Source organism: Trematomus bernacchii, unplaced genomic scaffold (genome assembly GCF_902827165.1).
Source record: "Trematomus bernacchii unplaced genomic scaffold, fTreBer1.1, whole genome shotgun sequence".
NCBI classification, from domain to species: domain Eukaryota; kingdom Metazoa; phylum Chordata; class Actinopteri; order Perciformes; family Nototheniidae; genus Trematomus; species Trematomus bernacchii.
The window spans coordinates 18,553,985-18,626,073 of record NW_022987648.1 but is presented as its reverse complement, the minus strand read 5'-3'; the positions used below and the strand labels follow the sequence as shown (position 1 = coordinate 18,626,073).

The 72,089-nt window shown below is 40.0% G+C and overlaps 3 protein-coding genes and 1 long non-coding RNA gene across 4 annotated transcripts; 1 reads left to right on the top strand and 3 right to left on the bottom strand.

Annotated features, from left to right (window-relative positions):
• Positions 1 to 21,859: 21,859 nt before the first annotated feature.
• LOC117485710 lies at positions 21,860 to 34,303 on the bottom strand. The gene is made up of 3 exons (XR_004556235.1): positions 34,261 to 34,303; positions 33,865 to 34,005; positions 21,860 to 23,272 (listed from the first exon to the last, which is right to left on the bottom strand). It is a non-coding gene; the product is annotated as an uncharacterized LOC117485710 (long non-coding RNA).
• A 24,034-nt stretch (positions 34,304 to 58,337) lies between these two features.
• On the top strand, positions 58,338 to 65,384 carry LOC117485708 (polypeptide N-acetylgalactosaminyltransferase 5). The gene is made up of 10 exons (XM_034134370.1): positions 58,338 to 59,958; positions 60,045 to 60,211; positions 60,900 to 61,019; positions 61,864 to 61,999; positions 62,096 to 62,215; positions 62,297 to 62,414; positions 62,869 to 63,198; positions 63,476 to 63,556; positions 64,165 to 64,317; positions 64,508 to 65,384. The coding sequence occupies exons 1-10, from the start codon at positions 58,826 to 58,828 to the stop codon at positions 64,643 to 64,645; spliced, it is 2,496 nt and encodes an 831-aa protein (XP_033990261.1). The 5' UTR covers positions 58,338 to 58,825; the 3' UTR covers positions 64,646 to 65,384.
• Positions 65,382 to 67,075, bottom strand: LOC117485709 (radixin-like). The gene is made up of 2 exons (XM_034134372.1): positions 66,332 to 67,075; positions 65,382 to 66,230 (listed from the first exon to the last, which is right to left on the bottom strand). The coding sequence occupies exons 1-2, from the start codon at positions 66,861 to 66,863 to the stop codon at positions 65,842 to 65,844; spliced, it is 921 nt and encodes a 306-aa protein (XP_033990263.1). The 5' UTR covers positions 66,864 to 67,075; the 3' UTR covers positions 65,382 to 65,841.
• Positions 67,076 to 68,245: 1,170 nt separating this feature from the next.
• On the bottom strand, positions 68,246 to 71,623 carry cytip (cytohesin 1 interacting protein). The gene is made up of 8 exons (XM_034134613.1): positions 71,137 to 71,623; positions 70,767 to 70,816; positions 70,573 to 70,627; positions 70,342 to 70,444; positions 70,089 to 70,182; positions 69,896 to 69,962; positions 69,615 to 69,681; positions 68,246 to 69,432 (listed from the first exon to the last, which is right to left on the bottom strand). The coding sequence occupies exons 1-8, from the start codon at positions 71,302 to 71,304 to the stop codon at positions 68,966 to 68,968; spliced, it is 1,071 nt and encodes a 356-aa protein (XP_033990504.1). The 5' UTR covers positions 71,305 to 71,623; the 3' UTR covers positions 68,246 to 68,965.
• Between the last annotated feature and the right edge of the window lie 466 nt (positions 71,624 to 72,089).

Below are 72,089 nucleotides of genomic sequence, written 5' to 3'. Positions count from 1 at the left end.
TACTCAGCTTGGCTTTACTTGAGTCTCCACTGACTGGACTGGCATTTTTTAAAGAGTCTCTTTGTTCGGTTCATGCAGCCTGACGTTTTGTGGTTTTCTGTTTTGTGGTGAAATCTTTCCACACCATACAACATTTCCATTCCCAAACCATGAGTCAGCCGAGACAAAGGAGGCATCAGTGTCGCTCACTGTGACTCGGAATTAAAGAATGAATAACTTTTTTTTCTACTAAATATTTCCAGGGCAATCTTTTAGCCTTCACATCCAAAACACATCCGATCAAACATCTTCCCTTTGTTAACTGTGATAATTTACAGTACATACACATTTGTCTGTCTTTCTTTAATAGAAGCTGTATTGCATGTAAGCATTCAGGAAAAGTGTTGATTGAACTTTTAACCCATCAAAATAATCAATTGTACTTTTGAATCCATTGTGTCAGGTCTTCTAAGGTTAACACAGCTCAAGGGACAGTGTTTATCATGCATGACTTTCGTTTTGAACGATTATAAATGCGTATTGTCTTCATCTGCATGCTTTTTATCGCCCATGTGAGGCCCTCTGCTCCACAGCTACTCTGCTGTCATAAATGTTTAAAAAATGCCCTTTGATAACGAGTTTGTCATTTTTTTTATTCAGAAATATCAACCAGCCCATTACAGAGGCAGGTAATTTTTCAATCGATACACAATATCATATTAATATTTAATGCCTTATATGTCACTACGCTATAGAAAAGGTGGATTGTTAAGAAGCGGCAGCTGGAGCCCATTTATTTTCCCGTGATATAGAAGGGAATAGACAACTTAGTTCAGGGGTGTGAGTGTTTGCATGCAGACATATACACACACACGTTGCATAAATCTGCAGGATGTGTGTATCTTCATACCGAGTGGTCCACATGTTATCCGACTGGTCTGTCATTGCTGACTTTAGACAGGAGAGGTTATGTCTCAGGACCCTGGAGTGTTTTTTGTCCTCTAGTCATAAAGCTTAACACCAAGGACACTCTGTCAATCTGCAGGAACTACAATGTGACAATGAACTGGTGACCATACAGTGTCAGAGTGTGCGAGACACAACCGCACTTTTTGATGGGTGTGAATCCAGGAACCACAGTGCAGAAGGGAGATGGTAAAATAGTAACATTTTATCACTCTTATTAACACATTCACATTTTTGTGGTGTGCATGCATGTTTTTCTATCTCATAATAAGTAAATAGACCATAGCAGCAGTTTTGTATGTTCCTGCATTCTTTTCAATGACCTACAGGGGGCGACTGCACTTTCAAAAACAAGACCGATTGTATAGAAGTCTATAAGAAAATGACCCTACATCTCACTTGATTTAAAACCTCAGTAAAATATAATTGTATAATCTTATTCTCTAGTTTCAAGTCTTCTTCAATAGAGCATGATGGACATTTTTTAAATTGTGGTTCCAAATAGAAGATAAAGCCGGGTATGATTTAGGGAATGAATCAAATTGTGATTGACAAGTCAATACTACAACCTTGTACAGCGTTCGGATTTACCAAAAGCTGTCTAAGGAGGCAACTGTTGGTTAGCCAATTTGACATAGTGCCCAAATCATGGATTTACAACATCCAACTTTACACCCGAATATACTTTTTACTCGTAAACATACATTGGGATTCAGATATCTGTAAACCATATTAAAAATGTTTTAGATACTTCAACTTTCATGTACTAAAATAGCCCTCATTTAAATCCTTAGGTCCGTAAAGTAATAAAATACACTAAAGCTGAATCCATGCAGGTTTCGAATTCTATGTCGACACACAAAAAGGTGGTGTCACAGGGACTACGCCAACTTATTTTATACAGTCCATGACAATGACACATGTTTGGTGTTGGACGGTGTGTAAGAAGTGAACAGATCTACTTAAGTAGTAACAGCCTGCTGTCATCCTGCATGATACCGCTGTCCTCCTGATAATACACAAATATCACCAGGACAGTCCATGCCATGTTAGACTTCAAATGAACTGCACAATGACCTGCAAATGACAGCACAGAGAGTTGCAGCCCCCTGCGACTTTGGTGTGAATGAGTTTTAACCCTTTTTTAGCGAGAAAGAGGGGAAGAAAGCATAATCCATGATTCCAATGTTTCTGGAATGTTTAAAAAGGTCAATATGCTGATATTTTTGACAGCGCTTGACCTTTTGTGAAAAAAGTAACAAAACCATTGGAATTGAAATAACTTCTTTGTTTAGTTCTGGCACATAATGTATCACAGTCAAAGCATGCTGTCTCCCCACAGCATCTGCCCATGAGTGACTTGACTGTTAATCCGTCGTATTGATCTAATATCAAAAGGTGCTATTTAAATGCAGCATAACTCCCCAGGAACCATGATCTGTCAGTAGACTGTGTTTGGAGTCTGGCTGAATAACTATTGCCTGTTTTGTCTGTCGTTGGGTCCAGGTGGCCCAACATCTGGCCTCTACCTACGGAGGCAGAGCAATATGAAGTGGCCAGGAGGGATCATATAACACAAAAAAAGCCAGTTCATTTATAAAGCAGCTTTCTTGAGCAGATGTCAGAATATGTTTCACAATTTAAAAAGGAAACAAGGCAACATGAACATTGCATTAGTAAAAAATGAATCCAGGGAGAGAGTTCTGAACTTCTGAAGCCATCACCTCAAAGTCCTTATCAGGAGACCTGAAACACCGATGGTGATGTAGAGCTGCACACAGTACTGTACTTCTCTCATTTAGGAGAGTGACTCACCATGCAGAGCTCTGGGTGACCACAATCATCTTACATAAGATTCAAATCTTGATGGGAAACTACTGTATATAAATCCAAATCAGTGCTGTGAGAGAACATTTTAGAAGACATTGGTTTGAAGTCTTGTATCAATTCACGATCACTTAAGTGTTCAGGAGATGTCTCGCTAAGGCAGGTGAAACTATTGTCTGCTGTAGACATAGTTTGTGTGAACGAAACAAGAACAATGTGACCTTTTGACACTGGCATCAGATTATGTTTTGATTATATTAGGGATCCTTGTACCATCTGACTACAACAGGACCTGTGCTGATGAGACATTAGAGTTTGTACAGCATTCACAGCCTTTGTGGTAGACAGTGCTGTGCTTCCTGAGGAGGCTTTTCCTTGAATTGTGAAGCTCATGGAGAGGCATGAGAGAGAAAGTGAGCAGACAAGTGAAGTTTCATATTCAAAACAAACATGCTGTTTAGAAAAATCTGTTTAGTTCACCGTATTTCATTAGGACCAATGATTGAACTTACTAATGTGTTCACAATGTGTTAGTGTGTCAAATTAAGCCTGACACCAGCTTGTGCATTACTGTCTATTTAGAATGGATCTTTTTGACAGCACCATTCACACCGGCAGTAATCTCAGTACAACCAGCTACTTCAATTCCAGCGCTGCTATTCCCGCACATGCATTAGATTGACCTCACATTAACCCAGATACATTTGATCTTTAAGAGCCATAAATTGGCTTTTGTCATTACCATAGGTTAATTACTGAGATTTGCTCTGTACCGTTGCTACACTGAGATTGCAATAATAAGCACCACACAAAAGCCATTCACACTGCCTGCGTGAGCACTAAATAGGCATTGTTTTGATCCTGCTATTCCTGTCAGGACTTTTGTTTGTATTGGTGTATTATTAGCACACTACCGAGCAGTACTTTTGATACAGTTTGATTCTGCTGAGCTTAGTTGAAACCTTGCCCTTCCTGTCATTCTCTCCTTGATAAGTCATCTGACGTGCAGCCCAGACGTGGATCTGATTGCATTCCTCAGACCACCTTTACGACAAGGAAACTACTCTGGGATAAACAACTTTGACTTTGCATTGCCAATGATATTTCTCAGATAGTTTCACACATTTCTTCAATAATTATTTTTTTTATCTGATTTTTCTGATGGTTCAAGATGATTTAAAACTGTTTTATTAAGTACAATAAGTGACATTGACAAGCAGGCTGGTCATCATGTGTGTACATTATCCCCCTTATTACACAGCTACTTACTAAAGAAACACAATCGCAAAATATTGATATAAGCACTCTACTATAAAGAAATAACACACAGTAGAATGGTACAATTGACCAATTGAGTATACAGCAATGACTTGTGATAAAGTTTTATATCAACCATGTACAGGATTTTTAACCCTTACATGGTCAACCCTGTATTCATACAACAGTCTTAAGTCCAGTCAATACGTTGTAAACATGGAAATCTTTACCATCTACACTAACCATCCCATATTTAACAAACGCAGCCTAATCTATAATGTTCTCTTGGGGTCGTTTACTTGTACTGTACTTTGCTCTTCTGACTGCTTTATTAAAAGGCTCTATACATTTTATTTTTTTAAATCACCTGTTTTATCAACCCTGGGTGTTGTGTTTGTAGGTGTTGTTTCTCTGGTGTGTGAGTAAGAAGTGAAGAGGTTTTAGATTTCTCTCCTTTCATACAAGCTCTGTGCCGATGATCCTATTTTAGCTCGGTAACCATGACACTCAGACTCTTCTAGTGTGATGTGCAGGATCAGAAACAGATGTTGATTGGAACAGCACATCCATGTGGTTTTTCCCTGTGATTTTACCCCTAATGAAGTATGTTGTCTAACCACTGAACTCTCTGATTATTGCCAAATCTTATGGAAATAATACAGTGCTTACTCTCCACCTCCAAGTTTATATAAACCCAGAGCAATTCAGTCAAATACAGAGAAAGAATAGTACAAATCTACTTTGACATTGACAAAAAGTTTTCATTAAATGTACACTATGCCATTAAAATGTGCTGCATTGTATGAGTAAGTGTGTTCCTTAACAGCTATCAGTGGTAACATTCAATCAGTGGTGTTCCCGAGCCGCTGGGGTATAACAAATAGGACTATATGTTGGTCCTGTCGTTAGTTAAAGCCAGTTCACCTCAGTTTGATAGGAGGTGTATGGATTACCTGTAAACAGCATTCAGCTAGTGTCAGGTCTCTGTAAGTGAACCTGCTGCTCCACTAATTGAGCTGTGGGTTTGCTGTAGGAGTTTGTGTGGGAGACACAATTTCTAAGTTAAATACTTTCTACAACAGCAAACACTGAAGAGAAACATTTATAAGATATTTTCATAATTTCTGATATATTACTCTGCATTTAACCTTCTCTGAGAGATGTGCTCCACCAGGCAGCCTCTCACCTCATTTTCACTTGTAGTCTTTGGAGTTTTCAACAATTGAGTTAGTTAGATCATTTGAGGTCGTCGGACAACAATCGATTAGTTGTGTTTTCAGGGTTTATGTGAAAAGGCAGTCAGCAGTACTTGTAAATACATTAAAGCTCTGCAGTGAGACTGGCATTGGTTTAAATCAGAGCAAAACAATGTTCAAGGTTTTAACAGACTTGAATGAAAATCAGAACATACTGACCAAGTATAATTTTTTACTTGTGCAATGCAAGAGGCACACCGTAAATCAGTGTTACCTTTACTGCACTGATGTTATTGAAACATATTGTGGAGGTGAGTATAAGAGACTTTTGAAGGTGTCTTTAGACCATCACATCATAATTTGCATATTGAGATCTTATCACAATACGGGCATAATTGAGATACTAACAAGTGTAAATACAAAGACTAATGGATTCAATGTCATTATCAAGAAAACATACACAGTTACAGATCAAATGTTTGATGTTTAAATAGTATGAATGTCTGTTAAAGAATAATTTTTACTATATAAACTTGAAACTTGTTTCCAATGCGCCAAAGTGGCCAAAAGGTGTGTGCAGGTGTATGCAAAAAGAAAAAACATGTATATGATTCCAAGTATGATTCCTGAAATCAATGAAAACAAGGCTTTATATTTCTTTATGTTATTGTTTTACTTAAATGTACACATATACACTACGTTGGCTGTGAAAACATGCTCTATTACACCAACATCTAGTTAACAGAAGCACATAAATAATATTACAACTAGAACATGAATATTAATAATGTATGAATTAATATGCATTGTCTCTAAAAGATGAATTCAAAGGCGATGCACACCAATGCATGCTTTATGCTTTCAGTTAAAACACAAGATAAGGATGAGGTTATCTTGCTCAAGTGAATGTGGAATTACATTCAATATGAGCAAGTAAGAAGCAGGTATGAGACATACCGTGAACTAAACCCTGAATTAGCTGTCCACGCTCTGTAGTAGCGGACCCTATATAAAGGATACCTTGAGAATTACATTAACAAGTTTTCACCTGTCACATGGAGCTCTGAACCAGGGAGGTGGTGGTGTGCAGTGCCTGAGTTTCTTTAATCCACTATTTACAGGCACAGACACACATGTTGTACAGCTCCCAGAAAAAAATATTAAATCATGTTATATAATAATAATTGTTGAATAGTTTTGTATATGTGTTAGGAGATACCATTGTGACACAGTATTTAGATTGTATTAATGGGCATTTTGGATTGTTTAAATTGATCTGAAAGTAGTTCATATTGAAAATAATGTCAGGAAGATCCTAAATGATCAATTCAAGACAGGAAGTGCAACATACACAGTCCAATTATTTCAAGATGACACAAAGTTGATTTTTTTTTTTGTCTGCTGGCTTTAACTTGGAACTTACCCATATATATGATCTTTTGTGTTAACTCCTACAATATAAGAGCTGAGATTGAAAACACAGTGAATGGAAAGGCAACATGATGACAACACATAATCTAAATAAATTGTTGTTGATATAATAATTAAGTTTAAAAAATGAAGGATTCTTAACACATCTGCATCACAAAATGTCTTCTTACGACGCCTCTCTTTACCGCACACACATACACGCTCGCTCTTCCTGTCCTCCTGTGACACCGGCAGTCGTCTCGGGCTCGGTGACAATGATGAATGCAGAACATGAAACACATTAATGCAGCGGATTCTGGTCAATGTCAGGCCTTTCTTCACTGTGTCAAGTTAAACAAACAAGATCAAGCAAAAAGCGAATGGTAATTGAACCTCCAGAGATAAGGCCCTTGCTTTTTTAAGCGGGAGGTCATGTGAATCTCAAGCCACCGTCAAACCTGAGATGGACTCAAACTCAAAAAATATCTTCCACTTACTGTCCAGCTGAATATATAATGCTATAGGCATCTCCCTTACTGAGTGGAATAATTATGAAGAGACACTGTGTGCTCTACTTTCCCTACACAGTGTTTCATGAGCAATAGGCTGTCATAGTAAGTGGATTCTTCTTGTGTAAGATGTCTAAAGCCTTAGCGGGACTTGTTTAAAGTGTGGAGGCTTCTGACATTTTGATGACACATTCTGGCGAATTCTAAGTAATTAGGGGAGTTTTGGTTTGTGATTTTCAATGATGAATCTAACTGAATGTTCACCAGTGGTACAAAGTATCATACCGATGCTGTATAATTGGAAGTGGAGGAGCTTTACCTGGTTGATGAATTGAACACCTCATCAACACGTCCATTTCTCTTTTTAGAATAAATCATGCTTATATCACAATGACTCACTGGATGTTTCAGACATGTTTCAAACTTTGAAACATTACGGTAGAATATTAATAATTACAATAAAAAAGTAAGTTTAATGTGGTGGTTTGATATGAATTACATGCTGAAACAGAAATTGCCAAGATCAACTCAATGTAAGAATGCATAATAGGTCAGGTTTTCTAACTGTTTTGATTTTGACAACACTTAAAAATATTGTTTTTCTATGTTTCATTGAGTCAGATTTATTCCTGGTAATAAGCACTTTTTTAGTTAATGTAGGCCTTGTTACTAATTCACCAGCACTTACTATGGTATGATCTAGCTTGAAGTGAATATATCTGCACTTATTGTAAGACGCTTTGGACAAAAGTGTCAGCTAAATGTAATGTAATGTAGAAATTGCCATTGGTTTTATTTGCCAGGGTTTGGGATATCTGCTGAGTTGCTGCCACCACAATTCAAATGATTTAATTGGAACTATTTATTTATTAGAATGTAGTTTTCAATATGAGCACAAACTAAATGTATTTCACCATCATAGTGATCGGGTAATTATGGAGCAAATATGTCAAAACAAAATCTGTCTGTATGGCTATAAACCTCTAGGAGAAGCAAGAAAACATTTGTTTTTATTTTGGTGAACTGGCCCTTTAATACAATTAGACTTCAAGACTTGATTGGAAAATGATTGCGTTCTTTACTCACTGCCATCAAAATCTGTACATCATCCCACCGAAAAGAGGATTCTAAATGCTTGATATTTATTATATTAATTCAGTCAATGCCACACAAGATACAAATCAACATTAAATGTATTTAAATATTCTAGGTGCATGTGATTGGCTCCAAATGTTATTGTCTTGCATTTTATTAAGCTGAATGGCGTGTTGTATTTGAGGCTGGCTTTTAATTTCTCTATCTGTCCGTGCAGTTGGTGTTTTTATTACTATTAATTTATTACTTGGGTTTTGTCTGCTTGGCCACTTGCATTTATAGAGTAATAAGGGAATGTATTTAATACCCTCCCCCCCCCGCTTTCAGTTGCTGTGTGAATTGTGTGCATGAATCAAGAGGGTTGATTAAACCATACTGTCCCAGGCTTTTAAGTGTGCTTAATTTCACACCATCTATAAATAAAGCAATTATTTTCTTATTCACTCTGTCGAAGTGAGGGCTTCATATGTTGGGCTGTGCTGTGACAATTGTATATGAAGGCTGTTTCATAGACTTATTGTGCAACTCTAGTTCTCTTCTGGTTAATCCACTTCTAATGTCGACTCTGGGTGCTTTCATTAAGCAACGAGCTCCGTTTTTTTGTTTTTACAAAGCTCAAATTATGCGGGAATTGTATTTTGAATGCACTTATGAAACTGTTTAAGCCAGGGAGTTCTAATGCATACTTTTGTCAGGCTTAATCTACAGATTGTTGTGTCTGGCCACATGGGTATTATGCAATGCAAACTCCTCAAAAGAACACAAGCGTGGACATTCTCAAGACTGAGTATGTGGGAGGGCTTATCCGAACGTCTGCTGCCAGTTTTAACACTCGAGAATACTTCATGTTGAATGGATTTCTGCTTTTATTGCTAATCTTCACTGTCTCTCTCTTGCAGTTGAGCCGAGTCTTGTCTTTATCCTGACCAAAGCAACGAGATCTAAAGTAAGCTGCTGTGATCACATACAGCCTCAAATTGTCTTTTGAAAGAATGATAGTAAATCATCAATATGTTATAAGAATACTTTTGCACTCATCTCAAATCTCATTTCTATCCGTTTTCCAGTTATCACCAATTAGTATATTTCTAAACAGTGAGTAAGGCACAAGGATATTCACACAATAACATTTGGCTTCAAAACTGCTTCAAGCACACCTCCACTGTATACCCATTCAAATGGCGTTGTGTATAATCATGCATGCCTACTACCTAAATGCATCGTAATTAGAAAATAATAGGCTAGTGTTCATGGATGGGAGGTTTCTACTTAACATTTTCCCTGGAAGCAAATGGGCTAAAGTCAAAATCAACCTGGATAGAGGCCCGTCAGACCCCAATATAAAAGTTGATCTAGCCTGTTAAAAGAGGGGGCCTGTGCACACAGAGGTGTAATGGCCAGGCTGTCTCTATTAAGGCTAACAGCTCCCATCTCCAGCAAGGTGGTCATTTAGTAGTGCTGCTCATTCAGCCTAATCAATGGTTGGAGCCGCAGCCAACCATTAAATAAAAAAAGAGGCTAGAGATGAGGTGCTTCTGATTGGGGTTAATTGGATGTAATTGGAATTTATACTGTACAGTGGACGACTCATTAAGAACACATTTAAAAATAATGTCTTTGAGCTCAGGTCATTTAACCATTTTTACATTGAAAAAGTGCAAGGCAGGACATGGAAAATAGCTGGTGTAATTCTCTCATGCAACTGCAGACAGACTGTATAAACTACTGCATGCAAAATGTCACTTACTGATTCGTCAATAGTTCGATTTCTTATTGATAAACAATTCTATTCTATTTTTAAGTTAATATGATGAACTATTGTAGCACTCTACTCCCTATTTAGTATTATATGTGTTATGTGTAAACTCTTAATAAATGGCCTATCACACTTTATATGTGGTTTAAAAAATAATTACGTTTTCTTTTTATGTATTTGTTAACAACTAAGGACAATAAATAAAACCTAGTCATAATGAAAAAAAGTATGGATTGCTGAGAAATAATTGTAAACGTCCAAACGCTTATTACTACATTGTTGTTTTATATAGCAATTATAAAATGCTTGTATATGTCCTATATAAATAGAGGGTGTTTAATCTGAGAATTTTCTTTTAAGTTGCTGTATTTTTGTATTCTTTCTAGAGTTGTGTCCAGCTAGCATCCTATGCTGGACTACTTGGAGCCCTGTGCCATGAGACAAGCTCAGACGGATGGATTTCAACACTAATCCGTTTGATGTAAGTGAATTTAGGTTCTAATTCATGGGCTAGTGCACTGTATAACAAGCCAGAATCAGCAACACACGGTCCATAAATTGAAGAAGAGAGCGAGGGGGAGAGACAGAGTGTGGGATGAGAGAAGGGGGTAGAAGAATATGGTGTTTAACTGGAAGGCAGTATGTTTTATCAGTCACTGGCACCATTTAGCTGACAAAAATGAGCAGGCCCAGCTCTGGGAATAGGGCCTAGGCACCGGGTGTTCACCAAATCCTCACAAGAAGAATATCAGCACTTCTCACATGCTGCTGCCTGATATCCACTGCTGTAGCTGAAAACTATCTCCATTGTCCAGTTTGATTGCCTGAATCAAACTGATTTACTGCAAATCCATCTGAGCTTTGATAAATCTATTACAGTTTCATTTCGCTGATTTCATTAACGTGAATAAAACCAGCCATGCTTTCTGCATAACTGCCTTTTAATGGCTTGGCCCTGTCACCTGCCTCAGTATTAATCCCTCTGACTTATTGCTCCGCAGAGGGAATGAGTAATGGGTATTTGAATGTGATCAGCACAGTACAATGCAATTAAGGAACCAGTACTGTTCTGTGCCTTTAATCCTGAACTAATTTGAATTGCAGTTTGATAGCACTGTGAATCCTGCATAATTATGTAGGGTGCATATTAAACTCTGTGACAAACCGAAGAGGCCTTTAACTAGCCCTGCCATGAGGAGAGCCACAGTGAGGTGGCCAGCCACAGCACACTGGAAGTCTCAATTACCACCGTCTTGTCTGACAGGTGGAAGCTGGGGGGGAGCCTTCATTTGAAAATGGTTGACACTGACATCTTTTTTTTTTCTTCTATCCCCAACCTCAACAATTATGTACAAGTGTCATTTTACCCTCAAAGAACAGATACATCAAGTGTGAATCAGAGGAGGTTCGGGTTCGGTCAGTGGGGATAAGCTCTGAGGGGACGCCACTTTTCCTCAAGGTCGACATTAAACAGGCCTCAACTACTGAGGGGCATACAATGTTTTATAATAACATTAATTGTAATGGAAATAACTTTACTTGTACAGCTCATACAAGACAAACATACATACTATGAACAACAACTAGAGAATATGATGTAAGATTAATTAAGCTGATACAAATAATAAAACTATGAAAGTTAGAAAGAAATAAGATGAAATTGAATACGTAGAATGCATAACATGTAATGGAAAATGAAATCTGCTGAGTGATAATAAAATTAAAACATAAATATTAAATTAATAGGTCTCAATTCTCCTCTTTCTGTTATGTTATTTTCTTCATCAATGGGAAATGTTTGAATTTTTGGGAACAAAATAATTCTTGTTCAAGGAATTATCTGATTTTTTTAATAAACCAAATAAAGATGGTAGTCAGAAATGACATGTTCTTGATTTTTTAAACTAAAATGAAATGGTATTATCTTCTTCTAAGTATGTTTGTAAGATTTTATATTTATGTCATTTTCGGTGACAAGGATTCGAAAATAAAGTTACAACTTTTTGTTCTCCTGTGCAGTATTTCTTTCTTTAAAGTTTGTGGAAAAATCTTGGAAACAGCCGGAAGGTGTTGTGGAACAGCAGTCTAGGTTTTTAAAAAGCTTGCCTGTTAATTCTTTTTGGAATATTGAGTCCTTAGCACTGTGATTATAATGTAATGGTGAAAAAGAGGGGAAACACCAGAGCTTAAGGGGGGCCAGGGTTATCATATCCTCCCATGGGACAATAGTGGAACAAAGTAATACAGATGTGAATTTGAAATAAATACTTTTCATCAGACGTTACCTTGTCACAAGTGGTTTGACTTGGGCATATTTCACACAGTCTTAAAATATCCTTAACAGTGAGCTATTCTGCTTCACACAATATTGAGTAACAGAGCGATGAAAGGAGGGATGCAGTGAGGAGTGGGAAAGATGCCGAGACGGAGGGGAAGAGAGGAGGAAGACACAGAGGGGGCTGCATGGCTAAATTAAGCCATTGTGACTCAAAATCCTCCTTTAATAAGGTTCATGCTGTCTACAACTTCATCATTTTCTCCTGAATGATAATTACTTTATTCAATCATGTTCAAGGTTTTAGTGAAAGCTAGCATTGATTGATTAACTTCAATTACCATGCTTGCATTTGCATAGATAAAAACTGCTTTTCAATTTGTGAGTGGCACGCGGGTGGAAACCCTGCCTTGATATTTGCATTTCAATGTGAACGGTGAAGGATAAAGGTGGGAGCGGGGTCTGTTCACTGCTAAGCCCTTTCTGGTCGGCTGCGCCAGCATCTATTTTTCCATAAACACCCTTTGTTATGATGTTGGTTTGCTCCCACCACGCAGAGAGAGCCAGCAGTGAGCGCTGTTTGCAGGCTGGCTTGAAGGCTCTGTTGGGGGATTAGGCTACGTTGCACTACAACTCAGCGGAGAGCTTAGGTGAGCTCGGGCTGTGGCACTGCTCTGCTCTCACACACACACACACACACACACACACACACACACACACACACAGCATTGTTGGGAAATTTCACACTCCAAAGACTTGTACATGTCCATACCACCTCTATAGGCTGACTAAGCTAATGAAGACGCACGTGTGGATAGAGCAAGAGGCACTGGAGATAATTACAATTATCACATGTCTATATCAATCATCATTAGCCACATTGAAAAACATATGAACCCGCACTATCAATCTTGATAGATGTCTCCTGTATTTAAACATACATTCATTTGAATCCCTCAACTTTGGTCAAATATATTAGTCTTCTCTTAGCTACAGAATTATACATTATTTTTAAATAACAAGATTTCCTCTCCTTCGACAAGCTAGAACTTTTTTTTTGCTTCCTGCCAACTTTAAGTGATAATGGAAAAACCAACAGAGAATTGTAATTGTGATATTGTAATTGGATGGCATGAGCACCTAAGTGTGAAAACATTTCCATGCACATGATCACTGTGAGCTATACTAAAAATAATGAGAAATGTTTTAACAACCTATAGAATTTCCAATTTGTGCTCCTGTCCATGCAGGTACTGTACAACTTGCATACAGTGAGCGAAATCACAGCTGTGCCACTTATGCATGAGTGTTGGGATTACTGTCACCTTTGTCTGCATATTTTTCTTTGATTAATGTCACCCAAATGCTGTGTCTTCCAAATGAGAACTCAGTTCATTTGCATGATTTTTTGTACATGGTGCAAATTTGGGGATAAATTAGTCAGTCTTCCCATCTTCGTTGGCATGGCACTGAGTGATTTTTTTTTTTACAGAAGGAAAGGAGTTTCAGAGAAATACGCACATAGATTTACACCTGTGGGATACGCTAATCATTAACACCACCATAATGACCTTATTTACCTTCATATAAAAGACACAGATTTGCATTACGTGCCCTAAATGAACGAGCAGTTCATAATCAGGGCACTTTTCCCCCCCGATTTGTTAGCTGGAGAGGCTAAATGGCAGCTTCAATATGTTTAGTTGCAGGCAACCATCAGTCGATGTCTTTAAAACGTATTATGGCTCCATCTCCTATTTCTGCCTTAGAGGGGAATTCCCAGATGGTGGGCTATGATTAGGTAGTTCACTTAGCTGTTTAGCAATGAGCATCTGGAAACACAGGTTGAATTAACACCATGGGTCCCTCATTTTCTCTAAATGAGTGTCATTCAATTAATGTAATTATTAGGCATACAAAAACTGAAGGACTAATAGATTCCTATTATCCCATCATTATCATCTCTTACTCACAAGTGCTTACATTTCTGAACAGGCTCACATGTGTTTAGTGCCACACCGAACAGCTTCCAGCTTCTCTCTTATGCCCCTCAGTTTACCTACAGACACGTTTTTTTTTTAAATTGACAAACTTGGCTACTTTTTAAATGATCTGATTTGCATTTTGCTTTCTACTGTGAGGGGAGTTTGCTCTCATTCCAGGTCCTTTCGGATGCAGAGCCCTGCTGGTTTTCATTTTTGTCATGTAATCAGGGACTGATTTAGACCTAGAACACCAGCTGAATGAAATTAAGTATCTAGTAGGACTAAAAACAAGCGGCACTCTGGGTACTGAGGAGCAGGACTGAGATCAACTTAATTACAACAATGTATCTGTGAAAAAATAAAATGCACCTTAGTGGCATCATTAGCAGCAAATATACAGTTATACTGCTCAGACAAATCAGTGGTATCAGTTTGAAATTCAAAGAATCAACTATTAAAGCAATTAGAAGTGAGGAGACAGCAATCACAGTACCAGAGCTATTTCAGAACAACTTAGCCATATCCTATCCGGGACTCCTGTGGCTATTTCTGCTACATTTGTTGCAAACAAAAAGAGGTTGATCTAGTGGATTTTGAAGACGTCGTGGTCCTGTCACTTCTCACTATCTGACATAATGGACGGGCAGAACGGATGATCGGTGTCAGCTCCTCATCAGCCGCCTCCTTTCACATGGATCATGTGATGCAAGTCTAAAGTGGCCCGTGTCGTGCCTCTCTCTGTGCCCCCCCCCATACCCCCTCCCCTCTGGAGCCCCCGCTGGCCGGAAGGACCCTCTCCCCGGGCTGGAGTGGCTCCTGCTGGGACTGTCGAGCCGCTGGCGAGGGAAGGAAGGAGGGAGGGAGGAAAGGATGGAGGAAGGAGGGGTTACACAGACCTGGAGAACATTGTCAACAGCACCCCCAACCTCCCCCATCACCCTCCACCCCATCCTACTCTGCTATCCTCTGTCCCTACTTACCCTCCCCCACGTATTGACAGACACTCTTCCTGCTGTGTGTGTGTGTGTGTGTGTGTGTGTGTGTGTGTGTGTGTGTGTGTGTGTGTGTGTGTGTGTGTGTGTGTGTGTGTGTGTGTGTGTGTGTGTGTGTGTGTGTGTGTGTGTGTGTGTGTGTGTGTGTGTGTGTGTGTGTGTGTGTGTGTGTGTGTGTGTGTGTGTGTGTGTGTGTGTGTGGGGGCCCATGTGTGCGGTTGTCATTTATCTCCATATAGGCTTCTCTGGTGAATGCATGTGTCAGAGAAAGAGAGAAAGAGAGAGACTGTGCACGTGTGTGTTTTCATGCGGCTGTGTATGAATGATTTTCTAGTGTGAACTGTATATGTGGGTGTGTAAGTGAATGACAGAGTGAGTAAACATGTCCCAGGAAAGGATTGACCTCATGAGCTGAAACATCGAGGGGAGACACCAAATACTGTACAAAGATAACCATGCACAGGATAAACTTCAGCCAAACTCAATTTAGTCAACACCTAGTTAGACTAAAAACATTGAAGTGGTGAATTTAAAATCGGCATTAAAAGAAATTCTTCTATTCCCTGCGCTCCAACCATTCGCATTTTATTTTCTCAGGTTCAGCTCCCTTTTTGAGAATCTATTTTACCATTCGTATAAACACACTTCAACCCCCCCCTCAACAGCCACTCTTGAGTCTCGCCCTGTGTATAATGCAAACAACCAGGCAACTTAATTCTCAAAGAAGAGATACCAATTTCTTCTCAGCAAGAGATATATCAAGGATGTTAAACAAAGCAAACAGCTGCATCGAATTCTGATGGCGCAGAGCTAAGCCTTCAATTTGAGCCTTCCCTCAGAAGAAAGCAGAATTTAGCTTCAAATATATTCCTGGTAGAGAAGCGAGCGTATTGTGTTATCATGAGAGTCTGTTTACCTAGTGAATCTACATATGGCTATCTAATATCTTTGTGCCATTGAGCAGGTTCGAGGCTGGAGTCCCAGGGGTTTCAAGGCTGGGATTATGCATTGCGGGGGTTGAACTATTGCCCCTGTGTGATTGAAAGACCTCCACCAGCTTAGGCCCTGTTTATTGTACATTTGCATTGCTCAGTTCTACGAGGGTGCTGGGAACTATCAGTGGACAGGCAGCTCATATCTGGGCTGCTATAATTCGGTTTCCTCCCGATCCCCCTTATGCCTTCCAGGCAGCAGTGGAGGGGGGCTTATAGGCAATCATTTAGTCTGATTGACCAGGATATGCTCTGATCAATATCTCACACCAGGCCCCACATGGTGAGGGAAAACAAATCAAGTATTTGTGTATTTAAAGCCAGTATTTACACTGGCATTCAGGATTAAATACCAAAACACTTGTCCTTAATTTGGAGTAATGATAGGACAGTTTGGCAGTGCGTCATGTTCTACACATGAACAATCTGTAAAACTAGGGACATTATGAGACAACTTTATAATTTGTCACATGTTTTGTGTCAATCAGTTGCTTTCTGAATCATCTTCCATTGCTGAAGAGCAGATCTATTAACAAAGATAATTGCATTTGGATCCATGCCCTGAAGTGGTCAACTATGCAATTTCACTAATTCATCCTGGTGAAAGGCTGACCTTAAGAAATGTAATTATACACACCTGAGTTACACAAGAGCCCAAGAGGTCCGCACAACGTTTACTGGTGAAGAAGGTATAATTACCAGAAAACAATTAGCCCGTTGTAGTGGCAGTTAAGAAGAGAGTTCCTTCAATGCAGCTTCTGGCTTCAAGCAAACAACTGATGAAATGCTTTTGAATGCTGTCGATATTAAAGCAGGAACAAAAGCTGATTTCTTAAATAGTTTTGTATATGTAAAAACTGAAAAACACAATTTTGGGTGCACCTGCCTCTTTGTGAGGTATACAGTGGGTAGAGTTATTAGTTCTACATGACCACGTGGAATTAAGTGGTTTAGAGTAACCTGGTATAAACACAAATCATCTATGAATTTTAATAGGCCCGCCCATGCCTCATAACTATGCATGACTTCATACTTTCATAATTGACAGGAAATATGAACTAGGCCAGGGGTCGCCTATTAGAATGACTTTTCATTTAATTTTTTGACAGCCCAATACACAAATGCAGGGTGGATTCCTTGAGCATATGCATGTAGTGCACAGGAACCTTTCTGGTGAAATCTAGCAGCAATCCCCTGAGGCCAGACCACCTCTCTTATAATTACACAGTACTACACTTCGTACTAGTGCAGTAGATCTCCCTGAGAGTCGCACAAAACGTCTGAACTGTTCAAACGGCAATTCAATTTGTCCATTACAGTATAACATTGCAAATCCATTTCAGTGATTAAAAACTAAAATCACAGAGCCAGAAATGCACACGCCGCACTCAGACACCAGCCAGTGCATTACACACAAAACAGTGCCGTGTTGACAGGTATGTTGTGCACGGGTATATCACTTCTACTCAGTGGAGTCTGCCATGCAGCAAATGTAGTGTTGCCATTTGCACAAGTTCAGCTGTAGGTCAGGATGACCCCTTCCCTCCCCTCGTCTTCAAGACCTACCCTGACCGGGGTTGCTCCGCGGCAGAGAGGTGTTCAAATACAATAGAACAATATGCTGTGGGAGGTGGAGGAATGTGGGCTCTCTAACCCCCCCCCCCTTTTTTGCAAAAGCTAAAACTCATTGTATCCCTAACATGTAAATCTACACCTCTGGGCTATAAAAGTGCTACAAAGAGGGTTCTTGACTGAGTAAATTAACATACACCCCACTCGCAATTAAGCGGACAGACTGACATTGTAGCTCCTACATTGCCGCAACACTGGGGGCTTTGTTGACATGGCGTCTGGACAGAGGAAAAACCAGAGGAAAATATTTTCAACTGAGTCATCGACTGGACATTGATATCTGGAGACTGGAGTCTGTGTACAAAACAAGATGCTTTAAAGATGTGCGAGCAATTCAGCTGTTTCTCTCTCTCATGGGATACAGTTGCACCATTATTAAGATCATCTTCACACCAGAAGGAGCAGAAAGTGTCAACCCCAGTTTGTTATTTCACTGTACACTGTTGACCAATTATAGACTGTACAGCAGACAGTTTTTCTACACTGGCAAGAGAGGAAAATAGGTTTTATATAAATGTGCACATGTATACACAGTTGGACCTAATGTGAAAAATAAACTTGTCTGGTTCTAACAGATGGGGCTGGCTGCTGTTTGTAGCTTGCAAAAAGGAGCTCTTACAATAACAGAGACACAACATCTTCACATCTAGCTCATAACAAAATAATATATGGACCAGAATCAGGAAATGTCTCCTGAAAGAAATTCCATTATAAACAATGCAGCAAGTATTAAACACACACACATTGGTTAACATAGATATACTGAAAGCAAGAATACATTACCATCTGCTGCTTTTAATCCCAGACAGTTACAGTAGTGGCATGTTTTGGTAAAAGGATATCATTAATCATGGGTATAATCAGATGACATCAGGTCATGGCCCACTAAGTGTGTTTTCCTCATTATGGTAATATGGAGGAGAGGAGTGTGTTTCCTCTTTTTTCTTTTTTTTTTTACTTTGACACTTGTTTTCATGACAACCTACTCATGATGGAGGAGGAAGGGAAATATGAAGAGCGTTGACACAACAGCCTTCTCTTTCATAATCTGACAAATGGTGGCTGAAATCCTAAATAAGAGACATTTTAAACTAATTAGGAGATTGAAATGCCATATTTTAGATGCTTATCATGCTACAAATGCATAATAATGAAAGGAATAATTACATTATTAATCATATAAATATTATGTTATAGTTTAATATATGATGTGTGTTTAAATTACTTTAAAGAAAGTGAGTTTGCTGATCTTTGAAATGTTTTTTTTCTGTTGTGTCATCAGATCTTAATTCACGCAACCCTAACTTCACTTTATGAATAGACTAAGGGCAATTCTGTGGCAGTTGAAAATAAACCCTGAGGCTATTTACTGTCTCCTTGATATATGAAGTTTGTGGTTTTGATTGTGTGTGATTATGTTCTGGGAGAATGACCTTTAGTGGCAACCGTATTGTAATATAATGAGGATGTGTCAGTCGGCAGGAGTACAGTGATGAGACGAGGCCAGGCAACCGGCGTTTAGAGCATCGATCCGTCGGACACCATGAGTATAGAGGGGAATCTGAAATATTTCAACGCCTCCTTCTCCCAATATACAGGTGGATATGAGATCTTATCGAGCTGCGTCCAGGCACTTGAGGCAGCCAGAGCCGTCGAGTACGATAAGACACAAGACAGAGGGATATGGACCCATCTGTCTGTGATTAATGGTGAGCAATATATCAGCTATTTTTTCCCCTGAATCATGCACAATAATAGCAATTATATAAAACAAACTATATCTTATGAAAAAATCTTTGGATTGTATCTCACGAAAACAACTTACCCACGTAGATCTAATATAACCACGAATATGACAATGTTGTATCGTACTAATGGTTATTAATGTGGAAAAGATTGTGTAAGAGCGGAGGTGAAAGCATAGGTGGTGCAGATTGATATGGTGATGGATTCTCTTACCTCCACCTTCTCATTAACTCTGGCCTGGGTAATATGACCTGGGAGAGATTTTCTCCTCCTCCTTCAGCCCTAACACTGAGTCTCTAAGCCCTGCACGGTAAGCCCTATCTCATAAAGCACAATTAAGTGGGCCAATCAGACGGGCTTAAAGTCACTCCTCTAGTGCCTTAACTCCATAATTAACCAAAATACATCATCAGCAATGAATCAGCCCCATGGATTTCAATCATAATCATAGTCAATCATAATGTTGTAATTTGCTGTGACTTTTTCCTCAAGGACTACTTGATGTGATTTTGGCTAATAGGATTTAAAATCAATATTTTTTTATCAGTTTTTCAGGGGGGAAAAATCACAGCTATACACAAATAAGAAAATCTGATTTAGAGTTCAATGTGAGTATGTAGTGAATAGTTTATCTCTGGGGTTTGAGCCCTAACTATGGAAGCAGAGCACCAGTGAAACATTAATCACTAAAGCATTATGGCTCATATCCTTGGACAGCACATTAATTCAGGTGGCTATTAGTCTGCCTTGCAGCCAACCTTCGAAAAAAGGTCCACATTGAAATTCAGTTGACAGTGTATAGTGTGCAGAAAGCTAACTATGCTGTTACTGCATCCCAACAATATGAAAAACAAATTGCAGATGTGCATAATACCAATATGTAGGTATATTTAGTGGAGCGGGGGCTGCAACAAAATGTGAACAGTGGACTTCAGGGGGAAGTAGGCGTAATAGCTCTGGACTGGCACAACAGTCTCTCCTGTATTCCTTGTCAATAGAGACAGACGCTCTACCTGTAGATAGAAAATAAAAAAAAAGGCTGAAGAAACACCAATTACAAAAGGCTCTCTCTCTTGCACTCCCTCAGAAAAGCAAGGCTCCGCTAAAGGTCAGCCTGAAATTTGAATGACAGGGCCAAAGTCTTTTACTCATAATTTTTGTGTTTGCAATAGATTTCGGAGCAATTCACAGCCTTAAAGGCCTTAAGTGGAACAGCAATTAATTGTAATGAATAATCTGACAAATCTGGTTGACATATGGCCGCTAATACTCCTCCTTTCTGGAGGGAGCAGTGGAGGGATTAGATTACCTCAAATGAAATCTGGGAGCGCGGTGCCATCTGCATGTACAGGGACAGGCAGCGCACGTGAGACAGGACGTGGGCGGAGCCGGGGTCTGCGCCCTGCTGCTCCAGTTCCCTCAACCTCACCAGCAACTGATCTGGGAATAGGGCCTGCTTTTTTTTTTATCATCTTATTGAACCAGCTGCCTCTCATGAAGTAAAACGCAATAATGCTGTGCCGTTGCCAAAATCGAACACACCGTGAAAAGTAAACAAACATGACAGAAGTGATAAGTGTTGTGCAAACATATAAACAACACCACCGCGTCGAGCCATCTGAGCGCAGTGAAGCCATAACTTTATTAAAAGCATTTCGCAGCATGATGAATTACCGTGCCACACACAGAGCTGCTCATTTGTAGAGCTTCACATTAGGCATCAAAGTATCTTGTAACTTGTAGCTTTAAGACATGAAAGATGTATGTAATGAGAGGACGACTAAACAGTGATAGGAAAGCATGAAAAGCACATAGAACAGGCAGAGATAGAAGTATTATTCAGATCAATTACTGCAGTAAAAGAAGCAATAACACAGTAGAATAATGCTCCATTATAGGTAAAAGTGGTACATTGAAGAAGTATTATTGACAAAATATACATATATACAATATCCAAAGTAAATGTAGTTGTTCTTATGGACTGTTCCCTCAGCGTTTTATTGTCATATTATGTGATTATTATTATTATTAATGCATAACCAGACTGAAAACTCATCTCTTTCGACTCCACTTCGAGCGATAGAATTACTAACAAAGAATTGCTAACAAAGCACTTATCTACTAACAAAGGAACTGGCTTATCTAAAGCCAGTTGAGTAGCACTTTAAATGTTTTGGCTCTATGAAAACATGATGTACTTATATGATTCTGTTTTCTTCAAGTTTGTATCTTCCTGGTCGAATGCACTTATTATAAGTCGCTTTGGATAAAAGCGTCAGCTAAATGAAATGCAATGTGATGTAATGTAATAACCATGTCAGCAGTACTGGAGCCAACTTTAATTACCTTGGGGAAGTTGAATTCATAAGTGCTGTTTACATGTTGTGTAAGGAAAATCTTAAAGGTAACTAATAATGTAAAAGTCTGATATTGTCCCTCTGAAATGCAGTTGAGAAAATAATTATAAAGTAACAGAAAATGGAAGTACCTCAAAATTGTCTTTAACTATCAATAGAGCATGAATACAGTTTCAGGGGCATTCATATGTCTAAAGGGGTTTCAAATAGAGCCAATAAAATAAGAATAGCCTGGTCCTCAGCTCTGTGAAACAATGTAATAGTGGGAGTGTGCTGCTGTATCAACAGATCTGATAGGTGTAATGACGTCATAATGTAAACTCCTGCTAGGAGCCTGATAAAGAGGCCGCGTTCTGCAGGATGTCTATTAACAGCCAGCTGACATAAGCAACTGGATCAGCACTTTCACTTAAAGAGGGGAAATCCTGTTCTCATAATATACACTCAACATTTCTCAGCCTTGTACGTAACATAGAGGCCAGACTCTGAATACACAGTTCCCAGCAACATCATTATTTGATCAATGCTTTTTTACAACTCCCAAGGAGCTTAAAGGAGTTCAACACTTAATACAAAAATAACAATTCACCGGTTTAACTTCCTGAAGTTTCAGCTGGTTACCTGGCAACTGGTCCTTTAGTAATATTTTGGCACAAAACTCTCCGTAAAACAAGGATTGTGGTTTCTTGTACATCAAATGTGTTAATTTGTTTTCTAACTTTATGGAGAGCTGTTTTCAGTGCTTTTTTCAGTGTTAATGCTAAGTTAGCTAACTGCTGGATTAAGCTTCATATTTGACGCACACAAATGAGAATAGTACCTTAAAATGTTATCGCAACAAGAAAGCATGTTTCCCATATTGTCAAAATATCCCCAAATAAGGGTTTGAATCCAACTCTTAGGTTTTGTGATGATTTATCCAGTGAGCTAAAACAGATTGACTTCAAATATTCTTTTAAGATCACAGACAATTGTTGTTAAGATGTTAACTCTGGTCTGAAAAAAAAGCCAAATTAAGTCAATACATGCTGTACAGTTGTAGGAGAGCAGTGCGTTTGAAGTAACTCAGTGCTAGACAGTGGTGAGCGGAGGTGGAGATCTGAGACTGTGCATCTGCTCAAACCTGCCTAACCAGCACTAATGTGACAAAACTCACCTAGAAAACACAGGCTAATCACCTCATCCAAAGGCAGCGGGTGTCACCTTGCATATCAGTCACCGCTGGCTGCTTTATGATCATCACTTTAACCCCAATGTAACTCCAAAACAGAACACTGGATTGGCTCCGTTTACGCCACCTGACAGAGGGGGAAAAACAACAATGCATAATCATTCTTTTCTTCTTAAGAAATTCATTCTGAGCGGATAGTTCAGGAGCCAGGTCTCTTATTTAATTGCAGGAATTGAATAAAGAGCGTTTTCCATGAGGTGCTGCTGTGTGGCTAGCATAATTGCCAGGGAGCAGGTCTTAATTTAAACCGGGGGGTAATTATCATGCAGAGCATATCCACCCAGAATGTTTGCATAACTATCACAAGCGTTTTCATAAATGATGCTTTAATTAGTCTTAATTAGAATTTGTTTAAGTCAGCAGGGAATGCAGGGCCCGTGAAATGATGTATGTAATAAGCATCAGGGCCCGCTCTGTTTTTTTCCTTACTTGGGGAATAGAGCTGACAAAATCACATCACATTAAATTGATTCAGTCAGAATTAAAATTCTTATGGTATTAATTAAATGGGGGAAGATCTCATTAGCAGGCTGTGTGGTGAGGGAGAGACCCTCTCTGCCAGCAGATGTGACGGTGTCAGAGCTGCTGTACATGCTCGCCATTAGGGCCCCCAGACAAGCAGAAAAGTGAGGGAGGAGAGAGGAGGGAAGGAAGAAGGTGAGGGAGGGGAGAGGAGAGAAGCAGAGACGAGCTGAGAATGACAGAGGAGGAAGGAATGAAAAGGAAGAGATGGATAAAGGGAGAGAAAAGAGAAAGAAGTGTGAAATAACAAGAGAGAGGCAGCGCGTGTGTGCGGCTGTGGGGGGAGAGCGAGGTGGCAGCATATTAATGGGCTGTAGGCTCCTCCATCTATAGCTTTATTTAGCTTCATTGGGTCTATTTGGCTGGAGGAATTCAATAAGAGGAGAGCTAATGACTTGACCAGATACCCTGTTATCAGCACTGATGAGACACCCTCTCTGCTTGACTCTTTATACAGCTACAGTAGTCTAATAGGCCTCTGGAAGATTGCTGCCCAGAGTACAGACCTCCTCTCTGGAAATAAAGAACATGATTGTGCCTCGGGGAGCTTTGCCTCGCCGGTACAGGGCTCACCTGATCCTCTTGTTAGGGAGCTAATAGCTATTGACACACTTCTTAAGGAACTGAACTGCAGAATAACAATCCAATTCTGAGGTGTGACTGTACAGACGATTTCCTCTTTGATCCTATTGTGTTTTCTAACTTGGCTTTTCATCCCTCAGGTAGCGCGTGGTATCATCAGGTCAGCAGATAGAGGGGATGTTGAGCAAAAGACTTATTGTTGGACCCCCGCAGCAGCTGTCAGTTTGAGTAAACTGCGACCTTGAGCAGACAGATGAATATGGTATGAAAAGAAAAAAACAACTAGTGATCATACACACTCAAAGCAAATCACTATTTCCTCGGTGGGTAACCATCTGGGATGTTACCGTTCAGCGTGAGTCGTAGGGATGACGACTCAATTCACTGAAGAAAAACATTGAAGTTCAAAAATTGGACTAGGTGATTAGCCTAACCCACAATTTAATCCAGGTCCGAGGAAGAATATTGTCCAGGAAAAGAAATGTGTACTCGGATATTGCACTGGCTTTACAAAATGTCAACTTGTATCCACCTCACTATTATGGGATGGGATGAAAAGGCTTTTGTGTCTTATTTTAGTTTTTTCCCTCTTTTTTTGTTTAATCAGGCGTTGATTGCATTAGAAGCTAAAAGAGGCTAGTTTTTTTATTAAGGCATTTTTGACAAGGAAGACATGATTTGTTCAGTGCAAACTCTGTCAATATGTGATTTTAAAGTGTAAATTGTTGACTGGATAGCAACGTTTAAGCGCCTAGATGACTTATCGTGCACATCCCTATTGAGTAGCGAATATATCCTACAGTATAGGATGCGTGTAAATGTGCGTCAGAATACGCCTCATGTGTCTCTCCGATTAAATAATACAAATAATGCAGCACTGTGGACTTTTTATTGACAATAAAGTCAACATTTCTAAAAGAAATCTCTCAATATCCAAAACAGCTCTGTAAAACACCTTAGGCCTACAGTATATGAGGCAGGCATTGTAAACACTGCCCTGTATAGAATCCAATGAAAATGATAATGGAGGAAACAATGGCCTCAGGCAATGTAGCAGCAACCCAGCACCGCCAATGTTACAAGGCATCACTTTCCCTTTATTAGGAGTAAGCATGACTGTTAGTAGGCCCTGCATAAATATTTTGGGTAAATACACACTATATCATTTTTCTTCACACTTGAATTGCATTATGATTTCCATGCAGACTCAGGTGAACCGGGGTCAGGAGACTAAATTAAGTGGGTCCTGGAAGCAGCTGCAACGGTTTCTCTCTTTAACCATGCTTGGCTGGTTAAGCTATCAAAAGCCGCTTGTACATGCATCATAAAAAACACTGTGTGTGTGTTTAAAATTGTATTAAAATGCTGTTGACCCTTAAAATTAGAAAGGGAAACGTGCAACTCTTTGCATGGCAATTATTTCATGTCCATCGAGAACACAGTAGAGTGAGAAAGTATGACTGAGGCCCCTTCAAAATTTATTGACACGCAGGCAGAGAAGTGAGGTGGTTCATTTATGACAATGGGGCGTGATGACATCACACCATAAAAGCCCTCCGCAGGGTCAGATGGCATACGCCGAACGGGCTTGAGTCTTTGTGTTTGCTATGCATGAATATATTAGATGTAGAGTGGGTCAGTGGTTGACATTGCTTTCCTGTGATGTATTGTGACATCCGCTGCTATGCTGTTTTTTTGAATGCCGAGGCTGAACTACTGTTGTTTAGAATTAAACAAGTCGATACAAAAGATCCTGATCAAGCATGTAGTAAGGAGAAATAACACGAAAGCTCCTTTTAACAAGGAGCTGATTTATGAATTAAACTACTCATTTACATGACAATCCATGTGGATAAACATTGGCTATTTGATTAAGAAACATCTGTAAAGCTGGTTCTTTAAGGATCATAAGAAGCCTCATAGGTCAATAGGGCAATATAGAGATGTTGTGGTACTGTTTCTTTCAGTTGTAGAGGAAATGTATCTGTAATGTCTTTGCTTGCATCGCACCATTGTGAGTTATATTGAAAATGAATGACTTCATTCGTTAAACATCTGGTTTCTCAATTGAGTTTCCAGTATAAGTACAAGATGGACCTTTGTGTATACCCTTGGGGAAATGCAGGAGTTAAAGGAGCAACAGAGTGAGTGTGAAAAACAGGACAGTACAGATCACAAGGTAAAAAGAAATAAGGCAAAAATTCAAACTTAAATGATATTATTATATTCAACTGCATTTCCCACCTCAAGGTCGTATTGCAGTGTCCGAAAAGCAGCCCCTTGTTTATTTTTGATGTATTCTAATAAGCCTAATAGCACAATCGTTTATTTTTGTCCATTTTAGAGTAACATAGCGCAATGTGTGTTAATTCTGTTCTAAGTATGTCCAGACTCAACGCTGAAACTGTAAGCGCAGGCTGATATGATAATTTAGCTTACTTATAATAATTAGCTGTTGTATATTCATTAGCCTTTTAATTGGTTAACTCTGGGGACCACCAGCAATTCCAGTCAGTCAAATACACTAATGACACACACACACACACACACGCATACAGACACACACATGCATACACACAACATTCTCTTCAAGGAAAGACCTGGCAGAAGTAAGCTCCCCCTGAACTTTTGTAGAGCACTCTCCCTCCAATCACTCAAGCTTTCAATACAACTGTCACTTTTGTCCGGAAAAGCAAGCGTTAGCACAGAATTTGCAGCTTTGTCCTTAGTGAGAGGAAGTACCTGTGACATCTGCACTGACATGCTGGAGATAATCCTCCATGTGATTGTCGCACAAATTGGGGGTCAGCGTGCCGCAGACAGGGGAACGTGGCAAGGGACACGGAGGAAATGTTCAATCACGGGCCAGCCCATTCGGGAGCCTCCCTTTTCAGCCTCTCCAGCCTATGGTTCATCTCTCTGTCGCGCTCTCGCTCTCTCTTTCTCTGCCCACAGCTGCCGGGCTTCCACTGGGAGGGAGCTGTATTATGGCTGGGTTAATTTACTGATTAATATCCAGCCACTACATCCAGCTTTCCCCAGATGGCCAATTAAAAACTACAACTGGCAGCGTGCATAGGCCTGGCAGCAGGTTGCCGTCGGGCCCAGGGCTGGAGGCTGTGACAGAAGGTGTGGGTCCTGTTTGGGCCCGACTAAGAGCCACGGACTATCTTACTCTGTGACTCTCCACACCAGAAGGACAAACTTAAGCCATGATAGTGAGCAGAACAGAGGGTACGCCTGCCTTTAAACTACAGACACTGAGGGAAGTCTGTATGAACAGAAAGTTATAGGTACATGGAGATTGAGTATGTCATTATTGTGCAGGACAATCACTCACTTTTACAATTTTAAATGTAGGTTTTTATGTATGGTTGGTAGAAAAGCTAATTATCTCTCATTCATATTAAGTGGAACTTCTATTGGTAGGACATGTGTAGGTATTGCTTAAACCAAAAAAACATTTTAAGGACTACTACAGTAAAAAGTGCAAATGATTACCCATTACACATATTTACCAGATAATTGTTCAGACATTTTTTTTTTTTTTTAAAAGGGAATTAAAATAAATAACAGTCCACTTTGATCTTTACGTGTTATATGAAACTGTACAATTTGACTTGCATACATATAGATGCAGTTAACAATAAGGATTCACTTTGTGTGACTCACTTATATCACTTACTTATGCAATACAATTACCTTGTTACATAAATACTATATTTTTTATTGTAACATTGTACCCAGTTCAGGTAATTACTTTTTCTATCCTTAATGTATGCATAATATAAAAGTAAATGTAAATGTTTGGTACTTAACGCTATAGCATACAACGTTAATGAATAAAGTAAAAAGACCATTTCTTTATAATAATACTGATACAATTAATTAGTTTATTACTAAAATATCACATGATTTCCCTTTATATTTAGTTATAATAAACTCCACTGGCTGCCAATACATTTTAGGGTTCATTTCAAAATCATTTTATTTACTTTGAAATCCCTAAATAGCATGACCCCACCATATCTTTCTGAGCTGCTACACCCTTACACGCCCAACCGCCCTCTCAGGTCAGCTGATCAACTGCTCCTGAACGTGCCCAGAACCAAGTCAAAGCTCAGAGGGGGCCGTTGCTTCCTCTGTAGCGGCTCCCACGCTGTGGAACGATCTGCCCCTGCACATCAGACAGGCCTCCACACTGCCTGCTTTTAAATCGCTTCTTAAAACCCACCTCTTCTCCTTAGCGTATATTCTTTTAGAGCATTGCTTTTAAATTGTCTATTGTTTTTACTTGTACTTGTTTTATGGTGTGTGAGCTGTGCTGTGTTATTTTGTGTATGTTTTGTTTTGTTTATTTGACTGTACAGCACTTTGGTCTGGAGGTTTAAAGTGCTCTATAAATAAAGCTGTATTATAATGTACTGGTAATTACTATATAAATAAAATGTAATTACTGTATTCTAAAATAAAGTGATCTCATTCAAAATCCAATGTGTTTTTACATATATTGTAATTTATTCTTCACCGGGTAAAATATAATCTAGAATATAAATATTTGACATCAGTAATATCTGAAAACAAACAATATAACCTAAAAAGCTTCCTTCCTACATTTCCACTGTATTGCTGAATATTACCAGTCTGTAATAAAATACAGCCTGCAATGGAGCAGTGTTAATTTCACTGTAATAACCCTCACATTATGAGAGACTGCTATATTTAGATGGAGGCCATTTGAATACAGGTCTTGTCTTAATACTGACACAGACCTTATAAATGGGCTAGGGTCACCATGGAAACCCTGTAAATACAATGCCCGCTGCTGCTCTGAGAGGGAGGGTAATTAATAACTGAATTACAGAACGGAGATAGAAAGCCAGACAGACCCATGCAGCTTCTTAGTCCCTTGATAAAGGAGAGTTTAATACAAACAGTTGTACTTCTACTGGGTCAGCTAAACCCTGGATATCTGGGCCATCTCTGTTCAAAGAGAAAAAGGCCACGAGCAGAATTGATGGCCCATTTCATTATGTAATTGCCTCTTTAACTTCCTTGTTCTGAGCAATCGCTCTTTAAACTCAAGCTCAAGGTAATATATGCAGAGATATGAGGGTAGTCTCACAGACAGATAATTCGGTAAATAGCTGTAATCTTTGCATCACCTTTAACCACCCCGGAGCTGGCTAATATGTCATTTTAAAACCGCGGATTGCTAGAAATGAGGTGCGATACATGAAGAAGGTGGTGGGCTACCTAGAGAGAGTTGTACATCAACACCGAGCTGAAATCCTCCAGGACCACACAGAGAGGAGCAGGAAGCTAGCTGCTGCGGATATCAAAAGTGTGGTCCGGCAGTGGAACAAGGCACCAGACAGCCTTTAAGCTGCCACCCTCAGTGTCGGGGTACAAGGAGCACAAAGCTGGATATGATTACCTACAAGAGAGTGATGCTTCCTGCCCTCCAACCCTTGAACTTAAGGTGTACCCTACATAGAATCAAAGTAAACACCAAGCCCCTGTTCAGAGCCTCTGAAGTGGGTAGATGTGAGAACACAACACGAGTGACCCGCTTTCTTTCATTTCCCTCTTCATAAAGATCCCACAAATGAAAAAAAAAAAATATGATGCAACACACAAAGCAGCGGTGAGAAGGCTGTGCTCTTATTGCAGGGTCAGTAGTAGGATCACTGGGAGAAGGTCACCAAAGAGCCCAAATTCACACCCCATAATTGAGAAACAGGGGTCGCTGATTACAAGGCGAGCAGCATAGAGGAACAAGAGACAGTCGTTGGAGCCGCGCTTCACCTCGAGCTGTACTGGAAAACAAGACAAAGCGCTGAGAGAGACTGGATGGTCGTCCCAGGTCCACCACTGTGATAAAGAATGAAGACTTAATTAACTGAACAGCCGGATCTAACAGGGACCGGTATATCAGAGAGACAGAGAGGGAGAATTCCCTTTCTGTAATTAGATCAATTGGGCATGAAGTGAAGAGGCTTCATCCTAGAGCAGTGTGTGGTGTTGAAGTGGGATCACTGACTGAGGTTTGATTACCTTTTGATTGTTAATGCAAAATTGGATTGAGCCACAACGGTATAAATCCCTTATTTTCTAATTAAGGGTTTAGAGGATTGTTTTGTGCTTATTTTTTAAATGACGCAAGAATCGTAGTTTTTGCTTTTTTCTAAGCTTGACCTTAATGTGAAATCATAAATACTTTTTTATAGCAAATGTGCTTGTCACGTTCAAATCATTAGCGGTAATTAATGGCTTCTCTGATAACTCACCTGAGTGCTTTACGTCCACTTATTCGGCCTATAAATTACCCTTAGATGGACTTGCTCCCTTGTCATTTCACAACAGGGGTTTTTCACCCAGGGGTTTATGAGATGTTTTTCACCGTTCAGTGGTAGAAGAAACACTTTGATGATGCATCATGCATTTTTGGACAACATTAAATGCAATCCCACTTTAGGGAAAAAATAAACAAACAATTATCCTGGACGTGCTCCCAAAGCAATAAATCTCTTAATTCTTTCCTTATTGTTTCTGTCTCTTAAATAAGGACCAAGAGTCAGAGGCTGGTCCCCACGCCAGGGTCCCCAGGGAGGGGATAGTTCTGTGGCCCAGTGGAGCAGTAGAGTGCCTCTGTCTGTGTCTGTCTCTACACCTCAGACAGGGGACGGGCGTGAGGGATGGGCCCCATCGTCCAGGGGAAACGGCTTGTGTCGGCCGCCCACACTGCGCCTCCTCTGTGTGAAATTGGCTGAGAGGATGTAGACATATTCCACGCACTGATCCATGGCTGAGTATAAACAAGAGAGGATCTCGCTTTCACTCATAGAAGGTCAGGAAGCTTCCCCGTGAAACAGTAAGTGACACTGCCTCTTCTGCGCTCGCTAACAGTCTGACCGGTGGAACTTGACCCTCCCCTCGCCACCCTCCTCCCCCCTGCGCCTTCACCCTTTCTCTGTGAGGGTGTTCTGTGTACAACCAATTCTCCCAGTCTCAGTGGGGTGCACTGATATTTAGTGGCTGGGTATGCCAACTTAATCAACAATTCCAGGGACAGATACTTAAATTCACATTGAGGGACGGGGCTGCAGAAAAAGCGTTCAGCCTGCGACTGGAGATCCATGACCAGCTGGAAACACCTGTAATGCCTAACCTCTAAACACCACTCTGAGTCATACATCATGAGCTCAGATAGACAGACAGAAAAAAGGAATCTAAAAATCATGTTAGAATCTAATCTCACCACCAGCAATGTCCTAACGGTTGAGAAAGAGGCTTGAGATCTGCATGAAATCTGATTGCGGCTGCAGTAAAATGGACTGGGGAAGGAAGGCATGAATGTAATTAAAGTGGCTGACACTTTTATGCTGGGTAATGGGAGTCCAGGGCCCAGCTATTCCCTGACGAGCTCCCCTCACAGTATGGAGTACATTTTAATACCACCCTGCACAATGACTTAAATGCAACTCTCAAGGCCTTCGTGGAGATATAATATTGATGTGTAAATAGGATAAATGCCAACATCCTGGGGTTTAAGGGGCATTGTAAATAAACACTACCTAATACACAACATATATAAAACCGCTCAGCCGTCTGGAAACTGCAGAGACAGGACTAAACGAGAGGGCCAGAGCAACACTCAGTGTCTACCTACAGTATAGCATACATTATACCGGTAAGAAAATGACATAAATATAATTCTCAATGTAATTAAAACCAAAGATAGAGCACCATATTACGTGGTTCACATGCAGGTAAAATAATTTAAAAACTCAGCAATGCCTTTGTATAGCTACCTGGTAAAAAAAAACTTTGAAATTAGGCTTAATGAAATCACAGTCTGCCCTAAGTGAGAACACAGATGAGTTGTGTTGTGCACCAGCACTAATGTTAGAGAACAGGAAAACAGTTAGGCATTGTCCAATCAGTAATATATTTGTTAACGCAGGTAGGAAGGAGGGAGCTCTTACATCACAGTGGGGCAGATAATGAAGAAGTTAATAAGAAGAATGGTACTTTGAAATGTTCCTCAACCACCCAGGTCCTACAATTTAATCTGTAATAAATAATCTCGCATCATTGCAAGATGGCATCTCATAATGGCAAATGAAATATGCTGGTATGATAGGTACAATAAATCTGGATTTTCCTATGGTTCCCTCAGGCTAGGACAATATGCAACTATAGTGCTCTCTGTCAGGAAGAGCAGATCTCAGAGCCGTCATAAAATCTAAATGGGCACTAATTAGGCAAGCCTTCCCTCTCACACTTACTATTTCTATTGACATTTTCGGCGCGCCGTCCCCCCTCCCCCTGCACTACCATAAGTCACTGAGAGAAGAACTCCCAGGATTGCAGAGCACAGGGCTGTTAAAGGGAAGTTCAACTTAGTGGTAATGAATAAATTTGCCCTCCCATGCAGTACTGTTTCTTTTGTCTTGGACCCAAGCATATTCATGCATCTAAATGGTAATTTGCTTTGTAACAACCCACGCCACTCTGCCAGATATCGGAGCCATAAATATCTTTTATAATTGCCTTTGATTGGTAACAAACTGATTCTCATTTTTAAAGAGGCCAGGGGAAAGAGGAAATATTTTAATTGTAATTACATTTTTGTATATGATCTAGCTAATGTTTTCCCAAAAATACAATGATGATATTTATTTTTGCTGCAAAAAAACCTATATTCTAGTTCACTTTGAGGGGGGGGCAGGAGTGGTAGGATCACATAAATATATACGTATGCATTCCTGCCTGCTTGAAATTAATAAAAACCTAATGCGTGCTTGGCACAGGACTGCTTGTTGAACATATGCTGCAAGCATGGCTAAGCCATCTGGCTCAGAGTCAAGTATTCCCACCAACTGTAGTCTTATGCTACCTGACAGTGGAAAAGCTTTATTCCCCTGGCATCAGGGGCACAAATGGAGAAATATTATTGAAATGATTATCTGCATCAAGACTCAGATTTGGGCTGACATTTCGCTGGCTCTGTGTAATCCGAGGGGTTGTCTAGGAGAGGGCGGAGAGGGGGTTTGCCGGTAAGCCTTGGCGGGATGATTAATGAAGCCAGGATACTGGGTGGACCCAGCCCACCTCCACTCAGACCCAGGGGCCGAGCCCCGCATATGAAATTGGCCTATGCTGCTCATCTCCCTGGGAGAGAGCCAGTGATGATCCTCCAGACACCGCTCTATACCTGCAGTCACCAAACAGCACTCCAAAGCAATGCCAGATCCAGGCTTAGAGGATGCTCTCCTCACACTGAGGCTGAGGGAGGGCTGCGTGATGGAGCACAGCATCCATACGTTGCTGTCACTCACATTTCACTTAAACCATATTGTCCTTTTTTTCAGCATGAAAACTTTTCTGCAATGATCAGTAGGTGTTCATTTATAGCGGCGTTAAATGCATCTAAGAGGAATAATAGCCCTTTGAATTTGGAGAAAAAAATAAGCTGTCACTTTTTTTGTTACAGCAGAGCATAGTGTCAAATTGTGTGCCCGGTGTGTTTCTATATCAATCCATGCTTACCTTTTAATAACCCTGATTTCTTCAGTGCTTTCCATCGCTGCAGCAGCATTGCAGAGGCTCTCCCTCAACCCCTTAGTCTTGATGGATGGGCCTGTGAAAGCCTCTCAGGACGCTGGTAATCGGATAACAGCGAACCGAATTCTTGACCATGAAGAAGAAAAAGAAGCGGACATGTTGCTCGTGAATGAACACAGACCAACGGGAAGCAAGTAATTCAAAAAAGCGAGGAACATCTTTAATCATTCTGTGTCGATGATTAGTCATAGACAATGTCGCTTTGTTAAAAGTGTGCTGTAATTAATAACTGGAGCAGGACAGAACAATTGAGAGAGCGAGTGTCATGTGTTGTACAATACTAGAGAGGTGATTTCTAAATAGTGTAAATGAGGTGTTTACCTATTGTGATCCTGCCTCTGACACGGCAGCCTCTTTTTCCCTGAGAACAAGACCAAAGGAAATGATTAATTGCGAGCTCACTGGGTTTTACAGCTTCAAGAGTAAATCAACTTCTGAGAAGTGCTAACTTGCTAAAATATAAACTAATTTTAGGCCCCAGATATTAAAATATAATCCATCTTCTTCCTCCACAGGGAAAGCTAATTAGAAAATGTGACTGGCATAAGAGAGGAGAGGTGGAGGAATGGTGGGATTAAGCTCGGAGGAGAAAATCACACCCTCTTGCTAAATCTTGGGATTTCTATACACTTCAAATCAACTATTTCTTGTCATGCCTCACTGCTTCTCACATTTCCAAAACAAAAGCCTGAAGATGATTTAATTGTACTTATTAAATGATTGGTTACCTAAGTATTTCATCAGATTGTGTATCAATAAAAAGAATTAGCTAACATATGTGATTGTCTTTCTAATTACAAATATGTATGCTTTCTCTCCATCCCTGGGTTTTTATTTGAAAGTCCACCTGGCACACTTTCTCTGGAATACAATAGCCAATAAACAACAGTTGCCCAAGGCAAAGAGGCTACCTGACTGAGGCTGGCAGTCAGCTCGTGTTCTTCATATATTGACCTTATGCAGTTTAACATCCACAGCCTATTGCACAATGCAATTTCTATGCTTAAGGAACACACCACTTTTAAACTGAGAAATACCTGTCTAATAAAATATGTAATAAATACACCTAAATACAATCTTGATTAACTCAATTTGTAAATAAAAATTGGAGAGAATGTCTGACACTTTTCACACAGATATGTTGAATGTCAGAGAGGGTGTTTTATGTGTAAATCAGTGCAAAATAAGCAGAACAAGAGTACATGGTATCGCAATATGAAAGAGTAGCATTGGGCAACAGAGCTGAGTAGTCCCAGCCAGCCGAGCTCTCTCTCGAGTCCCAGAAGACAATCCCCTGAGAGGAGGAATGCTCTGAGTGGTGACAGCTTAAAGGCAATAAGCCAATAATAAAGACCAGCAAAGTGGCCATGGGAGAGAGTTCTATTCCTGCTTCAAAACAACAGAGCAAACAAGTGTCACTCACAAGCCTACAACCAGGTGTACAAAGTACAAATTGTGTCTTGTTTTAATTAATAAAACAGTTCTATATTTTTCAAATATGCGATTTTTCAAAAAATCTACCAATGCAAGGTTTTTTGCTGCAAGTGGTTGGCAAATTGTTTTAGGTAGACCTGTACTGTTAACCCTTCTCGTATAAGACATTACTTCCTAAGGCATTTACAGAGGCACATTTCTTGTGGTTTAGCGCTATAATAGCTGTCCAATTGATGTCCTGCTGGGTCTCTATTAGCCTGCTGCATTAAATGCACTGAAATGCTTTCATACTGACTGCAACTACTCTTCAGAAAATCTTACCACAAATAGCACTTAACATAGCTGTACTTAATTTCATAATGTATGGAAATTATACAACAAAAGAAGGTAAATGCATCTTATTTTGGCTGGATTTGTAAAGGAAAAAATAATAGTTGCTTTATACATATTTACAGAAATGACCTGCAAAGTACCTGCAGATTGAGGAAAATAGATGAAAATAATAAAACCTACCTGAAACTATTGAGAGAAAATTGCACTAGGATTCAAAGCACTAATTGGATACTAAGCAGCACATACTGTATGAAAGAGAAAGAGTGAATTCATGCCATGTGGCCCGATTCCCTCCACCTATCACACCAAACGTTGTCTTGTCATTCGACCTCTATGTAATCAACTTTTCTGCTGGAACTTCAGTGGGCGACTCTTACGTTATTTGTGCACTTCAGTGCAGTCGTACCATTTGAGGTTGACACATTTCTGGGTTAGTTTGGAAAGAAGAGTGCTGCAGGGGAAGGCAGTGGCCAGTCTGCGATGGGGGGCCAACCAGCAGAAACCTCATTTGGAATTCAGCACTGCAACATTGCCATCTTTTGGCCAACCTGTATACTCTGGTAAATCCCAGGGATACTCCATCTCCAAACCTACACCGAGGTCCGAAGGTAGCTTGACACAAAGGTACGTAATGGATTTAATCATTTGTTACGGATAGAGGAGGAATTATCTTTTGACGGATAATACAATGGATTAAACAGTCTGATATTTTGTAACTATGCATATTCCATGCACATTTCAAAATGACGATGAAACTACCGGAATATTGACGGACCCTTTTTTACAGAGTTTTTCTTTACAGAAAAAACAACCTCAGCTAAACCAGGGTACAACAAAAGTCATCATCCTAGCATCATATTCAGTGTTATTTTAACAGCACCATTCAGATATTCCATTGTCAAGATTTCATGTGATGGCTTGTAAAAACAAGTGGAAGCATTTTTTGCTTTTAATCCATTATCCACTTTTCTTCTGGGAGCACATTTGCAAATGTGCAGTGAACAGGAAAGCTTGAGTGGGTATACTTGTCCTCTACCTGAATAAATATTTGTCTGAGCGCGGTGCTGTCCTGTTTTCCCACGGTGGTGTATGGGACATCATGGATAAGCGAGAGGATGGGCTCTGACAGAGAGTGACAATTCATCCCTTCATCCCCCCCTAACTGACATGTCACATTCTCTGATGACTTTATTGTGCTCCCTGTCACTGCACTTAATCTGTGTGTCAGTCAAGCCGGAGCGGCCCACGCCACCACCTCCAGACAGCAGAGCTAATACCCACCATTTTAATGACATTAGATTTGGAGTAATGCCATTCAGTATAGGACTGATATTATCTGCTATTTGCATCATTCAGCCAGTGACACGGCCACAGCTTGGCCGATAGAGAGCTGGTCATTTCCCCATCCATTTCCACTCGAATGACAGATGTCAAGATGGAAACTGGCTACCCTAGCCGTGTTTTTATCACAGACAGACATGATGTCTCACTTTACTCCAGGCTGTCAGCCAATGAATCAAAACGTGTGTTTTTTTGTGATATTTGGAGTAGAGCTTTACCAAATATACATTTATTTTGCTGCACGTTTTTTTCATTATACAAATAACTAACTGCCAGGAGGCAAATTAATTGTGCTGATTGCCCAAATCAAGAACTCGGGGAAAGATGTCGATTACTCTAAAGTGAATGTAACAGTTACATCCAGGCATGAGAGGCACTAAAGCAAATCATCATCCACTCACACACACAACATATTGCTCAATTTGTCAATCCCTTTTGATAATGTATTCTGTGCAAAATTACCCAATGAAGGGCAATTAATAAAACCTGCTTATGCCCTGCCAATCCTGCTCAGGAGCATATTCCTTCTCTCAATAACGTCTGTACTATCCTCTTCAGGTGCTATGATGACATTGTAATGAACATGCCACGAATGATTCTGAGTGATTCAAATTCCCACTGCCGCGTGTTGGTCCTCCTGTCATTGAAAATGAGTAAGCAGCATTAGCAGCCTATCAGCATTAGAGGTAACAAAATATTTTCTTTTTCTTTTTTACTGACAGTGCATTTTCCCTCCCATCAGAGCTCCAGTGCCTAATTAAATGTATTTAGCATCATAAATATTCCAGGGGGACAGGTTGACACAATGAATTAATGTCTCGCCTCAAAACCAGAGCCTCTTTATTGGCTATGGAGAGAAAGTTAGCCCAATGACAGGTAAATGCTGCTGCTTGCATGTCTAGTAATAAATAATTTGTTTTCTAATACTGTGGAACTGAATATGTAGTGATGCTGATGAACTAGAACAGGACTAGAGTAACCATAGTTTGTCACAAAAAGTGTAGGCCCCAACTGATGCTAAATAAGTGGTTTTGTTGTTTTTGAATTCTTGTTTACTATTTCTTCTCTTTGTGCCTTGTTTAAAAGATTGGGCATTGTTTAATGAAATTATTTGACATTTCTTTTGAATATGCTTTTATGCCTTCTTGCTGGATGAAAACACCTCTGGTTTCCTTTCAAAAAATATTAAACCACAGCTAGCAGCCCGTTACCTTAGCTTAGCAAAACGGCTGGAAACAAGAAGAGAATCAGGCCTTGCTCTGTCCAAAGGTAAAAGAAACATCTACTCACCAGCAACTTTATACTCTTTATCTTAACCCATAGATAAACCAAAGAGTCATTGTCTGGCACTATCACTTTGTAATCTCTCGTTTCATTTTAGCCAGACCAAAACTGGCGAGATGTGGTATCAATCATCTCGTTTAACACTAGCAAGAAAAAGTGAATAATAAATTTTTCCGACCAAAATGTGCAGGTTTTTTTGTGAAAACCTTCTATAAATATAATTTTTCTGGAAGCAGGGTTTGCCAAAAGAGAAAAATCGGTCAGTTTTTCAGTCTCTCTTTCTTGGTGATTGTTGATTTTTTTTAAGTATTCACTTCAGTACATGGTTACTGTATCTTAACTTCCGTCTTACAGTATCATATATGGTGAGCTTTCTGTGCCAGAGTGCACTAAACCATAAGCCGATCACTGCTGCTAGCTTGGGGGGTTTCTGAGGGTGAGCCCCTCCTCACCTTGCTGGTACATTCATCAGTGTCCTCTGCTCTCAACAATGCCCTCCACAAGCCCCTTAGGAAGACAGCCGGGAATTTGGGATGCCGTCCGGGTCTGAAAGCCCTTTCCAAGTCCTAACCCTTGAAGAGGGAAACGTTTCAAAGCTTATTTTCCCTGTAATAAGCGGTGAGGAAAAGTGTACTAGTCTGTTAAGCCACCACCAGAACAAATAGGTGCAGCTGGCAGACAGGGCTGAGGGGGCTAGAGAGGATAGAATTACACGTTATTATGTTCATTTTAAATCTAGATATGTTTCCTAATTTTCTCACATTTTCTCTTGCCTGTGAAAACGCATAGACATCACTTTTCTCCCCCCCAACACGTGTAATTGCAATTTGCAAGAGCTAAACTAATTTTACGACACAGGAACACCTGTATTCATCTCCATATTAATAGAAAACAGGAAGTATAAATCCCAATTTTCCAGCAGCCTTTGTCAGTGAAGATGTTCCTTGAGGGAGAAGGCTGTCTCCTCTCCATTAAAATATTGGTGCTCTCCCCCCGCTTTCCCTCCAGAGCGTCCCTTCTGAGCCGAAATCAGATATCATAATTATGAATGGCACCCAATCTACATCACTGGCCTTGACACTTCTAATATCCATATATGCCAATGCACATTTAAGTTTCCACTGTTAAGGTGTTCTCTGTGTTGAGTTATAGTGCTGTGTGGCGCCGCTCTACAATACAGGCCCCTGTGAGTCTCATTTAGCTGTGGAAAAGGGAGGTTTGACTGATAGGCTCATTTGGATTAAGCACAAGGCCTGAACTATCTTTTAGAAAAGAAGAGAGCTAACTTTTAAACAATTCTTGAAGCCACTTAAAATCTGTTAATCCCAACCTTAGCTATTAAAAGAGGAGAGAAACTGGTCAGCATTATAAATCAGTTAACATATTAACACAGGGGGACATTCAGTGTTTTCCTCTTAACATATCCATGCAATGTTTTTTTTTTATATACCTAATGGTCATTCAATTTACAAATTTAACCATTAATGAGAAAGTCTCACTCGGGGCTGTATCTGTGTTCCTGCATCCCTCTCTGTGTGTATGTCATTACTCCGTGGACGGGAAAGCGCAGGAGCCATTGTCAGGTCAGGCACTACAAAGCTACGGCTGATGTAGGTGGTCTACGTTGCCTCATTAGTAACAACACGAGCAGTGGTCTAATGAACTTAAGACAATGCTAATTAATGGAAGGGAACAAAGGCTTAACATTTTTAGAAAGTGTGAAGCACTGAGTCTGCATGTATGACAGCGTTTAAGCCACCTTAATCCGCTTGTGATGCGGCGCGTGGTGCCTCGACCTCACGGCGGCGGGGCAGGTCACAGGGAGCAGCTCCATAGCTCAGCTGATATAGTCACCTGTGACAATCCTTTATGGGCTGATAAAGTGAGGGAAGTCTCTCAAGGAACAGTGCGCTGACTTGGCGGAGGGTCTCCCTGGGGAGCAGGTGTCAGGGTTGTCTATCAGAAGGCTGAAAGGAGAAAAGGGACGTGTTACTGGGCTCTATTGTATCCCGGTTGTCATTGACTGATCGGGTCCATTTAGCCGGCTTTCACAGTGAATGAAACCACCTGAATAGATGAAAGCGAGACAGCCTTCCCGACAAACAAGGAGCCCTGGAATATTCATGGAGGATCTGTGAGGAAAAGATTAATGTATTAGAAATTAAAATGGGGCCCGGACGTATGATCTTGCTCTAACACTTGGCCAGACCTGTGTCACCCGCCGCTAGCGCCTGAAGTCGGCACATGCCGCTGCCAAGGTGGAGAGGAATCATTAAGCACCCTGCCATTGTGTGAGCAGAATAATCAAACTTCACCCCCCCATTCTTTCCCGCAGCACTGACAATGAATAATTCTGGAGCCATTTGCAATGTTAACGGCACCTATCTGGGCCATCCATGCCTTTATGATAAGAGCTCCAAATATGCATTTCAACAGTCTGAACAGAAGCTGCTTCACCGGCATTTCAAAGGACACCTGTCAGTCATCTGAAAGAGCTGTCAGTCTCTGTCACGCAACGGTGCCGGTGAAATGGCCCAAAAGATAATCTTTACTCTCCCTCTTTCTCTCTCTCCACCTCTCTCTTTCATATCAGAGCAGTTACATTTGCAATAGAGTGACAAGTGATTTACACTGGAAAATGGATTGTGTTTAAACTGAAAAAAGGGGGGGGGGTATTCTTTTAGGCTGCGTTATTCTTTGCCAGTGTACAGCTGTATCAAATATGTTATCATAAATGTGATCTGGGCTACACTGAATGTCATTATGTTTGATACCACGCGCACTAGACGGGCTACTGAGCTCAAAGGTGACTTTGATAATTCCTATCTCTCTAAACACAGCTCTGTGTCGATGAGGAGAAGGAGCGGAGACGTGTGGGATCAAACAGGTTTGTGTTTCCAAAAAGTTTGACCTTCTGTTGTTTTTAATGGAATGGGTCTTCAAATCCAGTTCACTTCTGTGTGGTTTATCTACCATACAGAACAACACAGCCCTGCTATCTTTCTATATATGTTATGTTTGTTTTACAGACAACACACAGACGTCTTTACTAAAGAAGAGACACTACAGGCGAAAACATTTTGGAGTTTTTTAACAATATTTTCTGTCCTAGTGGAAAACATCCAAAATACACATCTAGGTGTTTATTTGACTAAACTGTGTCCATTCGCATCGGTATGATTCTCCTAAATACACCAAAACTTTAGATAATGCATCACTTAATTATTCAACATATTAACATTAATACTGTAGCGACTGCAGAACAAACAAAGTTGCTGAGAGGCTGAGGTCGGGCCTGGTTGTCTTTGTCAGACATAAAAAATATGCTGAACTCCAAATTGCATTTGTACAAAAACCTTACTTTAGTAAAGATCATCAACTTATAATAACGTGCACAAATATATACTGTCTGAATAATCCAGCTGTGAAAGGGTTGCAGTCAACAAAGAATACAGCGACCACCTCACCCTCTCTTCCACACACACCTCACACAGGTGAACAGGGAATTATTCACTATGAGTGCCGTCCATTACCATGTGACCCAACTCAACCAACCCATGATGGATCCAGAAATAATAAGTAAACATATTATAAACAAAGACCAATGCCAAAATATAAACAATCAAAAACTTTATTGAATCATACATTAAATCCCCACTCTGACCTTCCTGGCTCCTAAAAATACTATTCAACTTCTTTTCACACAAACATGAATTGTCTTAATCAACTAAGTAATCAACTGGGGAAGTTTCATGCTGATATATTAGTGAAAATGTTTACCCTTTTAACCCTTGTGCTTTGCAAAATGTGTCGAATTTTATAATCTGTATCTTTAAAGGCCGCTCAAAATCACTCTTCTTTTTGAAATGTTTCAGTGTTAATCCTTTTTGTATGGATTAATAGTGTAATGCAAATAGATACTCTAAATGTCAACAGATACAATAAGCCTGGCTTTATCCAATGCTTAGATTTATTATTTGCAATTGTAATAAAACATTCAATCCAAAAACGAATTATCCAAAGCTTGTAATACAGAAAATATTTGTCTTAATATAAGTGGAAAACTGGTCAAGTTGTATGACCTATTAGTTGTTTTCCCCCCGTTATTCCCTTGTATCTCTGTAACCTGGATTGTTGCAGATTGTTTTTGCATGGCCACTTTAATGGTAAGCAGGCAAATAAAGCCCCCTGCCCCTCCACATGTAGGCCAGTAATTTGTTAAGCACGACTAACTTGTGTGCCACCAGCTGTTGGTGATATTTACAGCTGAGTGCAGAGGATGTGTTTGGACCGAGGCTCGTAGGGTCTGGGCAGCACTAGGCCCCGTCCCACTTCCCTTATGGCCACTCCATGGGCGAGGACAGCCAGCACAGACCACAAAACCATAAAATCACAAAACAGAGGTGAAGAGACAAGACAAAAAACACATTTTACATACCCTGGACAGCTTACTGGCTCAGCGGAGCAAGGAGTAAGCCGTGTGCTTATGATACTGTGAGTCTGAATCTGGAGAATGACCTTTGTGACAAGTCATACTCTCCAAAATCTCCTCGGTCACCCTCCAATATGTACTATCCAATAAAGCATAAGAAGGGCCTCAGCATGGATGGCCAAGCTGTTTCCCTGCAGTGCGCCACTCTGTCTATCATGAACAAATCACAGCTAAGTTGTGGAATATCATGCATACCAGGCATCAGTAGCACATTTTGACCACTGAAGTCCACTACAACTGCCTGAAACTGTCTTCAATGTGCTCCTGGGAACTTTGCCAAAAGCCAGAGTCACTTAAGTTCATCCAGCACAAGCCAATACAAAGCTCTGTGGAAACCCTTATGCTTACCCATCCAAAATTCTTTGTTGTTTTCCAGCAAATCAGGCCATTTCCACACAGAACAAACAGCAATTTAACGAAGAATTCCAATTTTGGGCACTCCTCTTTGTCGCATAGTTTCCACACCATGTCCGTTCCTCCAACAATCTCCTCATTGTCGCTCAGGGAGGACATGGTTCAAGAAGTGAGTCACTCGATGAATGTTCACTTTCATTTCAGAGCGCAGTAGGCTGGCATAATCCCTGATACTGAACCCTGACTCACCAGGTCTTTTTTTTTTATTGGGTGTTCTGTCCTTCTTCCATTGTGAAAAAGGACTTGCACTCGCACTTTTGACTATCCACACGCTCCCTGATGAAATTACATGTGTCAGAAACACAACAAGGCCGTTGTGAACAAAAACAGTACGAGGAAACCAACTGGAGACAAATGAGCACACGTTCAAATAACTCACGAGTGAATGAAATGCTATGAGTTAATCAAATGAAGTGAATAAAGGAACAAAAGCGAGTAGTTATCTTGTCTGCAGTTTTTTTTCTTCCACTACGAAATCCTCACACAAATGAATGTCAATAGATGTGCTTGTACAACAGCTTTCTTACAAATTATTCAGTGACTACAATTTTGCAGTTGAAAAAGTCACACACAGAAAGCCATTTACCTGAGTCACAAATTAGTATGTAATTGAGTCCTTAGGGAAAATAATTCACCTTAACTACTGGAAATAATGTGTAAATTCAATACATTTCCTAATGAGCTCATTTGAGTTTGCTGCAATTATATTTGCTAGTCTAGGTGCAGATAGGATTCTGCAGCTGGGTTGAGGTGAATATAACCACAGCTCCATTGTATTCATTAAAATTTGCATATGGACCTGTCAACACTTCTCAGAGGCGCGTTGTAACAATGCCATTTAGCCCTGCATCAAGCACTGCCAGTGGAATGAATGCATGTGGTGGGTAAATGCCTCCCCACCCCTAGCGACAGGGGTGGAATAGGACTGGCAATGCTGGCTCTGACGCACAAAAGAGGCTGCGTTTTAACAGCCAGGCCCTGGCCTCTGACCAGGGGCCATCCACATCAACACTGCTTACACTCCACCATACCTCCCAGCTACTGGGCCAGCCAACCAGCTCCATACACACACTGAGACAGACAGGGAGGGGAGCGAGGCTGGAGAAATGAAGACCGCCAATATGTGAGTGTATGGAGGTAGGCGGACGACAGTGGGGGCAAGGAGCAAAGCAGAGGAGATAAGAATAAAGATAGGTATGTCTGTGCAAAATGACTCTTTGTATCTTCACTTTAAAAGCCCACAATTGCACTTCCTTGACAAAGTGGCTTAAAAAACAACACCAACATTTAAAATTCTGTCAACACCCAGTCTATCACTGAATAAACTTAAAAATATATTCTTATCAAAAGGTGCCAGGACTGAGATTCCCTTGAAAAAATAGCTCCTTTATTGTTGTTTGTCATCATTACACTGAAGCTGCCAGTGAGAGAAGGTATTGTTGCTCAGCGGAGCACACAAGGCCCTAGTTGCATTGTTGTGCCAGGATTTTAAAACAGGCGCGAGTTATCAATAGACCACAGACTATTCGACTCACTCAGCTGTGCCTCTCGATACACTTCAGAACCGCGCACGCTGAACAGCCAGCTATGATCGCACACAATTGGGCTGCTTCACTGACACACACTTTGTTTCCATATGGATCCAGGTCTATGTCTAATGGATACACCGTACCATCACTCCAAAGCCCTCAGATTTCCATTCAGCTCTTTACTCTTTATGAAGCATATGAGCTAAGATATACAGTATCATCAGTTGGATGACTATTCCGATTAAAACTAATTAGAATTTGCCATGTTGGATATTAGTAGCCACGCTGTATTAAGACATAATTAACCTCGCGATTTGCTTATTACAGCAGAAATGGAGTTGGTGAATTCAGCCCCATGAAAGACGACAGAGGAATAAAAGACAGGCTAAGGAGACGACAAGGCCTCAGCTGTGCTCTGCACTGATCTACACACTGTGATTACCTGGAGCAGAAAACCCAACTAAAGGCCTTGGGCTGGCTTTGATATTTCCATCTTTCGTTTGTCTGCTATGACCTGGACTACATCTAACAGACCTAGACTGGAGGTCAGTAGGAATCAAGGGAGAGGAGAGGAGCAGAGGAGAGGAGAGGAGAAATTAGCCCAGTTGAGAATGTCCACTTCTCTTGAAATAGCCAAGCACATACAGGGTTTTTCTCTCTCACAAACATTCATTATAGTTACCTTTTGTCTAGTATTTGGTGCCATTACCACTCCCACCCCAGCACTAAAAGATCTGGGACCAACTTTATTCTGTCACGGTGCTTATTAAAAGTTTACATATTCACACTTCTGTAACCCTTAATGAGGATGAAGGGAGAGTACTACAGTATGTCCTCACTTTGTGACAAACTATAGGCAATAAGGTGTAGATGAATTAAAATAGCTTCCCATATAGTGCGAGCACAACTAAGACTCGAGGTATCTTTAGATAATGATTGAAAAAAATGAGAAGAAGTATAAAGTGTAGAATATGTCTTGTACAGAATTAGGCTGTCTTTTGTCTTGGCTTTTTCTTAAGTAACGTGGATGTTAGGGACAGTGCCTATAGACCTGCAGATGGGGGGGGGCTGGGTGGCTGAATGGTGTCCTCATGCCCTTAGACTAAGAGGAAACAACTCTTAATTAGTGACAGGAATACAACAAAATAATGTAATAAATACAAACTCTAAAAAAGGTCCGGATAATGTACATAAAGAAAAATCAACAAAACTTTAGTTTAAGACTAACCCATGGTTTATAATATGACTATATGCTTTACATGAAGAATGCGGGAATTGTTATTACTAGCAAACCTTTTAAAAATAATCACTTCTATAATAATTAGAAGCAACCGTGTAAGACTTAATTATGTAACTGTGTAAAGATTTAAATCACCCTACAAGAGGCATATGTTTAGAATCGTAATCGCTTCCCGTCAGTATTATTGGGTTGATTATATATTCACAAAAGGCAAAAAATGTGATCGTTAATTTAATGAAATCTCATCGTGATTACCTCAGTACTAATTAACGAACTAAATATAGGCAAAAAATCCTGCCTGGGTTTTTTTTTTTATAGCTGCGTCATTTATGGAATCTAAACATTGTGCAGAACTGAGAAGCTGTATAAAGACTGTATTTATTTATGATTGTGTGTTTCTGTATGAGTGCTCATAAATCTTTGTGTGTTGTGACTGCATACCACTAAAATGTGAAAATAAAATAGAAAATGGTCACAAAATGTCCGGAAGCTTTACAATGACTGTAATCAACTTACCATCCATTTTTTACTTGGCAAAATGAGGTTGGAAGAATAATCTCATATTATTGCAAAAAAAGAAAGGGACTAACTGAATGTTAGGGCGTTAATATCTTATGTCAAGCCAAATGGGAAAAGATCGGGATAGATAAACAGATATGATAATTGTATATTTGCATGGTATATGCAGATGATAATACAATAAAGAAATACACCAATTAAAACATGTATAATTTGAGGCTCCAAAATGAGAGTAAAAAATTGATGGATGATGTCGAGCCACTCATGGGGATTTAACTGCATTTTAAATCTGCCATGGCTTTCAATGACAGCTCACAACCGTTTCTCAAAACATGTTTTTGTGTGTAGAGTAATACAGCCGAGCTGAAATTTCTCTCGTCCCTTCAAGCGCAAAATACAAAAGGCCTAGGCTGCCACCACCTGATTCAATCAAGTGTGTTACATTGTATACCCATGGGCAACAAGGCAACTTGTATTTTAATTAATAATGTAATACCCTGGTCTCAAAGCCTTGACCCCTGGCATTCTTGCTGCTTTTTTTGTAAATACTCTCAAGATCCCAGCAAAGATGCTGGGAGCATTTTGCTACACACTCATGCATCTGGATTTGATAAATAAAGCTTGAAACTAAGATTGTAGCATTTTTGAAGCACTATGCGAGTGAAGAGAAACATGTTCCTTTTTTAGCATTATGTGAAAGTACCAAGGAAAGTACAATTTCCATTAATTAGGCAAAGAATAATTAGAAAAAGAATACCCTTTATACTCAAGAATTCAAAATGCATGTAATAGTATAAGACAAGAAACAAATATCCTACGTAAGCAGAGGACATGGTGTGAATGAAAGTTAATGTTAAGGGCTATGAAGACAGAGACATGGCCGTGGGTGCTGTGTTGTGAGGAATAACATGCACAGTGAAGGGTAAACGCACGCTTCTTTGGAGATCCTGGACCGGAAAGAAGCCTCAGGGAGCTCAAGGGCTTGTGGGATACGGGCTGTATTCAACCTTTCTCTGCAGCCACACACACCACAACAACAGGGAATGATGGCACTTTTACAGTATGAGAAGTACTGACTCATTCGTTCACACATAATAAAAATGTTCTCTAAACATGATAAAAGATGACTGATTGACACACATGAAGTCATAGGATTGCATCAGAAATTACTTGATATTTTTAGCCATCGCGTAACAGATGTGAGACAATAAGTTAGTTTAAATGCAAAAGAAAACAATCAATTATGTACCTATGATTATTTTTTTTTATAAAAAGTCAATTTTCTATTATTTTACTAGTGGTTGTTTTGAAAATATTCATCATTTTGAACCCCCAACTAACAAGATATCATACAAGCAAAACAACGATTTTTCTTAAGATTTTTAATAGAACAAACATTTTAATTAGCCAACATGAGCTCAGCCACAAGTAAATCTAAAGTGATTATTCCTGCCCTAGAGAAAGACTGTCTCCATGCGCTCTGTCAAAAGGTCAATTATGGCCCCAAACCGGCATGCAGTGACAGTGACCTGGAAGCGCTACTGATGACCCCACATCCAGGGGCCCAAAAGAGTTGATCATCTAACATGCAGGCTGCCCGGAGCCATGGAAATCTGACATTTGTCCTTATTCAAATGAACACAAACAATATGCATCTCATGCCTCTCCCTAACCTGTGCCAAATCTAAGGCATAGGGACCAGCAGTCTTAACGCATTGTCCTCCAATCCAAGTCCGTGCCCTTCCCCGTGAATACAGCCGCACAGCAATCACACACAGAGCCGGCAGGAGGAGCGGACTGCAAAAAGGTGCAATCTTCACCAGCATCTTCACTAACACTGGTCATTATTGTACTACTCTAGAGTACTGGGGTCACTAAAAGGACGGGGGTCATGCTGGAAAGGAAAATGATAAGGGCAAGAACAAGTGAAGTTAGAAAGAATGATTACGATTTTCTTTGTGACCCTTTTCCATGTTAATGCTGGCTGTCATTCAAAGACCTCAAATCTAATTCCTTAAAGAGGCTTCAAAAAGAAATATAAATATTTGTATAAAAATAGATCACATTTCTTTGTGGTGTAATGTGACAGAGTGTTGCTTGTACTAAGTCACAAAAGTATTACCTGACTCTGCATCTGTCCTCAGCTCTGTGTTGTCTACTTTTCAGTCTCCCGTCTCTCTTAGTGTCATTGTTAGATGCATAAGTGTCTAAACAGTCAAGCTACTCAGCATAAAACAACAGACAAACAACATTAGCCACTAGATGGGGACCAAAATAGGATCTCAAAGGAAAATACAACTAAACAAATAAATGAACATTTGATCCATATCTGCTGAACAAGTGAATATGCTATTGTTTTTTCAATTAGTTTGCCATATTAACTTAAGAGGTGATAATACGTCAGTGTTGTTTTAACTTCTCTGCCCCATGTGGCCTAACAAATTAGTCACTGGGGGGTGAAAGAAAATGTATCTAAATGTAAATTAATACATTGACAATATGTAGTATTTCCCTAAAAACAGCTCTGCATTAAAATTATTTGTTTAGTCTAACATGGCAAATCCTTTGTTTGTTGGGGACTATTTTGGGCAGCAGGACATTGTATGTGGGATTATCTCAAAACATGTGCAGCAGTGTGGCTCATTGATGTGTTTTTATTAGTTGTTGGAGAATACTGAGGTCTATGGCACAGAGGATTAAACTGTATCATAATGTGTTGGCAATATAAAAAAATACTTCAAATATCACCACACTCGTCCTTTCAGTTTAGAAAATACAACAAATATCCATAATGCACAGTCCCTTTATACTAAAGCCAACATGAGCCCGTTTACTACACTTGAGTAAAAAGCTTTGCAAAAACACCTCTATAAGAAGGTTATTGCCGTAACACCGGTGTATACACAGTAAATTCCCCCTGAATAGCACTTGCCTGAAGCAACACCTACCATAGTAAATGCTTATCCATGTGGACTTCCCATCTCATGCTGTTTTGTCTGTGTGTGCAGAAGGTAGCTGCCCGGCCTGGACCTGTATGACACAGAGCAAGGGCTCTCATGACTGCAGGGCGTTCCACAGAGCATGATCATGAAAAGCAGAAACATGAAGAAAACTGCAAAAGGTTGAGCCATGGAAACGTCTTTCTTCTGCACGTCAGTTAATTTCCTCTTTTTCCCTTTGGTTCCACATCACTTTTCTATTATGTTTTGAACACAGTGAAAACATAATACAAATCATGCTGCTGGTAAAAAAGAAAAAAATCTAATCATTACGCCCTCAAATGAAAAAATGGATACCAGTGAAAAATGTAAGGGAATTGTTATTTTTCACATTCTAATTCACATCACAAGGAACCGAAAAGAAAACCCTTGCTGTATATCAGATTGGTTTGGTGCCTTTTGCCCCAAGCCATGCAGCTCACACTGATATTAGTTTTAAATACAGATTGCTGGCAATAATGGAACAGAAGAGTCCATGCCTTCCTCATGGCCCGGTCTGGAGTCCCTCACACTGCTGGCTTGCCAGGACAGCTTCAATCAAAAAGCTCAAATAAATGTAGTTCTTTGGGCTCTGTCAACTGTAAACTGTTATTGATCCCAACAAATGAAATTTGTTCACGTTGATCGATCAAACACATTATCTGTGTTTTCCAGTCTATTACCAGCAAGTGGAAACTCAGGAGGCATCAATAAATAGAGTTGGGTCACCCCGGGTAGATTCCTTTCAAGCTGGAAGGGCTGTAAAAACAGGCGACCAAACATAAGTACTTGTACTTAAAGGTAATGGACCTGCATCCTGACTAAACGCTAAGTGCCTGGGGTGTCTAGATGTGGAAAGCACTTCTCCCGCACCTTCAAGGTCTAGAGACACTTGTGAATGTACTGTATACTTGCCCTCCTCTCTTCTGCCCTTGCTAATTCCCCTCGCACACCATCACATGAAAGCCTTCCAGCTGGCACCCAACGCCTGTACTTGGCAGGTCGGGGGGAACATGAGAATTAAACCTATATTACCCTAGCTACCAGTTCTCAAATATCAGCGGAGTCCAGCACTTCACCAGGGACTGGTGAGAGGAAAGCATCAATGGAACAAAAAGCTCCTTCTGGCACTACTCCACTCAAACTGCTCTGCTCACTGCTATCACAGGAGTCAAGTTTTCATAAGGAAGGAGGTACAAATGATCCTGTTAGGAAGGGATCCATCTAACAACTGGATGACAAAGTGATGAATTTATGCTGCATCTAATGTGCGTTTCTTTGACTAAATGTATTTGGCAGAATAATAAGAACAAACATATTTTGGTCAAGAAAAAATCAGAGAGCTAGATCAACACTGTTGCCAGTTTAAGGTACAGCAGTACACAGTCTAATGCAACAAACCCTGCAATAAATGCTACCTCCATCGATCCATCGACCCATCTAATGTGAAATGCTTTTCCTATTAGGGGTCACAGGGATATGGGGAAATCCCCCCTTCACAAGGGCTACCCACTGCACCACGGTGGGGCCCATCCTACATTCATGAAGGTGTTCAAGAGGTGTGGATTCAATGTTATGTTCATTTTTGATGTAGTAGATTCAAGAATTGTGATTTACTCAGACTATTCAAAATACCAATGTTTATATAAATAGAGATGATCTTTTAATAATACATATGTAAAAACTGGCTAATGAGTCATGCATGTCATCCTCTCTCTCTCCTCCTTTTCAGTCTATTGCTGTCCATAGACAAATCTTTTAAACAAAGAAGTAAAAACTCATTATGGAGTAAGTTGCTTCAAGGATTGTATCAGATCAGAACTTTGCGAACTTTAGATTGTTTTTTGCTAAATATATTTACATTTTTTGTAGAAAACAACTTAAGTAACTCGCAACTAGCTTTCCAATTTGTCGTAGTTTTTTTCCCCCCGTGTGAAGTTCACAAACCTCAGCTGAACTTTACTTTAACCATTTCCTGTCGCTTGGCGTGTCTTCAGACTAACAGCAGAGTGACAGCTTGTCCACAAACCAAGGGCAGCCTTACTAGAAATAGGGATATCCGCCCTCTACAGTGATAGAGCAGCTCTGATAGCTCCTTTATTATGGAAAATTATTTTAAACAGCATAAAACGGCAGAGGCTGATTTGTTCCATGTTTCTGCCACTATCACTCCAGCTATTGATAAGATGTCTAAATTTATTGCAGAATAATTCTGCAGGAAAAGAGATAAAAGGTTGCTGAATAAAATATGAGGCGAAGGCTGTAAATTGTAGCAATGCATATCATTTCATTCAAATGTAGGACGCAATTACCATCTGCTACACTCATCAGTCCCTCCTTTATGACTTAATTATATGTTTAATGCTATCAGATCAAGGAAAGGGCAAAACAGATGAATGAGAGAGAAAGAGAAAAGATTCCGCAACAAGACAAAAGGCAGATGAAAAGTAACATAAAAGGATGGAATTGATTTCTTTCACCAGGAAATAGAAAAAGTTAATTTAGATACAATGTTCCCTCATCTCCTGAGCCTTTGTAAGATAATAAGCCCAGCGTGTTGCCAATAGGTCTCATACCAGCCAAACAAAAGAAGTCAAGTTCCTCAAAACTGAAAGTCTTCCTCCATTCATTTTGAGAAGACGGCAAATTGGTGAATCGTTTAAAGTGTTATATGATCATGGAAATCATTTCAGTCCATAAGATCAATGCATTATCTTTGGAAAACTTTCATACAGTGGTGAATCAAAGAGGACAATATAGATTATAGCGCTGCAACGACTAGTCTGCTAATGATTAGTCGATCGTCAGAAACACAGTCGGTGACTATTTCAAACACTTCATTTTTGTTTTGCTTCTCATATATGAAGATCTTTTGCTTTTCTCTGTATATCACATTCAAATGGATAATTCTGAGAAACTACAATTTGCATGTTTTACTATATCTTTACGATTAAATAATTCAAATAGAAAATAATAAGCAGATAAATCTATGTTAAAGAAAAGTGTGGGTTAAAGCCCTAGATCATTTCCCGTCTATTCTGTTCTAATTGTATCACATGCATTTATAACCACCATCTCTATTCCCTTTTCAATTGTATTTAATCACAATGTCATTATTTATTTTTGCTTTACAAAATGAAACTAAATGTATTCTGTTGTAATCTGTTTTGTATGACTCCATTGCTGGTGTCAAATGAAACTTCACAGTACTGAAACTTTTTGTTTGGATGCAAATTGTGTACGGCAGTGTTCACAAAGAAAACTGGGGTTGTCCAAATGGCTGTGGGGTAAAAAGCTAGCCAGTGGGCATCCCAGGTGCCAGCGGGCACTGTCCTAACTGTGTACCTTTGGCCAGAACTCATTACAGGGTGACATTTAGGACTGCTGCTGTCCATGCCAAGTCAGCCCTCTGGATTGAGACAAATTATGTAGTTATTTTTTATGTCAGACATTAAGTCATGTCCAGTGGGAGCCAAATCAGTATCACCTTCATGTCACCTGGGAAAATAATTGATAAATGCTGTGGACTCCTAAAACAGGGGCGTTATTGAACTTATTTGGTGAAAAATGTGGTCTTCAAAACAAGATGGAATTGAACAAAGGCGAGATCTGTAGAGCAAATGCTTCAAATGCATTAGATCATCAGCTAAAAAATAAAAGTATGTGTATTTTTTTTTGTTAATTCTCACAGCATTCACTAAACACACTTTTATAAAATGACTGAAGCAAAACCACAGTCTTGTTTATCCTTTCTTTCTTTCTTTCTTTCTTTCTGTGTATCCCAGAAAAACAGAAGTCAAATCATTAAAGGTATTTTCTACCTGTACGTTGCAGAAGGTACAACGGCTTCCTTTGCTTTTCTTCCAAGCCTAGAGAAAATAATTAACATAATTAGTCAATTGTGTATAATTTTCTATCACCTCATTACTAAAGTAAAGGAAGACCTACCTGACTTTAACCACAAGGGCTACCTGCTATATGATATGAAATGATACACCTTTGTCACATACATAATGATGTTTATAATGATAATAATAGATTTACACACATTTCAATATCCATGAAATACAAATAATATTTTAGTGGCGCATGTCAATACTTTATAAGTTGTTTTCTTTCCAATGTGTGGATATATTGCAAAGGGAATGAGGCAGTCTGAGTCTTTGTTGCAGATTCCTGCAGGAAGCCTATGATCATCATCACACCAGTGCAGAACATGAACAGAACTAAAGCTCCATCTTGTGGACTAAGTGAAGAACAACAGAGGGGCCACCCGATAGCTTCCTGGGTTTTCCATTTCAATGTCGCAGCAGACATGCCTGCTTTAAGATAAAATATGCTTTGAATGATGTGTTAACAGGAAAAACAAGGCCCTAATTAAGGCTGTAAGTATGAGCGTGAGTATAATTATACAGTATCTGTTTTAGAAAAGAGTAGAATATGCAGTAAAGCGGTCAATACATATTCTATGATTTTATATTGCCATGATTACATTAAACAAAAACCCAAGAAGCTAAATGGAAAAATTAAACACAACATGACATGAAACAGTCACTAAGTGAGCAGTCTGCCCTAGCTTGCAGGTATCTCTCAAAGCATGAAATGAATCAAAGTTGTTTATCCGTTTCATATTAGCGGGCAAATTCTAGATAATTGCTCATTTGATGTATTCCAAATAGGCATTCATATGATGCATATGCTATAGATACTTTCCACACAAACTTCAACAAGAAACAAACAGACAAAATGGGATGCAATTGATTAAAAGTTAATTGTGCAAAGGTCTCCCTGATGGAAACCATCCGTCAAAACAAGCTGTACATGCACTTATTCTAATCATAATTAATTAAATGGCTAACAAATTAAATACATCATAGTTAGTGCAGGGGGGAAACTACCGCAGGAACTGTTATGAAACAAATTATCTTTAACAATGGAAGAAAATTACATCACATAACTAAATATTATACTCGTTTCCGCAAGCCATATTTCTTAATGAATACTCTAATTAATTTAATTCACACAATGTGCATAATTTGGAGCTGCAAATGTCAGTGGGTCAGACTTAACCATATTGTTGCTGGCTGTCTATTTCAACGAGTGCCATATTAGCACAACATGACCTCTATGTAAATTACACAGAACAACTGTTGTAATTTTAATTCCAGGGCCTAATTAACATGTTCTGAAGATATCATACAAGTACATTTACCTCATTGTACACATGCCAGTGTCAATGTAAGATTTCCATCCGCCTTCATTTTGTGTAATCCCTTTGATGGGAGACATCATGACGGCCTATGTTACAGATGTCAATTATGTAAAAAAGGCTATTATTTTTTCATGCTTCTTGTAATAAGAGCTGAACTTTTTATTCAGGGTGACTCATCCCTCTCAAAACTCAACACTGCTGGAGCATTTACAAACACTGTGACTGAGCTCATTCAGAAAGCACTTCGTAAATATAAATTACAGGAGTTTATCTAACAGAGGTGGACATATGAGCTTCTTTTTCTCTTACTCTCATCCAAATTACTCACGCTATCATACTGAGGTCAACTAGAACAGATAGATTTAGTAAGACTGATAATCTCTAAGGATGTCACAGAGGAATTTATTGGGTAAAAAGATAATACCCTATGGATCAATCGGGTAAAGGATAAGTGAAAAACCTGTAGGAGGTTAAAAATGCTTTAAACAAATAATCAATTATGAAAATGATTGCAGACTTATCACTTAAGCACCGAATGATTTTGGTTCTGCAGTGGATTATGAGTAAGAGCAGCAAAGACACCTGTGTGTTTTCACAGTTTCACTTCAGGTGAAGCCACAGTGAATGAAATGCTGTGTAATTAAAACACTGGTATTCGACTTTGCCTGCTCTGTGACCTCTGCCTCACTGTGTTTTTCCTAACAATGTGCCGATTCAGTTTAGAGAAAATGCAATCAAATTTACCAAATGATGCCATCATGAGTGCGAATGCAGAAATGGATGAATAAATGAATAACTTGCCCAGTGGATGGAACATATAACTTTGCACATGCATTGCAGGGCTCGGGGGCTGTCCTGAGGCCAATCATTTAGCTAACACACTAATGAAAGCGTGTGTAGTGTGGCTAAGGGCAGCCACCATGGGAGGTACCGCTCCCCACCCTCCTCATGTTGGGGAGCGTTAATAGGCTGGATGGAGCCAATGGGACTCCCAGGAGAGGCCTGCTGATGAAGAGGAAAACCTGTCGTTGCCTGCACTAATCACTGCCTAATGGCTGCTGTAACACAGGTTTTACTAATGTGCATACGTGTGTGGGAAATAAGGATGTTTAAGGGAATTGGTAATCTAACTAAAATGTTCATTGGGGGATGTATAGTGTTTCTTACTTGGTATTGTGCATATTTTGCTACCTACCAAGGTGTTTGGTAAATCAGCAATTTACATACCAAGTGATGGGTTGTTGTGCTTTTCAGAGTATTGTTGGATTCATCATTTCCAGAAAAAGATAAATATTTCCTTTATTGTTTTTTTTGTGTGTGATATAAGAGGTCAAAATATAAACTACTCTAGAACCTGTTGTCACTGCAAAACTGATTTAAACTTCTTCTTTTTTTAATGTAGCCTTAGTGTGGCAACTCAGGGTCTTTTAAAGTTTTAACATATGATTTAAAATGAGAAAACAAAAACTCACCTGCACTGATTAGTAGACTATGACATGTTTGAGGTCATCTCACACATAGCCTACCATCCATTGATCACAGCGTTAAATCAAGTTTTACTAGATTCTAAGGTGTGTTGGCACGGATGTATGTGTTGGTCGTGCAGGTCGAGCCTGTTTGCAACACTGAAATAGAAGAATAACGTCGATTAGACATGATGACGTCAGCGCCTTTCTTAGAAGGAAGTAGGCCTACACCTAACATATTGCTAAATAGATTTTTAACTCAACCCTACCAGTCCCTGTCTGTCGTCTGCACATTCCGCTTTAAATGTAGCTTGCAGGTTGACGCCGACACTACATACTACTAGAGGCTAAACTTCTTGCCTACGTAAACGTGATGCTGTTAATCTGCCGAGTGTAGAAGTAGTTTCCGTTTAAGACCTTCAAAGTAAAGTTCTCATTAAATACATGTTATGCAATTAATGAGATTGACACTTTTATTTAGAACACATCAGTTAAAAAATCTAATCAATGTCCAATACATTTGATCAATACATTTGATGAACATCACATAGATCTCGTTAGCATCTTATTTTAGTTGCTAAATGACTTTGAAGTAGACTTCTTGGACTATTAGAAAAGCATGACTTGTTATCTCAAAGTCATAAATAAATACAGTAGGCCTATGTTCATTGTGTTTAAAAAAAGATATTTTGTTTTCAAAAATAATAACTTAGTATGTCAAAACAGTTAGTAGCTATTCATTTCTCCCAGAAAATATTTTGTATGTAGATAATGATTGTATCTGAAAATTATTAAAGCTTTATCTCAATACTGATTTGGGCTACTTTCTTATCATAATTGCATAATGAGTAAAGATGTGTCAAAAAGAAAAGCAAAATAATGGGGAAAAAGGTTTTGTTTTCATATAATGGTTATCTGGTTCTGGCTTGTAAAGGCTTTGTATTGTAGCCATGGTTTGTGGCTCATGAAAATGAAGTCGACCGAGCCGTCAGGGCCCTCTAGGCCCTAAGATATTCTAAAAAATAATATTTGAAAACATAAAAAATAAAAAAAAGTATAATTTTTATTTATTTTTTAAAATATTTTTTTTGTTATATTTTTCATTAGTTTTACTAAAATACCTTGATTTAATTGTATTTAAAATAACATTTCCAAATAAATAAATCCTTCGAATCTGCCTGTTCAGTTTCTGTTGGAATGTGAAGGGTTAAATGAAAGAAGCTCCTTTAGCCCTCTCTGCGAGTCACAGTCACTGTGAAGCGAGGAGCTGATTGGTGGTCCTGCTGTAAATTCACAGAGGGCCAGCGACAGTAACTCAACGAGAGAGTAATGTCAAATGACAGTACAATTGACCAATCATATCTTCCCTCTAAATGGGTGGGCTTTATTTTCGCGGACTTTATGACAAGTTCCGCCCGCTGTGAAGTTGATGCATGTTATAGCCCTTTCTAATTTCTCTAATTCCCCTCCTCAACTCCCCTCCTCGACTCCTATCCTCGTGTCTTAGGCCCTTTCTCATGATTTCTCAAATTCCCCTCCTCGACTCCCCTCCTCGACTCCTATGTCTTTGTCCCGCCCACAGGAGATGCGAGCAGAGGAGTCGAGGAGGGGAACCTGTCTGATGGACAGAACTGTGTTCATGATGACTTTACTTTTTTTTACTTTTAATTAATTCACAGTGCGGTATAATGAGACAATATACAGGCTACAGATGCGGACATATACACACACACACACACACACACACACACACACACACACACACACACACACACACACACACACACACACACACACACACACACACACACACACACACACACACACACACACACATATATATTTATATATATATATACAATTTCAGATTCAAACAAGTATGAGAGCACTCTCATAATAACGTACTTATCAGGGCAGGTATAAAAGTCAAGGCTCGCCACTGCGACCTAATATACCCAAGTTGTTTAGAAACATTAGCTAAATTATGTATTTATTTTACATCACTTTTTTGTGCTTTTTACTGTCCCCTGGAAACAGATGTTGTCGTCTATGCACATTTTTCCATAATAGACTTCATGTTTCAACGATTGCAAGTTCCATGCTTTATTTTGAAGGCTTAACACGCACTTCCTGTACCCTTGCAGCTCTCTCCTGCTGGCTTGTTGTTGGTTCCGTCTCGGCGGATACTTTTCCTGTCAATCTGTCCAATCACAGTTTACTGACAGAGTGGAAGTTGGTCTCCAGGTCGTCCTCATACAAAACTGTGTCAGTTCAAAGTTGTTACGTGGAGATTCAGCGAAAAAGCCGACAACTTTAGTGAAGTTTCTGTGAGTTACGACGAAGCGATACAAACTAAAGTAATATCCCCCTGCGGTTGAAGGTGACCAGAGCGATACGGTATGGGAAATTAACATTTATACTTGATATCTTTGTGCTGGGCTATGGGTGTCAGACACGTCTGTATTCCTATATGACAACACCGACTACCTCTGCTACTCACTGTCATATTTCTAGCATGCCACGCAGGCAGCTAACTTCTCCAAAGAAAGAAAAACCTCGCCTACAACTGAGAAGTGGCCTTAACAGTATGATACTTTGACATTCTCCTCATTTTCACCTGGATTTCCACTTTTAAACACCCAAAATGATGAAGATTAGGAGATATTTAAGGGGGAGTGGGAGGGTACTTGCATTTGTGTTCATTGCCTCTATTATTTGGCTAATGCTTGACATGGCTGTACTTCGCTTGTCAATGAACGATGTGAACAGTCAGCTGCTGAAGGAGCGAGTGATCAGAGAAAGGGACGATTTTAAACAGTCCCGGATGACACAGGTGGTCAGAAGGGGTTTTAAAAACCCAGTTCAGAGGGTGGACTTTGCTGTTACACATGCTGTTAAAGGACCACTCAATCCAAGCCTCAAACTAGCCAAAGTGTACAGACAGGGAGGCAAGAAACAAGATCCCATTTTGGAGGATAAAAAAAAGATAAACTCTCTACCTCACCAAGTAAATTATATGGACAACATTGACCAGCAAAAAGATGTTGCTTCTGATCATAAAGAAGGAGGGGCTGTACAAAATGTCACACCGAAGCTGGGAGTTCCTGCAAATAAAAGAGCAGTAAACTTGGATTTGAATGTCAAGAAAGTAGAGAAAAGTAGAGAAACAGTTGTCTCTGCTAAAGTGACATTACCTGTAGTAGTGCTTAAAATAACCCAAGCTCCTCCAGGTGTTCAGGAAGCAAAACATGGACCACTACCAACTTCAAAGAAGGGACCCATTAAAGCAGAGGGTGTTGTACAAAAAGCTTTGGACAAAATTGAAACAAAGACAAACGAAATAGTCAAGGAGAAATCTGAGACTAAGACTGGAGCGAAAGTGAGAGTGAGTGAGCTTAAGAACAAAGAGGCCCACCCTGTTGAAACAACATCTAAACCAGTCAACAAGGAGGTCAAAGGAAAGGAGAAAAAACAGGTCAGGATGATCGCCAAGACTGACCCGAAGGCAGCAAAACCTACAATCAAGCTCCAAGCAGGAGAGGGCTCCAAGGATAACTCCAGTGCTGTCAGAAAACCAGGTGTCCACAAAATGCTCTCTCTGGACATGACTAACTCTCCCAGAGATGTTAACGCAATGGGCCAGTTTGGTCTGGCAGCACTGGCCTCCAGTAACGAAGATATAGAGGTAAAGAAGAGATGGAACGAAGGGCATTTTAATGTCTACCTGAGCGACAAGATCCCAGTGGACCGAGCCATCCCCGACACCAGGCCTGATATGTGAGTCTACTTCTGCACCGCTTCATTGAGCTCTGACCCCCAAGCTGTTGTTTTTGATTAATTATTTATTTGTGCTGTGTTTCCAGGTGTGCACAGAATCTGGTCCATGATGACTTGCCTTCCACCAGTGTGATTTTCTGTTTTGTGGATGAAGTGTGGTCCACACTCCTCCGCTCTGTTCACAGTGTGTTAAACAGATCTCCACCACACCTCCTCAAAGAGATCATTCTGGTGGATGACTTCAGCACCAAAGGTAATAATGTACTTACTGTTTCAGGGGTAGGGCATGTTACGTTTGGTGGGTCTCCACTAAAAAAAACTAATTCCAAAATTGGCATTCGTAGGAGAAAACTGCTAATGACAAGCTGAGCACTATGCTTTTATTATTAGAGGACACAATTGTTTGTTTAAAACCCAAATGTAGTAATAGTAATTTGAATTGGTCAAATAATTTAACCTAATTCTTCAGACTGTATTGAACATTCTTGCAGCTGCCCCTCCAAAAGTGTTCATGAAAAGGTTGCTGTGAACATCATCTTTGTAATTCTAATTATTTTGAATTGAATTATTTTAGAATTTTGAATAAATACAAACATTTCTTAGTTTGAGAATGCACACAGGATGCAAGTCCACCAACATGTAAACACACATCACAACTCTGGTGTTCTGGAGAATAGTTTTTTGATTTGTTTTTGGGTTATCTTATTACACAACACATATTTGAGCATTATCCATGAGATGTGGTTATTAAAGATCAAATAGTCAATTAAAATGTCAATGTGAAGTATATCAGAGTAAAAGTATCCACAGCTATTTCGAGAGAATCACCAACTACGCTGTTCTAACAAGAAATGTAATTTGTTTTAATGCTAGGTCATTTTTCAAGCTATATGAATATTTTCCTGCTGTCAGTGTTCATATTTTTTATTTTCTTCCGGCAGACTATCTGATGGAGCAGCTAGACAAGTACATGGCTCAGTTTCCCAAAGTGCGAATTCTTCGTCTGAAGGAGCGTCAGGGTCTGATCAGGGCCAGGATCGCAGGAGCTGATATAGCCCAAGGTAACCAAAGCTTAGAACAGTGTCATACACTTATTCAATGTGGTATACATATGTGCATGTAGCAGGGGATTTGTCCCACATAAGAGAAGGATAAAGACAGAACTCACATGAATATGTCGAATCACTTGGTCAGACTTGTAAATGTTAAACAGAACAACCAGTGTGTCCTTATCTCGGCTGTGTATTTTCAGCTCTAGAACTAAGCTAATCAGATAAGAAGAAGCTTGTTATCAAAGGGCAAGTTTGAAAGTCTGAAATTGTAATTATGTTTTTAACATGAAATATTATTATTATAACTACTTTCTGGGATTATGATAGTCATGTGGGCTTTGAATAATCTAACTTTAAATCCGCAACATGAACATCCATTTGGTGTAAAGTTAAAAAGTAGTAAAACAACGCACATTAACAGTGTAACCTTCACTTTCTAGTTTGAATAACACTGATTGGGCGTTCATCTATGGTCTTGTGTGTTTCTGAAATGTCAGGTTGACATTGGCAAAATTCATTTTAAATAGAGGCAATGATGCAGACAGTCTGTGGTCCAGTCTTTGGAACTTGTAAACCCAAACGGCTTGCAAGTATGTGCACTTGCTCCACACATTTAACTGTGTGGAAGATCATTCATGGATAGTCTTGCAACAAATACAGAACTCCACATCATGTTCTTAAGTAGAAACACACGCGTTTTCCACATGCTATGTTATGCACGTTACTTACATACTTGAGCAAGCAACTGCCTCTCAATGAACCTTTTGATAGGCGTCGTAACGGTTGCACTGTCGCACATGTGGTTATTTGTTTAACTACACCAGGATGTTTGCTTTCTAACCCCTTACTATAGGCGAGGTCCTTACCTTCCTCGACTCCCACATTGAATGTAACGTGGGCTGGCTGGAGCCGCTGCTGGAGAGAATCTACCTGGATCGTAAGAAGGTGCCCTGTCCGGTTATTGAAGTTGTCAGTGATAAGGACATGAGGTGACTCAACACTGCCATATCTCTCAAGCTATTAACATGATGTGATATTCGTTTTAAAGAGAATGTTATTTTGACATTGGAGCTTCTGTTCCTCAGTTATATGCTGGTTGACAACTTCCAAAGAGGTATTTTCAAATGGCCTTTGGTGTTTGGCTGGAGCGCATTACCAGAGGAGTACATTAAGAAGAATAACATGAGCATCTCCGATCCCATCAGGTACCTAAAACAGTCAATTTTGATATTCACATTCTATTATTAGTTCAACTTGATTAACATTTATTTCATTATATCCTACAGATGTCCCGTTATGGCTGGAGGCCTTTTCTCCATAGACAAGAAATACTTCTATGAGCTCGGCACCTATGATCCCGGCCTGGATGTGTGGGGTGGGGAAAACATGGAGATTTCATTTAAGGTATCTTTTTTTTAATTTGATTTGATTTATTTCGAATGTGTAAAACAATAATACAAAAATGTAACATGAGAATTATTATACAATACAAAATGAATCGGTGTCAAATTGATATACAAAAATATTACTGATTCTAAATTATGTATAAACCAATAATCTACTTAATTACCCATCCGAAAAGGGGTGGGAAGAAGTTTACACTTATTTAATCCCACCCCTTCTCCCAAAAACTAACTTACTAACATATACTGTATATATATATATTATTTTCTTTTTTTTCTTAAAGAAATACATTTGACAAAAATACAAGACAACAAATAAATAAACAAACAAATAAGCTATATTTAGCTTTATTTATTAGCCAAGGTATGTCATTCTTTTAATTTCATACACAAATATTGGCCACAGGTGTTTGGAAGCTTCACTCACATGCTGCCTTATCCTACCATTTGAACAGATCTGGATGTGTGGAGGGGAAATCGAGATCATCCCCTGCTCTCGAGTGGGACACATCTTCCGAGGACAGAATCCTTACAAGTTCCCGAAAGACCGGCAGAAGACGGTGGAGCGTAACCTGGCCAGGGTGGCAGAGGTCTGGCTGGATGAGTACAAGGACCTCTTCTACGGCCACGGCTACCACCACCTGCTGGATAAAAAGAGCACCGACATCGGCGATCTCACCGAGCAGATCGAGCTGAGGAAGAAGCTCCAGTGCAAGAGCTTCAAGTGGTACCTGGACAACGTGTTTCCAGATATGAACGCACCTTTAGCCAAAGCTGAGGGCCTGGTATGTAGAGGAATACACTTTGTTTACATTAACATTTCTTTAAAAGGAAAGCTTGTTATACTTTCCCTCCCTCAAGCTATTGTTGGCTCTGGACCCAAACAGAGACTATGATTGTTCTCTTTGGAACAAACAATAGCTTTCTGTCAGGATTCATCGAAAGAAACGAGAACAAGGCTCATTGTCATACCCAATCCAAATGAGTGAAGAAATGTTTGCAGTGCTGCTGTTTCACTTCTGTGTTGTTTTATTTTTATTTTAATCTAATTTCTCCTTGTAGGTCTTTAATCAGGGCTTGAGAAAATGCCTCAATATGCAGCAAGGCTCTCTGTCCTTTGATACATGTGATCTCAGCAAGCAGGTGGGTGTGCTTTTTGTATTCTTTTTTTTATTTTTGATGTAACCTTTATTTTACCAGGACTACTCCCCTTGAGATCCAGACTTTCTCAAGCATCAGACTTCAAACAAATGGCACATTACCTCCAACTATGAACTAGAAGTGTTCAGTTACAGCACATGTGCATTCACTTGTCAAATAGAGCTTAAATGCTTAAAAAAATATTTAGTTTAAGATAGCTCTGTAGCTCACATGCAAGTGCAACAAATGTTAAGAGCACAGAAGACATTGCAGGTTTTAATGTTTATTTTACTAATGTTTTAACTGCAAAAGTGATATAGTGTTTCAGAGGAAAGTATGCGGTGATTGTGCAATTATGGCCTCTTGCCTGTGGTAATTATGGGGGGCGTAGAACAAAAATATCCAGGAATAATCCTGGATCAGGACAATCAGAGTCCAAGACAGGACCCAAGCCACGATAAACAAGGGAGGAGTCCCAGCCAGACCAGGCCTCTGTACGTGGTCTTTTTGGGTTCACAGCAGAACACTGAGCTGCCCTTCAAAAATCTTCAATTTTTCATGGAGCCTAATTACATCCTTGTCACTCCTCTCTCTTTCTCTCTGGTATTTAGAGTCAGCACTTTAATTACACCTGGACGAGGCACATACGGCAGCAAGATCTATGTCTCGCTCCCCAAGGCAAGGGCAGCAGCTTCGCTTTACAATTATGTGACAACGCCAAGCCTGAGCATCGCTGGTTCCACAAATCATCCAACTCCGCTCTGGTAGGTCGACTCTGGGTGTGCCGTTGTGTTGTCTACTACTTCTTTCTCTTTCTTTACTTTATTTCAAACAACATGACTGGCTTGCTTTGTGAAGTTGGTTTCAGTTTGGTATAAGGGAAAGGGAATCAAAGATTGTTTAGAGGCTAAAGCTTCGCTCATTAATCATGTTTCCTGTTTTGTCTTTGTCAAGGCGGAGCACCTCATAGCAGAGTTTGTATCCAAACACATGTGCCTGGAGGCGGGGCCTCTGGGTGACACTCTTCGCCTGAATCCATGTGAAACCGGAAATGCCTTCCAGAAGTGGCAGTTCACACACTACCACGCTTAGTGATGAGACTGAACTGTGTCACACATGCACTATAGAGACCTTCAGTGGCCTACACTACACTACAGTCTGCAGCTCAGACTCAACGCACCACTGTCCAGAGGAGGGAGGCGCTTTGGTGGCAGGAACATGTGGTGCAGAGCAGAGTTTGGGAATGTGCAATGTTTCTAATTTCCTTTCATCAAATCATCATGGACTGGCGTAGAATTTTAAACTTGTGTGCCAGAGGAAAGGCAGCATCTCCTTTCTGTTTTGGAACAATTTGAACCGGGGATTGTCAAAGGGATTCTGGTGAATGTCTGTGAACACTTTATATTAAGCACAACATATCTCACTACCAAAGATAAACAGTGCCTATCAGATGTCAGATGTAAAAAGTGATTTTCATTCTCTTCATTTTGGGCTGGGACTAATTGCATGTAATATAGAATGTATTGAACATATCACATGTTTCCAGCTAAACATCATCTTTTCTTCATGTCATGTACTTTTGTGTTTGACGAGGCACATGGGGGGGAAACGGCTGCTTCTATGCTTTTTAATGCTGCATTCTTTTGTTGTGGGTTTTTTTTCTAAAAACGGTCCATTTGTATGAATGTCTTCTTGTCACTAGAGGGAAGTGTTGGTTTAAAACACACAACAAACCTGTGATGTTATATCATGATTTTGCGGCCTCTTATCAAAACCCTTAAACCACATACTGATGGAAATGCATACGAATAAAAGAGATCTTTTTAGATTTAATAAGCTATATCTTTTTATTTGTTTTTAATACAGTTGCCATTACTAAGACATGAAGTATGCATGATGTTTTGGTTAATCTCTTGTAAATTCTTACCCTAGAGGTTAAGATGCTAAAGTTGTTATACCAAACATCGTAGTTATTATAGCGAGTAGGATTATAAAGCCCTGAGCGTCTTATTTCGTGTAATCCACTGCCCAAATACCTGCCTTACATAACAAGATGTTTTCCACATAAAACCATCAAATGAAAAGCAGAACATACAAGAGGTTTTTTAAGCATTGCTCTCAAATCAGATAATGCACAGCTGATATAAATAATGCTCTTCATTTGGAAATCTTGTGTGACCCTAAAGTTACATCAGAAATGTTAATGCTTTGTACAATTAGATGTTTCAAACAAATAAATATGTAAACTGTGTACCACATGGTAAAGATGTTCAATCAGTTAGATCTTCTTACAAATTCATCATCATATACTCAAACTCCTCTATCTTCTGGCGGGTGTTTCCTCTGCGGATCTTGCGGTAGGACACGGTGCCGTACTTGGAGGAAGAGAGGTGGCTGACGGATTTCTGGTCGCCGTCGCTGCTGCACGATTTCTTCGGCAGAGGCAGAGTGGAGTAGCCTGGACTGAGCTTTTGATGAAACCCCCCAGGGATGAGGAAGTTGCGCTCCTGCTCTGGCTCCACCTGAAGCGGCCTGTCACCTGATACCTGGAGATCAGCATTAGACATCTGCTGTGGGACGTCTGCCTCCCCATTCAGCCTGTCATAGCCCCGCTCATTAGTGACAGCAGAGGGCTCAGGGTTTGGTGTCACTTCTTCTTTCTCAACTGGTAGATTCACTGAAAATAAAAGAGAGGGAAAAACAGTTTTGCATCTGTAAACAAAAACCGCCCTCTAAAGCAATCTATGTTACTGCACAATATAAATAAGTTACTCTTACCTTTTTCAGCTGATGTGTTTTGCTCTGTTTGCATCTCTGCAATAGTGCACTTGGAAGATTCTCCACAGGCGCTCTCTGACTTCTCTGAGGTTAGATCAGACTCTGTTTGCGGATCTGACTGATCCATAGGTTGAGTTTTTACTGTTTGGCCTTCTTGGCGTTCCTCTTCTTGTTCATCCACGATGACGTGCTGACTCAATTCCTCCTTCAACTCTGAACTTTCTTTGTCAGTAATGTATTCTTCCCCTGGCTCTTCCTCAACATCTGCCACACTGTTGACAAGAGGCTTGCACCCGTTGGCACCAACACCACAAGTTGTAATGTCCTGATGAACTTGGTCCTCGTCACTGTAGAACACAGAGTCATCTCCCTCCTCCATTAACCACACGTCTTTTTCCTCGGGTTCCTCCAGGGTCTGCAGGGCTTCACGAGTGATCCCACCGATGATCTCTAGTACCTGGGATGCAAGTGTGTCTTCATCTACTGCCAGCCTGGGGGGCTTTGGAGGAATTGTGCTTGTCTCCATATCCATCCTTCTGTTCTACTTTTGCCTATTGAAGATAATAGCTTCAATGTTGTTCCTTTGAAGACTATTTGCTGAGGCAATTTTAAGCAACCACCAGACTTCTCATCGTAACACCGTTTGCTCCAGCAATCAAAGTATTTTACCAAAATACCTCCTTTCCTACATGCTCAGATTGAAAACAGAATCCATGCTACGTCTCAGTCTCAGTGCAAGGTCCAGCGTGTGTGTGCTCTCTAGTGCTAGTACCATGTAATTCTGTGTGGGTGTTGCAACACTGAAGAACGAGGGTTTTGTTGGGGCTCCAACAAAGAATCCTTGTGTATTTGGCATCTGCATGAAGCGATTGTATTTATTCTTTGATAATCCCTGCTGGGGTGACCTCCTTCATTCTGTAACCTTTCAGTCTGGATTAACATTCTCCTATAGTTTTTCTTTACAGTGGAGCTTCACCTGAACCAACTGTGGTTCTGCACACGTGCTGCAGATAAGCCTTGTTAATGCCTTCATTCATAATTTCCTTAGGCACCTAAAATGCTGAAATAACATTTTGAACACTTACATTTCGTGAAACAGGAAACATCAGCAGTACAAAGAGGTAACAATCTTTTTTATTTAACAAAAAAATATATCAGAGGTTAAATAAAAGAGACGAAATAAAGAAAAGACGTTTGTTGATTTTCTTGCATTAATTACGTCACAATCCCCACAATTTATCCTGTGACATTTTTGAGGGGCCCAACCCTTATGTTGGAAACCACAGGACTCAATAACCTAACTGTGTAAAGCTAGATCCACCTCAACAAGCAACACTAGTAAACGTTAAAAAAGAACTTCTCTTAAGTAGCTTGCTGGTAAAACTTCTCTACTGTTACTTTTCGAATGATTATTTTTATTATATTTCTAAATGATTAGTCTCTCAGTTTAGCTGATGCATAACGTTTTTGTTTTTGTGAATATAGTAATCAAGTGGAAAACGGTTAAATTCCTCATAATGTGATGATGCCCCTCTGTACCTCTCTCTGTCTCCCTCTGTTTAGCAGACAGGAAACCAAAGAAGTGACACTTATTACAGGAAATGTGTGAGGTGCTATTCTCAAGTGTTGTAACTGTTGTAACTTAAACTTTACAGGCAATCAACAGTCCCCATAATAATACTTGTTTTATGTATATGAATAATCGATCTGCACTACCTGCATCATCAACAGAAATCTATAATGTAACTCACTCTGTAATGTGTTAAATACACTTCCTGTGGCAAAGGTAACTTCAGACAGAGTGTGCTTTATCTGATCACTGACGGAAAACACTATACAGTGTTTAACTTCACACGTTTATTTTCAATTGCAAACAGACTTTATTGACTTGATACCAAAAAAGAAAGCGCGACATTCTGTAAAAACGTAATTTATTGCTATTGAAAGTGAAACATACATATTTAAGCATATTCAGAAACAAGAAACAGTATTTCTGAACACCGAAAGTTAAAAAGAAATGTTGTGAACGAGCAGTTGTACCTCTTGTACCCACATCCTGTTATGAGCTGAGCAGACACCTATATGGAGTAGAGCTCTGGTTTTGGTTTTCAGCACCTGAATGTGACCGAAGTGCTGTTTACATGTGTATCGGACCTGAAACATACATGGTTCTCATGGGTTTTAGGTCACAGTAAACTCATGTTAAAGTACAAGGTGCTACATGAGTTCAGCTACTGCAGTTCAGACTTCTGATTAATGCAGCTTTTTATTCAAGCCAGTAGGATACACATCTCATGTATTTACATTACAATCTTGTATTCGTACATTCACACAAAGGAAGAATATTTTCATAATGCTTTTGTGCAACCACAAGTCTAAGCCAAGCAGTGAGCCAGGCTCACCTTTAAGGCTCAGGACCCTCTTGGATCAACTTTGACATTGATAAATGCCAAGTGCCAAAATGTCAGTTATCTCTGAGTTCCCATGAAGGCGAAGACAGGTTTCTTTTAAGGGTTAACCAAACCTTGTGTGTGTGGAAACACTTCATTACAGTGTCTATTTCGTTCTGCAAAAAGAGCATGAGAAACCTTGTTAACCCTTAGTATCAAATAGACACAAGGAGCATGTGAGTCACTAAGAGTTTGTTCCAATCTCCTCCTCTTCCACTGATCGCTGGAGTCCAGGAATTAACTTCAGGATGTGTTTACGAACACTGGTTCTCCTGCTTTTACGGGGCAGGGTACCAAACAAGGAGGAGATCCTTGTTTCCTCCCAGGAAGGAGAGATGGAGCTGCTGCTGCTGCCGGCCAAGCTGGAGCTGCTGGAGCGTCCCAGGGATTGGTGATGATGGTTGGAGCTTGTTGAAAACCTGCGGGAGCCGTCCTGTGAGGGGAAGTCTCTGGAGAAGAAGCAGCTGTCGTCTGTGGTGCTGGCTGCACTGCAGGGGCTTGGAGAGCACAGATCCCCAAACACACTGGCCTGGTCACTGTCTTCTGTCATCACGCTTCGGTAGCTACTGTCACTTGAAAAACGCCGGCGTTGAGTGCTCAGACTCCCTGATGAGTCCATCGAGAGGTGGAGGCTGCTGTTGTTCAAGTTCCCTGAAAACACAACAGTGTTAGATAAAGCTGTAGCTGACGAGAAGTTTGCAACAGGAAGTTTGTCAGTGTTCATTTTTCAGGGGAACTCCTTTATCTCAGTTATCTGGAGGTTACACTTCACAGCATTAACAGAAAGATGTGAGACAGGAAGTGCTGGGTGACGGCTGAACAAATCATCTCACCTCGCATCAGACGCTTTTCCTGTAATGTAACGGCTTGCAGCTCCACCAATTTCTCACGTAGTGATTGCTGTATGACCAGAAGAAAGATTGTGGTTTTAATTCCGGTAAGAAACATTTTAGCCTATACATTCAAGGCTCAGTATGAGAGCCCACAATTCTTCTGGGTTTAGTTATGACATGTTTGAGTAAGCTGTTTAGCTGGGATTGGGTGGTTTAGTTGCAATACAACCACAAAGCTGCAGTATGTTAACAATAAACATGGGCGGGTCACAGATACACACCTTCAGCAGGTTCACCCTCTTCTCCAGCTCTATCTGCTTCACTACATTTCCACACACTGTCTCCATCCTGGAATCACATAAAGACACATGGTCACACACAATAGAAAAACCTCTGATATTTGTATTTCTGCACATTGGATTCATCCTCTGTTGTGCTTTGATGCACAGCCAATGTTTTTATTGTATCACTTACTTTAGACTGTTGGTTGATTCTTTGATCAGATCAAGTATGTGTTGATGAGATGATCCTTCAATGCTGACCCCATTGATGGTGACGATAATATCTCCTACAATGAACATGCAGAAAAAAGGAACTAATCATTTACAAGAAGAGGACATGGCTTTGCTTAGCATCTGTGCATCAGTGTGTGTAGGCGTTGACATAATAACTCTGTGTATGCATGGGAAGCCTGTGAAGGCCTGTTTAGAGGATGTGGGTGGTCTACCTGCGGTCAGGCCAGCACTCTCAGCAGCGCTGTCCTCCTGCACTTTGAGCACAAACGTGCACATCTCCACTGCAATGCTGTCCTTCAGCTGCAGGCCATAGGTCTGCAACAAGGGAAAATTAGTCACAAAAATGCTTTTCCAATAAACATATCAAAGAATCGAGCAGGTTTTAAAAAGCATGAGAGCATAACATTATGTATTTCATCTTAAGGAGTATAAAATCTGATTACCTGAATTTCAAAACCAAATGTTTCATTGTCTTGTTTTTCAAGTTCGATCATGGTCCTGTGCAAACAACAAAATGCAAATGAATATTTTAGGAACAACTCGTCATGTTTTGAATTTTCCATCAATGATTTGTTGTGAGGTTAAAAGTTAAACCCCCCCTTTACGATCTATTGCACCTCAGATTTGATATATTTACCTTTGTGGGTCAGAGTAATCAACCAAGGAGTTGGAGTGGGTTAGTTTTGTCTGCAAAAGGAGAAATGCAGAGTTCCTCTTTAAAACATTATAATAGATTAAAGTGTAAACCTCTCAGGAAAGTAAAGAGGTTGCTCAGTGTAAGAAAATGTTGATCCTGCATTTCTAAATAACTCAAAAGATTACAATTGTTAAAAGGCTTTCTGCCAGTTGCAGAGAGATGCTATACTTTTGTTACACAGTTAAATCCGTGAACTGCTTTTCATTATGAACAATACTGCATAAGAGAAATGTCAGGTCTAATACATGTTGTGTTTTATGTTTGATTTGCATTGCAGAAGTGTGTGTTTACATCTGCTTTATTGTCTCACCTTGCTGACTCTGGACAGGGAGCCTGTGTTGTTCCGTTGTTGATCATTGTTTTCCCTCAGGGAGCGTCGGGACCACAGGGAGCATTTCTTCCTCAGAGTATTATCCAGAATGTAATTCTCTTGGCTGTTCTGTCGTTGAAGTCCATTGAAATTCATGGTGGACTGCATGGTAGAGTAGCCCTCAAAGCACCATCATGTCCTGCAGCAGCAGCTCTTCAGTGATCGTGTGGCCCTGCCCCGCTGAGCAGCTATACAGGCACAATGTGTCAGAGCGGAAATCCACGTCATGTGAGGGTTGTGGTGGACCTGCATCTGCAGATCACAATCTCACATACCTTACTTCCTTTTCACCTCTTTCAACTTCTTTCTTGAGAAGGCATGGTCCGCTGTTTTGAAAAGCAAAGGACGTTTTTTTTTTTTCTTATAAATCCCCTTCGAATAGTCCCTTTCCTTTTTAGCAGTCTAAGCAATTTGATTTATGGTCTGTCAGAAATCAGCAATGCATGAGAAACTGCCACATCACGCTTGCAGCAGCACCTGCTTCCAGCCTCTCTCACTCTCAGTTCCTCAATGGGCTTAGCTTCAGCCTGAGTCCTGTGTTCTGCCAAGCAGGGAGACTTGTCTTATGAGGACAGACAAAAGGCTGATTTAGCTCGGGGCCACTGTCACGCTCCCCAAACAGAAAGCATGGGTCATTGGGCCGAAGGCATCAGACACGGTTGGTTCAAAAGGGAAATCACACACACAGGCCGCAGCCAGGGAGACAATGGCTAATGGGGTAAAGAAAACTGAACCAAAGTGCACAAACCTTCTCGCACTACCACACCCATGCCTACAAAAGGCACACTGTTTAATCTGCAGGAAGAGAAGATCATCTTTCACTATGCACAAAAGCCACATGTCTCTGGGGACCAGTAGCCTACTGTATGTATGAACCCAGTTTAAATACTCCC

Bases quoted from the DNA above. Each gene is read 5' to 3' on its own strand.
- LOC117485708 (XM_034134370.1), top strand. From the start codon at position 58,826: ATGATGAAGATTAGGAGATATTTAAGGGGGAGTGGGAGGGTACTTGCA. The intron at 60,212-60,899 runs GTAATAATGTAC...TTCTTCCGGCAG, and splicing joins GGATGACTTCAGCACCAAAG to ACTATCTGATGGAGCAGCTA. The intron at 63,199-63,475 runs GTATGTAGAGGA...TTCTCCTTGTAG, and splicing joins TAGCCAAAGCTGAGGGCCTG to GTCTTTAATCAGGGCTTGAG.
- LOC117485709 (XM_034134372.1), bottom strand. From the start codon at position 66,863: ATGGATATGGAGACAAGCACAATTCCTCCAAAGCCCCCCAGGCTGGCA. The intron at 66,231-66,331 runs GTAAGAGTAACT...TTTTATTTTCAG, and splicing joins AAACACATCAGCTGAAAAAG to TGAATCTACCAGTTGAGAAA.
- cytip (XM_034134613.1), bottom strand. From the start codon at position 71,304: ATGCAGTCCACCATGAATTTCAATGGACTTCAACGACAGAACAGCCAA. The intron at 70,445-70,572 runs GTAATCAGATTT...CCCTTGTTGCAG, and splicing joins CATTTGGTTTTGAAATTCAG to ACCTATGGCCTGCAGCTGAA. The intron at 69,433-69,614 runs GTGAGATGATTT...TTGTGTTTTCAG, and splicing joins GGAAAAGCGTCTGATGCGAG to GGAACTTGAACAACAGCAGC.